We start from the raw sequence: 60,948 nt of genomic DNA, 5'->3' as shown, positions 1-60,948 counted from the left end.
CTTTCAACCTGATTTTTTGCTTAGAAAGCCAGACCTGTGGGCAAACTCAAACATATTGAATTTTTTATTCTTTGCACATGTTACCCCTTCGTTCAAATACATACAAATTCGTTGGGTTCATTTGTTTCAATTTGAATTTAACGAATTTTTAATTCTTTTAGCAGAACCTTTGCAATTTTCAATTCGAGTTTAGATCGAGTATTCAAGTATACAGTAAAAGTCTGTTCAGAATTCAGTTGTCAACATTTTTTCTCATAATTCAAGTGTTTGGTCATTCAAGTTGATCATTTCAACTTGGATTATCATCGTCCTAGGTCATTCGATTATTATTTTTCCAATTTAGTTTTCGTTTTTGTTCATTTCATTTACAATAGTCAAATCGATGGACGAGGTAAGAGATAAGTTTATTTGTTCACATTTTTCTGTTGTTTATGCTATAAAAAAAAAATTGCACGGTAGGGCCGATAATATGTCTTCCACAACTTACGTAACGTCCTAACGTTCAATTTTATAATCACCTTCGACGCAGAAGATTCATTTACTTCTCTTTTTATAGGATCATTGATATTGACCTGCAATGTGAATTTATAGCTTCCTGTCGACATCAGAGTTTGCATTTTGTTAATTTATTAGGTTTTTCGGTAAAACGTGAAAATTCAATTGCTGTGAAAGTGTTCATCCTTCCATACATGCCAGTGTCAGAAATTAAACTGAAGAGATAGGATAGAATCCTAGACGTTCGTTCAACCATTTTCAGCTCAAAATCAAAAATTTGCAAATTTACCAGTGTAAAAGATTTCGTTTTGTAAAAGAACACCATCTTTGTGTAACAGTGTTAACTAATACTATTTCACCAACCAACACTCTAAACCATCTCTTTCTTCTTCATCAGTGAACGTTTTGTACACACATTCCATCTCTGACAGCGTTCAACGACGAAAATTTCGCACGTGTTCTCTCCAGTTTTCTTATTAGATTAGTTGCACCAAAACAGATATTTACTTAACCACGATGGGTTTCGATCGAGAATTGAAAGTTTTCGAAATGGAATTAAGTAGAACTTCGGATAGAATATTTAATGACAATCGAAGCTGGACGCATTTCCATCTTCAAAAAAATATCAACAAACTCCGTTCGCAGGCACAGAATGGCAACTCCTTGGGCAATACTGGTTATTTGGACTTTGATAGTCCACCGGAATCACATTGTAATGGAATGGACATGCAATCAGTTGGGTAAGCATTCTGTTTTATTAGCTCTAAAATTGTGTTTCAAATGGTTCAGATGATCACCATTACGATGAGCACCGTCTGAGAACAAGTCATTGGAGTTTTGCTATTACTCATAGATCTTTACATTCTTAAAAAAAAGACTTTTTCGGTCAATACTTGAGGGCTACTTGATTGCCTCTATCAGGCAAACATCCATTTCACCAAATAAGACCACATTGACTATATGCCATCGCTTAATTTTGTCATTGTTGACAACTGATCAGTTGATTCTATAGGGTTAATGTGATGCCAAAGTCTCAATAACTCGGAAAGGCAGACGGACAGTTTTGTTTTGTTTGCGTTTTGTGAGATATCAGTGCCTTTTTAAGTGATCATAGAATTTCGGAAGCGTAAGTAATAGCACAAGTAATAGCACAGTCAACGAAACTGACATCGAATGAAAATTGTTTTAAGTTGTTAAAATCGCGGGCAGAATCAGATTTCGTTATAACTATCCTCATACTCCAACATCAAGAAAAATGGTTCAAATGTTCTTCGACATTCGTCTGTCTTGGCTCGAGACATACAACATTTGTAAAACGCCCGAAAGTTTAAAATTTTCATACAAAAATGCAAACTGCCCAGAGAGTATCGCCCGAATTCACAGTATGGCCTGGTCTTCCCCAACTTTAGACAAAAGTGTATTTAAAAAAAACCAAAACCACCAATTTACAGGAACTTGTTGCCATCCCCAGACGGTTACCCGGACATGGAACTGAACAAGTATTTGAATTTTGATTCGAATGTTGCAGCTAATCGAAGGTATTTTTATGATTAAAATTGAAATGCAGCGCCAGGTTCACCGATACATTTTCTTTACCACACAGAGACAGTTTGGAATCCAAGCGTGGTCAGAGTCTGGACGACTTTTTCCAGGACTTTCAAGAAATTATCGCATCTGAGATGAAACCAATAACATCATCAACAATCACATCAACGTCAACGTCGTACGACCAAGAGCGTACCAGCACTTCGACGAACATTATATCATACGGCGATCCATCGGCCGCATTCAATTCAACCATATCAGGGGTTGATTTCAGTCTGGATCTGACCCAGTTTTATATCAACTCAAACGAAGCTGAGTTCCTCAATGCAGACGAATTAAAAACTGACTTTTCTGATGGATTGATTCCATTTCAATCGTCTCAATTCACCTACCAGGATAAAACTGTCGATGATAACCAAGAATTTTCTGTGATCGATCTATCCACTGGTAACACGGAAATTTACGGAAAGTCTGCAGAAACTTCAGCTGGTACTCTAGATGAGGCAGTGGACAATAATATCGTGGAGTTTTCTGCAACGGATAATTTTGATCAACCGAAAAAATTGACAGACTACACAGACACAAAGATATCGGTCAGTACGCCATTAAATCAATTCTATTTGGACTTTAAGTTGAATGGGGAAACATCGGGTCCATCGGATGCTGGCAATTCAATTGTGACGTACATCAGCAAAGATGCTCTGCAGAGTGTCGAATATATCAATGAAAGTGGGCAAACCGAAACTGTAATGTATGTGGATCAGCAGTCCGACGAAAAGAACGGCAGTGTTACTCAATACGAAATCATTAACTTCGAGGATTATCAATACCAAACAGAAAATGGTGATCAACAGCAGTTTACCAGTAACAGTGAACTGATTCCGGAAATCAGTTCAGTGCCACATTATGGAGACAATGTGGACTCTAGTCCCCAACTGGACATACTGTCGACGCTATTGTCGGACAAAAGTAACAAAATTATGATAATATCCAAACCCTTGCGAAATCCAAAGGTAAGGCAATCGTGCGACGAATTTTATCAAAAATTCCAAGAAATCGACGCCAATCCAACGAACATATCATTTGCACAGCAGCCTAAGGCGAAGGGCTGCCGAAAGCAGAAATTTGAGACAATTACTCAGGTCGACGTAGAGGTCGTCGAACCGAAACCATGTCCATCGAACAAAAAGATTTCAGCAACGCCTGCAATACCGGATATGACTACTATTCCGGAAACGCCAAAACTGCCGTCCAGATTTATGAGAGATCGGCGAAGTACATCGGACGTGAAACGAAAACGGCCAAGGAGACTCTTTTGGGATAGTGAAAGTGACTGTGAGAATGGTGCACGACCAATCAAAAAATCAAAGAAAAATTGTTAGATAGACTTATCGAGAAAATACAAAGCGATTCTTGTATATAAATGATAATAGATCAGTAAAACGAGTTTTTGCATGGACCAACGAATTGGAACGGAGCAGAAAATGGGCTGGATTGCAATTGTGATGTTCTACATTTGCCTCGCTAACAGCTGAAATTCGCTACGAATACACAGCAACATTATCAAAACATCTTGATCGATGTAGCCATTCAACCCGAGCGTAAATTTCCGGAAAAAAGTCCTCTGAGGATTTTCAATGGTTATCTGGGATTTCTAGGGATTTTCTTTTTACATTTTGAAGAGTTCCTTATATTTTTTTCAGTTTCCCGAGGATTTACTTCGATTCTAAGAATGTCTTTATCAAATGATTTTATAGTTCTCAAAAAAGTCTCAAATTCCCCTCCATTCATCCTATTTTTGAGGCAAACGATTTGATGATTTTACATGCAAGACATGGGAGTTATGAATCCTTTTTGGGATTTTTACGATTGCAGAGTAAAAGGGAGTCCTATCGACCTTTAATCCTTTTTTAACGATTCACCAACTACAAATTCGCTTGCGACTACATCGTAGACATTTCAAATACTTGTCGTCCAAACAAAAATCAAGATGACACCGCTACGTGTTCCGCTTCATACTTACCCGAGTAACCGAATTGGAAATTCTGATATTTGGAAAATTGGGATTGACCATAACCATGACCTCTTTTCGCAGATCTGCCGATACTGATTGAGGACAGAATTCTTAGACTTCGCTGCAAAATCAGTTTATCAAAATTAAAATACGACTGAAAACCTGTTACGGACGGCAATCATCGGTTATCGCAACAAAAAGCATGCTTCAAATAAACGAAGTAAAAGATTTGATTTGTCTTTTGAAAATACTTGGCTAAAATGAAGTAATAGATTCGATAGTAAGACTGTTGATATGCTTGCCGTCTGTAAAAAATTAAACAAACAATATTGTCTTCACAATCTAATTCGGTATCAGCACGCAAATAGAATTACACTCTAGTTGTGACCTTACGCACCAACAGATATCCCCACATAATGGTCAATATGCAAAGTAGCGTGCTAAAAAAGTTGGTGTACGTTAAAACTATAGCATCTTTTTCTATGAAGTGTCCCACAATCAGCGGATAGGTGGCAGCGAATATTGAACCGGTGACACAAACAAATGACCCCACGAAATTGGTAAATACTAAATACTTTTCGATAAATGCACAAAAACTGGGATACATTGTCGAGTATCCTGCCCCCAGTAAAATACAGCCGATCCAAAACATTGTTAAGTTGTCATTGGCCCATATAAGTAGCATGAGATTAGCAATCACTACAAGGGCAAAGTTGATGCATAGAATGAGTTCCGGTCGCATTTTCAAAATTAGAACTAGGCCAATAATTCGTCCAACAGCAAACATTCCTGTTAGGGCACTCAGAACGTAGGCAGACGCTGACTCAGTCATATGTAGATCGCTGTATTGCCCAAATATTGGAACAAATTGCAAGGAACATACTTCCATACCCTGGTAGGCGCCAAGAAAGACCCCAGCGATAACAATTAGTTGAATTCGTCTTGTGGTGATCCCCAATATGAATTTAGAATTGTTTGCAGGAACGGTGATGTCTTTCGACAGATCTTGCTCCCCTTGTGACGGATCGCTTCTGCTTGCTAATTCATTCGAGTTTTCGTTAGCGTACATCGGCGGCGTATAGTATCTGCAGAATGCGAATAGCAATACTTGAAATAGCAAAGCTATGCTGGCTATTGCACCTAAAATCGTAAACGGGATGTAAATTCTCGATTCCGCTCCGTGGTTAGTCGTTGTGTTATTGTTCAAAAATGGAGCCATCAGCAGTGACGGAATGACGGAACCGATGGCGAAAAAAAGATGTTGAGACAGAATGAAAGGAGCTGCTTTCTCTTGCCATATTTCAATTACCCACACTATATGGGACGCATCGCATAGTCCCGAAGAGAGACCAAGGATTCCGCCAACAATGAAAAATGCCAACTCCGTTGGACAATGGGGAATCACATATAGCGAAAATGCCATTAAGATTAACGCTACTATAATGATTAATTGTCGGTTCACGAATTTTGCCACAAATCCATCTGTTTATCCTCAAAATTATGAAAGGGTTATTTCGGCAGCACAATACACATAGTGTGACAATATGATAATTACATATTACGGCTCCAACGCAATAAGCAACAAGCTGAATCGTGAACACAACTGAGATTTGTTCAATGTCTGTACGGTATTTCGATCGTAGGTCTTCTAGGGCTGGTGCGATTACATTAACAAGATAACCCTAATTGGAAACTATTGGAAATTATTTATATTCATGTTATGAACAAATGAGTGGTTGAGTGATGTCTTTACGACTTATCATGTGTTGAAGTTGAAGGTGGTGTGAGTGCAAAAAGGATGAAAATTAAATTCTCCCAGTAAAGTGACAACGAATCTTCATTTAAAGATTATTTAAATTAAACCTCTGCTGCTGTTCCACCAGTTTTAGCCTCAAAAGTCCTCTGCATTGTGAGGCTGTGCTGTCAGTTAAAAATTTTACACTCGCAAAATAAGTCGACCATTCAACAGTAGCAGCTCCTGTCGCAGATAGGTTGTAGATTGAAATCGACATTAATGGATGGCAAGGTCTACAAACAGGTGAACATTCTATTTACATGAATAGTTTCTTTTTCTTTTTTTTTCTTCTTCATTGTTCGGCATGTTGTATAAAATTTGGAAACCGATTCTTAAGTACCGATTTACAAGAAGGCATAATAGCAACGTACAGAAAATAAACACAAAATCAAGTTAAAACCCAGAAACATTTGTAAGATTTATATGAATTTTACTGGTGAATGAGAAGATGGGTTCAGTGAGAAGTGGGTGGCTAGGCTATGAACACAATATTAACGTTCACTTACCAAACAGATATTTCCCAAGTAAATCGCTGCAGTCGTTAGGACTTTCAATTTCTTTGGATGCGGTTGTAGTAATGACTTCTCCGCTGATTCCTCCATATTGTTCGATTTTCAAATTTTTCTTCCACCGAATTTCAGATCAGTGCAGTGCAACAGCTGACTATTTAGTCTAATATTGACTGCTTCGTAGAAAACATCTTTCTAGCTATTCTGTTTTTTAAGATATTTTGTTTGTACGCAAAGCGATTTTAGATTTGTTTAATGATAAAGTTCAAGTGCTGCCATTGATGCGAAATTAATGCAGGAAATATCGTATAAGATTGTGACGATTGTTTTCAGATTTTTTCTCGTTGATATCTCAATTGGTTTCTTGACGTGGGACAAATACCTAGATAATATACATTTCACGCTACATGAACAATAGGGTCGGTCGATTTTTGAATATTTTCCATCCGAGCTTTTGGACCTAGCTGATCCGACTCAGCAAAGTCTAACGAAAATTTTAAGACCAAAAAAAATATTTTCAAAAATGTTCTACGCTTTGCCCAAGACGATTTTTTTAAAATCTTCTAGTTTTTCGAAGTATCGACACTGCAAAGGCTTTCTTGTCTATGCCAAAAAGTGAATTGTTGGTAAAACGGTCTTAGTATAAAATACAGGGTCTACTCTAATAAATAAACCCGAAAGACACATCCCTTTTGTGACGAAAATACTTTTTCCGGGTAAAAAAGTTTCGCAGGTTTCCGATATTTTTATTTGAGACAGGTTTCTATGGCTGCTACGAATTTCGCGCCACGTCATTCACAATAATTGACAAAATGACACATTTTGTATAAGGAAAATGTCACTTTGTGGGTTATTGTGAATGACACGGCGCGAAATTCCTCAACACCGTTTCTATTGCAGATTTTTCCACATGAACATGAAATTATGTTCTCCGGAGCGTGAGCTAGGTCTCTTGGAGTGAGCTCTTATCTGCCTACTCGGCCGTACAGTGAACGTGGAGTATTTTGTCAATATCTCGAGTAAATTTTGACCGAATTTCATGAATTTTTTTTTTGTTTGAAAGGTATTAACAAATGTAAAGCGTCGGTCCTATTTCCGGTCTCCTAACAAAATGGCTGCCGGCGGCCATATTGGATTTTATTAAAAGTGATATAAAGTGGGAAAAATGATGCTTAGAGAGTTTCTGTTAACATGGAAATAATGTGTTAAGTGTGAGGGGTTTCAGGGATTCCATATATGGACATCTATATATACCTATATACAGCTATATTGAGCTATATACAGGCATATAGAGCTATATAATAGCATATTCCTCTGTGAAATGTTTATTTACAGTGAAATATAGGTAAATATAGCGGAATTTATGAAATTTGACTTCGTACGGGGCTGTCTATATTGCCTCCGGCAATTTAATTGTATATGATAACAAGGCAAAGAGTGGATAATGTAAGTGATTTAAAAGGAAGAATAGTTTTTCAGCAGAGAAGAAAATGAAGTAAGAGAAATGAAGAGTTTCACATTAAAGGCTTTTGATACGAATAGGTGTTTCGTACGGGTCGGCGTTAGCTATGTTTTTTGAGTGGAAACCATACTTAAAGCATAGTAGTAGAATATTTGGCGTGTCAGAATAATACTCTATTTACATAGCTCGGTCTAATGTGTCAAAGTTTATCAGAATTTATTTTTGATAAACTTTGGAATTTTCCAAATAAAATCAAAAATAGACCTGATTAATAAATAGCCCAGTTCACGTAAAAAAAAAATGTGTGCAAAACTTTCAGCAGAATGTCGTATCCGTTTTTTTTCCAATAATAAACAATTTCCTAGAAAATCAAAATCAATAAAAAAAATGTTTAGAGGTCGCGCAATGCTTTCGAAGTTTACATGTAAACGCATAGCAACGCATTGAAACGCATGGAAACACATGCTCCATCAAGTGCGTTGCGCAACCTCCGAACATTTTTTTTATTCATTTTGATGTTCTAGGAAATTTGGAAAAAGAAACGGAAATGACATTTTGCTGAGAATTTTGCACACATTTTTTTAACGTGAACTGGGCTACTGATTAAATATCTACCTAATACCTTAGATACCATTAGTATACCAGTATATTATGCAGGATATTTTTTGGAAAAATATTTTATTTCCAGAATTTTTCTGTATTTTTAAGGAAAATGCTTTCCAAATTATATCCCTTGACATTATGTCAGCAAAGAAAATTCTGATGGTATTTCCCCATTGCTTTGCTATGTAAATAATTCTCAAACGCTCGTTTCAAACTTGTACCATTCACGGACTAATTTCAAATTTGCTGTACTTGCATCATACAAGCCATCTAGCGATTGTGTCGAAAGACATGTGTTTAAACATGCACAACATGTCAAATCTGTCATTCTACTTCTTGTGTACTCCAACGACTCCAACCTCTTTCCTCGTCCGTTTTGGTTGCTTCATAACAATATTCTCAGATGTCTGTCGTTTCAATAATTAATAGAAATTTCCTCAAAACGGCTGTATCGGTACGATGCCTCAGCTGGCATTCAAATTATGTACAGGGTCCGGGTGATCAAACAGTTAATCGTCAACATATTTGTTCAACGAAAAAGCTGCCAGCAGTGACTTTAAGCAATGGTATTCAGTGTCGATTCAAATACAATAAATCACAGAATAAGAAAGGCGATGACGAGGAGGTGGGTACACTCTAATTCCTAGCTTAAGTCGAACTTGGTGACAGCACTATAATTACAGGATGACGGCTCAACTTCCACTGACAGAGATTTTTATGATGCCGAAATAACAACAGTACGAGTCTCTTCACTGCGTATGGATTTGATAGTTAAATCGGGTCTTGGATTGGCTAGAAAGTAAAGACAGTAAGTTACAATATGAACCGGTGGACTGAAATTGACTGTTTTCTTGCAGTAAAATCGAAAGTGCCTTCTATGACAGTAAAATTCGAGTGAATGGCAATAAAGTGGCGAAAAAGAGTGTTACGGTAAGTGGTTTATATCCGTTGCTTCGATCAAATTCTTTTCAGTTACAGTCAAATTACAATTGCAGCTTCGTCTACAAGATGAGGTAGACATTATCAAAGGATTGAGCCCGTTGAATAAAGAACATTTGATAGTGTCACGACTCGTAATTGTTAAAGCAAAAGCCAATGAAGAAGACATTTCAATTGGGCTGCGCAGATATAAGAATTTAACAATAGAAAACTACAGTGGTCAAAATGCATACAAACAGTCGGAAACGGCAGAATAAATTTTCGGACCGTAGGCAATGAATTGTAAATTAGTTTGTTATTTCGGAGAGACGGCGAGAAGTTGAATTAAAATCTGTTTCGCTGAAAATTAAACTTTTGAAAGAAATTATTTCGTATGTTCTCAGAGATGGAAGATGGTCAAAAAAGCTTTTCAGCTTTCGAGCAAATTAATCGAAATCTCGTTCGTCATTCACGGAACAGGTCATGGAATTCGCCGTATCAGGAAGCCTAAGCCTAAGGTTTTAATGTTCCTCTTTACACACATACAATGATCCTGCAAATAGCGGCAACTTTCATCAATTACAATGATCACTTTTCTTTCTGTGACCGTAGTCTGGCATAGTGGGATTCCTAATATGAAAATTCTGACGAAGTGGAATTCACACCAAGCTATTCCGACCAGTTGTGTCGAAATCCTGGAGTTATGAACTCCTTTAACTTATGAGATCGGAAATAAGGCGAGTAGTTGGTGCAATCACAAACCACTGGAACCTTCATCCATCATCTCCACAGAATTGATCGGTGTATATATCCTTATGGATTCTCCACTCTACACCAATCTCAGGTTTCTCACCTTCAGGTATCATAAACTCCAAGATGAGGATCTACCATCATTACATATCACGTGCCACAATGACTTCTTACCGAAAACAGTGAAATCTCCCTAACGGAAGTAAGGTCAGGCAGTAGGGAACAAAGTCCCTTTGATCTGGGTTCCTGCTTCTTAATTGAATAAGCCTCCCAAAAACTCTATTCTAATCTATCTATCTAACCTATCACTTTTCTTTTCAGTAATAACTATTCTTTCCTGCTATCTCTACAGTACAACCAAAATATGTGAATTATCAGTGAACATTTAATACTTTGGCTAAACAACACAAAGAATCGAGATTGAGAGAGTACTTTTTCGGTAAAATTGATATCTATCTCAATATACTGCTAAGTAAATGAAAGGAGAGACCAAAAATCCATATTTTTGACTGTGCCACTTTGTAAAGCAAAACTTATCAATAACTTGGTCCCACCTTTTGGGCGGGTCAGGTCCCTTGACTGAAAATTTTTTCAATATATTTTTGATCAATTTTATTGTTGAACTTCCGAAGCATCACTGATACAAATGCCTACATTTCATCCCAATTTGTTTTTACATATGCTGTAGTCCTAAAAAATTGACATATTTAGAACATTGATATATCGATTACTCTATACATGAAAACAAATTGACAGAAAAAGTTCTTCAAATAAACCTTCAAACGTAAGAAACTGTCATTTTTCTATAAATTTGCAGCAAGATTTTCAATCAACCATCAATCGTAAATAAAATGCGACTCGTGTGAATTACGGCCCCGCTCTGCTCTGGCCGCAAACTTCCCACTCGTATGAGCTATCTATTATTCTGTTCGATTGCCATTTTGTCAAATTTAATCAGAGTAGATGCGAAGTTTTACGAATAAGATGGAACGATGAGAGGACACTTTGGTAAAAATTAAAAAAAACACGATGGGTGATCTTTTCTTACAGTTTTGTACAAAAAAAGAAAGTCCACCGGTACTTACTAAATTTACAAAACCTTTAATCGTGAATAAAATATGGATGGTAATAAACGACCGATAAATTAATTTTTTTTTTTTGTCGTTTCTTCACTTTTATCGATTTTTTTCGTCGATTTAGAAAACGACAAAAGTGAAGAACAGACGTCTTTAAGTTACATTTCGTAGAAGGATGAAATCTCTAGTAATGAACAAAACGCCTTCTCATTACATTTTATAAAAGGATGAATTCTAGGAACCAACAAAACGCCTTCTCGTTATATTTTGTAAAGGGATTAATTCCCTAGGAACGGACAAGACGCCTTCTCATTACATTTCGTTGAAGGATAAATTACCTAAGAACGAACCGCCTTTGCTTTATATTTCCAAAATCGACAAAGTGTTAAGGAAAGACAATTTTTTTTAATTTTTTACTGATTTACTGAAGAGGTGCCAGCGACATGTACCAAATTTCTATCTGTATAAAATCTATGATGAAATTGTATAAACTTTGTATAAATCCATACGCTATTAATAATAATCGGTATTTTATTATTTTGTATCGGTAAAATTGAATTTTTCTATTGGTCTAATATATTATCCCATAAGATATCTCGACTCGTGAGAATTACGGCTCTCGCTTCGCTCTGGCGGAAAGCTTCACACTCGTATCGGAGTTGTAAAATATTTTGTTTGATTGTTGGAATAATTAATTTAAAGAAAATATTTAGAAATTAATTGAGAATGACTTATATATTGCCTAAAAAGAATGATGGTTACATTTAACGTTTTTCATAAAATTTCCTACAATTTTCAATCATAGTGTGCTCATTTGATAGCAGGCATTTTTCTGCCGTAAGATATTGAGTAAAAAACATCTTTCTTTGGTAGTAGACGCAAATTTGTTAGTCAACTATGAAGTTTAGTCAACTATCAAGTTGTTAGTCAACTATCAGATTTGTTAGTCAACTATCAAGTTGTTAGTCAACTATCAGATTGTTAGTGAACTATCAAGTTGTTAGTCAACTATCAAATTTGTTAGTCAACTATCAAGTATTCGAAATAAATGAAACAATTAAAATGCGTTCATATTCTGGCCAGTTTTCATCAATTAATCAGAAATGTAATTTAATGGTTTATTTATCGAAAAACAACAAGGTAGGTCCTCATACAAATGTTCACAGACTTTTTCATAACAGTAGATTAAAAAATTATAAAAAAGAAGAATTACAAATGACTAGCGTAATTAAACAAATAGAGCCTCAACAACGAGATAAGGATTACGACAGTGAAATTAACATTGAAATATTTTATTTACAGAATTTTTCTATTTAAGGGAAATGCTTTCCAAAATTATATCTTGACATAATATGTCAGCAAAGAAAATCTGATGGTATCTTATCCCATTTTTGCTTATTGTAAATAAGTTCAAACGCGTCGTTTCAACTCTGTACCATCACGGACATAATTTCAAAATTGCGGTACTTGCATCATACAAGTCATCTAGCGATTGTGTCGAAAAGACATGTGTTAACATGCACAACATTGTCAAATTCTGTCATTCTACTTCTTGTTACTCCAACGTCAACCTCTTTCCTCGTCGTTATTGGGTGCTTCAGACAATATCCAGTATGTCTGTCTTTCAATAATTAATAGAAATTTCTCAAAACGGCCTGTATCGGTACGATGCTCAGTGGCATTCAATTATGTACAGTTCCGGTGTGATCAAACGTTAATCGGCACATATATTGGTTTCAACGAAAAAGTGCCCAGCAGTGGACTTTAAGCCAATGGTTATTCGTTGTCGATCTCAAATACAATAAATCACAGAATAGAAGGCGATGAGAGTGATTGGTGGGTCATCTTAATTCCTAGCTTAAGTCGAACTTGGTGACAGCATGATAAGTTACAGGGATAGACGCTCAACTTCATGACAGAGATTTGTTATGATGCCAAATAACAAACAGTACGAGTTCTTCACTGCGTATGATTTTGATAGTTAAATCGGGTCTTTGGATTAGCTAGAAAGTGAAGAAGTTAAGTTACATATATGAACGGTTGGACTGAAATTGATGTTTTCTTGCAAGTAAATCGAATAGTGCCTTCTTATGACAGGTAATTCCGAGGAATGGCAATAAAGTGAGGCGAAAAAGAGATGTTAGGGTAAGTGGTTTATATATCCGTTGCTTCGATTAAATTCCTTTTCAGTTTTACAGTCAAATTACATTTGCAGCGTTCGTCTACAAGATGAGGTAACATTATCAAGGATTGAGCCGTGGTGAAATAAAGAACATTTGATAGTGTCACGATCGTAATTGTTACAAGAAAAGCCAATGGAGAAGACTTATCAATTGGGCTGACGAGATATAAGAATTTAAAAAACTAGAAAAATACAGTGGTCAAAATGATACAAACAGTCGAAACGGCCAGAATAAATTTTCGACCGTAGGCCAATGAATTGTAAATTAGTTGTATATTTCGGAAGACGGCGAGGAAGTGGAATTAATCTGTTGTCCGCTGAAATATTAAACTTTTGGAAAGAATTATTTCGTATGTTCTCAAGAGATGAAGATGCGTCAAAAAAGGCTTTTTCAGCTTTCGAGCCAAATGAATCGAAATTCGTTCGTCCATTCACGGAAACAGGTCATGGAATTCGCCGTATCAGGAAGCCTAAGCCTAAGGTTTTAATGTTCCTCTTTACCACAATTACAATGATCCTGCAAATAGTTAATTTCATCAATTACAATGATCACTTTTCTTTTGATGAACGCGTAGTCTGGCCATAGTGGAATTCCTAATAGTTGAAAATTCTGACGAAGTGGAATTACCCAAGCATATTCGACCAGTTGTGTCGAAATCCTGAGCTTTGAACTCCCTCTTTTAACTTATGAGATCGGAAATAAGGGAGTAGTTGGTGGAATCACAAACCACATGGAACCTTCATCCATCATCCACAGAATGATCGTGTATATAGTCCTTATCGGATTTCTCCACTCTTACACCAATCTCAGGTTTCTCACCTTCAGGTATCATAAACTCCAGATGAGGATCTCCCATCATTAATATCACGTGCACCAATGACTCTTACCGAAAACAGTGAAATCTCCTAACGGAAGTAAGTGTCAGGCAGTAGGGAACAAAGTCCTTTGATCTGGGGTTGGTCCTGCTTCTTATTGAATAAGCCTCCCAAAAACTCTTATCTATTCTATTCTATTAACCTATCACTTTTCTTTTCAGTAATAACTATTTCTTCCTGCTATCTCTACAGTAACAACCAATAATATGTGAATTATCATCGTGAACATTTAGATACTTTTGGCTAAACAAACACAAAGAATCGAGATTGGAGAGTACTTTTTCGGTATAATGATATCTATCTCAATATACTGCTAAAGTAAATGAAAGGAGAGAGAGACCAAAAATCCATATTTTTGACTGTGCCTTGTAAAAGCAAAACTTATCAATAACTTGGTCCACCTTTTGGGGCGTCAGGGCCCTTGACGGAAAATTTTTTTCAAATATATTTTGATCAATTTTACTTTGCTGAACTTTCGAAGATCACTGATACAAAATGGCCTACATTTTCATCCCAATTGATTTTTAATATGCTGTAGTCCTAAATATGACATATTTAGAACATATGATATATCGAATTATCTCTATAATGAAAACAAATTGACAGAAAAAGTTCTTCAATAAACCTTCAAAACGTGAACGAAATGTCATTTTCTATAAAGTTTGCAGCAAGATTTTCAATCAACCATCAATCGTAAATAAAATGCGACGTCTGGTGAATTACGGCCCGCTTGCTGCTGGCCGCAAAACTTCCCATCGCTATGAGCTATCATATTATCTGTCTCGATTTGCCATTTGTCAAATAATCAGAGTAGATGCGAAGTTATTTTACGGAAAAGTGGAACGATGAGAGGACCACTTTGGTAAAAATTAAAAAAAACACGATGGGTGAATCTTATTTCTTGACAGTTTTGTACAAAAAAAGAAAGTCCACACGGTAGCTTACGTAAATTACAAAACCTTTAATCGTTGAATAAAATATGAGATGGTATAATACGACATAACATTAATTTTTTTTTTTTGTCGTTTCTTCACTTTTATCGATTGTTTTTTTCGTCGATTTAGAAAAACGACAAAAGTGAAGAACAGACGTCTTTAAGTTACATTTCGTAGATAGAAGGATGAAAATCTCTCAGCAATGAACAAAACGCTTTCCATTTTACATTTTATAAAAGGATGAATTCTAGGAACAACAAAACGCCTTCTCGTTTTATATTTTCTGTAAAGGGATCTAATTCCCTAGGAACGGACAAGACGCCTTTCATTACATTTCGTGAAGGATAATTACACTAAGAGCGAACCGCCTTTGCTTTCATATTCCAAAATCGACAAAGAACTGTTAAGTGAAAGACAATTTTTTTAATTTTTATACCTGATTTACGTGGAAGAGGCTGCCAGCGACATGTTACCAAATTTCTATCTGTATAAAATCTATGAGAAATTCGTCATAATACTTGTGTATAAATCCATACGTATTAATAATAATCGGTATTTTATTATTTATGGTTCGGTAAAATTGAATTTTCTACTGGTTACAATATATTATCCATAAAGATACTCGACTCGTGGAAATTACGGCTCTCGCTTTCGCTTCTGGCGGAAAGCTATCACACTCGCTATCGGAGTTGTAATAATATTTGTTTGATTGTTGGATATAATATATTTAAAGAAAATATTTAGAATTAATTGGAATGATTATATATTGCATCGAAATAAGAATGATGGTTCATTTAACGTTTTTCACTAAAAATTTCCTACCAATTGTCAATCATAAGACTTGCTCATTTGCTATAGCAGGCATTTTTCTGCACGTAAGATATGAGTAAAAAAATCTTCGTTGGTAGTCAGACGCTTAGTAATAGTTGTTAGTCAACTATCGAAGTTGTTACTGCATTCAATGAAAAACTATCAAGTTGTTAGTCAACTATCAGATTTGTTAGTCAACTATCAAGTTGTTAGTAACTATCAGATTTGTTAGTGAACTATCAAGTTGTTAGTCAACTATCAAATTTGTTAGTCAACTATCAAATTTGTTAGTCAACTATCAAGTTGTTAGCAGTTCACTAACAAGAGATGTTTACTATGCTGGTGCATGTAATAAGGCTATTACATGTATAGGCAATAACCTTTACATCACTCGCATAGTAAAACGCCGTACTACACACGGAAAATAAAGTGATATCTCGTATCACGATGAGTAAATGTACCTCGGGCTAAAGCCCTCGGTTACTTTTACTCATCTGGATACGAGATATCACTTTACTTCCCTTGCATAGTAATGTACTATTACCGGTTAGAGGCTGCACATGTACTGATGAAATTTTTCTGCCTACTTGTTTCATTTCATGCACATTATCGAAAACAAACTTAAGATGATTTGCTCACACTACCCAACAAAATCAAATTTCATCAAATTAATCTTTTTCGATTGAGGCTATAATCAACAGTGTAAAATTCTGTTTTTCTGGGATAGCTTCCAGATCCTTCGTCCCACATAGCCCATCTTGGTTAAAAATTACTCAAGTTATCGTGCCTTCAACGATTTTTTGTTACTCACATTCATCGATATAATATACTGTAGATAATGAGACACGAAGAACGAGATTTCGGAAATATAGCACAAATACAAGTGCAAAAAATACGAATCACAACACATAACGAAGAGAAAAAAGGAAATTGAGAAATGCAGAGTTTCAATTATTTTCAAATATTTGTATGACATTATTTCGCGCGCTTTCTCAAAACGTAAGTTATGTTACACATACATTCATGTGATCTTTCCGCATAAAGTTGCTTTGACATTACTTATCTACCCTATATTATATCGATGCTCACATTTAACGTTTTTCATACCATTTCATACATTTTCAATCACAGCGAACTTTTTTGTTACCCACATCTTTAGGTATTTTCTGGTGTAAGACCCTGACTTTCAGTCAAGGGAATTAATATTTGTACGTTACTTATCCACTGCTATACACGTCGGAATGAGTTCTAAACAACAAAAATATTCCAAGAAACATTGAATTAGTTTCAGAGTAGTAAAACCGAGAAAAATTGCTGTAAATCCCAAAAATCCACGTTTTTGACAGTAATATTCCCTTTTTTAGTAAAAAAAAACCTGTTCCATAAATATATTTTTATCGTCTAACCAAGGCAGCTGCCTTGGTCTAATGCCTAACATAACATGAAAGCTACGACGCGCTGGAATGAGTTCTAGTAACTTTTAAAAACAAGCAATCCAATTGAAGGAGTTTCAGAATAAACTAGGTGGGACAGATCCCTTGAGTCTAGCGCCTTGACTGTTGTCTAAATATTCGAAAATTAAAATGAAACAATTAAATGCGTTCATATTCTGGCCAGTTTTCATCAATTAATCAGAAATGTAATTTAATTGGTTTATTTATCGGAACAACAAGGTAGGTCCTCATACAAATGTTCACAGACTTTTCATAACAGTAGATTAAAAAATTATAAAAAAAGAAGAATTACAAATGACTAGCGTAATAAACAAATAGAGCCTCAACAACGAGATAAGGATTACGACAGTGAAATTAACATTAAAAATATAAAAAGGCAGCATAACATTGGACTGTACGGAGGTGGGCAGAAAAGCATAAAAAGAAGTAGTACCGGCCCTAATGCTTGTGTATCACTGTGCATAAAAAAATCGATGTATCACTGAGTGGTAGGTCTATGTAGCCCCGGACGATGCTCACACACGCTGTCGAACAAAACGTTCAAAGCACCGATTCTTGAAGGATTTCAGCGTTCCAGTCATTTTGACTTCATTCGGGAGCAAATTGAATCTCGAAACTGCATTTACAAAAAATGACTTGTTGTACTGGCTTGTAGTATGAACAGAAATTATCAAATGGTTTGATCTCGTTGAAACTTGAATGCAGCTAGTCAGGTACTCCGGCGCCTCATTGATAACTAATTTGAAGACCATCAACAGCGAGTGGTACTTGAGGAACTCCATCAAAGTGCATCCCAGCAAACGACTTACACATTCGGCAATGCTGTCATACCTTCCAATGCCATACACAAAGCGAATACATGCAGCAAAGACTCTCTCAAGCACTTTGACGGACTTTGCGCTGACATTTGACGAATATATCGAGTCACAGTAAGTGAATAGAGGTAACATTAGCGTCTTGACTAGCATTGCTCTAGTTTGTTGCGGTTAAATATGTTGATTTGCCTAAAGGCTCCTCAGTCTGGCGATAATCTTATATTATCGCCCAGAGCAAAAGCCGAGACTCGCCGGAATGAGTTCTAGACATCTTTGAAAACAAACAATCCAATTGAAGGAGTTTTAGAGTAGAGCAGAGTAAATATCTTAGGTGCTAGGGTAACTACCCTACCCACTTACACTAAGTAATGGCAGGAAACATCACAAAGCAACGAGCGTAAGATTCATTCCAACCCTTTGTTGGACGTCCTACTAATGTTTACAATTCCATAAAGAGGGTGTATTTTAAACATGGCAATTTTCTTAACTGAACACTTACAAAAAAGAATTGAAAATTTGAAAATCAATTGTTTTTGTCAGTGAGTGACGAAAAGTGACGCTTTCGTTGGCTTCGATGAGAGAGAGAGAGAGAGAGACATTGAGGAGATTGATTAGGATAAAGAAAACGAAGAAACAGATCGAGCTTCATTAGATATTTATTTCTCGTTTGTCACAATTCTTCAATTTTTTTTTTACATTTTCTTTAGCATTGCTTCCTTAATACTTAAATTTATTAAAATAAATAAGAAAGAAAAAAAATTAATTAAAATTAAAAAGTCACAAGCATCAAGTTACTATTTAGTGGGCAGCGTTCACATCAATTTCCCGTTTGTGGAAAATGTTCACATCATAGTAGTACATGTTTGGTGTCAACCAGTATTTCTCATCAATGGGTCTGTCGAATGGGTAGCCGAATGGCAAATTATCGATGTAACGACCACCACTGCCAACACCACACGAGACTGTCTTGTCGAATCCGAAGAATTGCTCAGTTTTTGGTGCAACGTATGGAGCGACAATGAAGAAGAATTGGAACAACATACCTGAAATGACAAACATGGAAAGAACGGTTAGAGATCAAATTATTGTTCAACGGATTGATCAGCAATGACATACCTCCACGTTTACCCTTGGGCAACATCAAGCGCATTGGGAATCCGCAATGAGCTTCAGTCATATCCAATGGGAATTTAACTTCACCTTTAACGGCCAACATGACTTGTTTGTACAATTCAAAGTATGTGGTGCGATCGCGGACGAACCATGAGAAGTCTTCCGATTTGCGTACGATGTCGTTCTTTCCAGCCACCAAGTCAACAAAGAAGTGGTCCAATTCGAAGAAGTTTTCACGGTTTTCTTCGTAGGTGAAAACGTGTCCGTATTCGTCGTACTTGGGTCCAATGAACACTTTAACGATTGCCTTTTGGGCACTTTCGGATCCAACTTGCAATTTGAATGTGAATGGTAAATGATTAAGACGGGGTTGGCGAGTCTTGATGACGAAGTCATATCCATCGTAGTGAGCGATACGTCCGAATTGTTGAAGAGCAGTCAATGGCTTGTTATCGAACATCTCAACATCAACAACATTGGTGATATCGGAGTCGAACTTGTCGAAGTATGTGACAAGTTTCTCGATTTCAACCGATTCAATCTTAACACCCTGGAAATTGAGTTCGTCGAAGGTGTAGTGTGGCAAATGTTTCTGCCAGTGGAAGTAGTATTTGACCAAATTCTTGTACAATTGGTAGAATACTGGGTCACGCATGGCTGTTTCGAAGTGTTCCAAAGTGCTTGGAATAACTTTGTGTTGGTCGACGCGGTCGATTGAACCACCGAGCAATCTCTTAGCGAGTTCCAAGTAACCATGTAGACGGACGAATTTACTGTCTGGATTGCCTTGAACGAAGTTTCCTAAAAACTCAATGGATTCTGGTTTGGTCAGATCCAAGTATTTGCCTCCTGGCAATGTAATGAATCCATATTCGATGGCATCACGGATGTGACGTTCATAATCTTCAGCTTGATCTACCTCATAGTAGTTGTGCTCCTCATAAACAGTGTAGTGGTTGTCTCTTGATGGGAAGAAGTCTCCGTTGTAGTAACGAAGGGCTGGATAGTATCCGGTCTTGATTGGTTCGTACCAGCTGAATTCTGGAATTTCCCCGACTGGAATTTGATTGAAAAGAAAGTATTAATAAAGGAAGGAACCTGCGAAGGAAAGTTGAATGACTTACTATCGTTGGACAGACGTTCCAAGTAGTAACGAGCCAAGAATTGTTGGTATTGGAAGAAGTAAAATTCTCCACGACGATCCTTGTGCAAATTGTATTCATCACCTCCCATCCAGAATGGATAGTCAGCATGGAAGTAGAAGTAGTAGGAGTTTAGACCAATATCTTCGGTGAAGTAAGACAATTTTTGTTCGGGATTTGTGTGAACATAGTATCCGGTGTAGTTCGATGGAATGATGACAGTGTATACGTCTTCAACCTTCTTAATGCCATAAAAGCCTTGCATCTTGAAGTTTTGAGCGCGTTGAATCACTTCACTGTTGAAGAAGTAGTATGGGTAGATTTCATATGGAGCTGGCAAAACAATGCCAACCATGTCGGTGCGATGTAAAACAGCAACAGTCAAAGCATAGATGAACATGCCTTCGTTGACGTGGAAGCGGGCCCAGACCATTGTCTTGTAGAATGTTTCCCAGTCGTTGGCATAGTAGAACACATGGAACAATGCAATGACTTCCTCTTGGTGTTCGTAGTCCATGACGGAGAACACTTCGTTTAGTCCCAACATACCATGTTCGTAGAAGCGCCAGAACTCGTCGACAACTTCTGGTTTGGTATAATGAGCCCTATAGTCAACCAATTTGAATTGCTTAGCTTCGTCGTACAGTTTCACAAAGACGTCATTCTGGTGAACGTGTTGAAGAACCTCAAGGATGGCCTTTTGTTTTACCAAAAACGTCGAATCGGCGTATTTCACATCTGTTGTCATATAAAAACCACTTGCAAGTGCACAAGCACAGGCGAAAACTAAAACTGTGATCGATCTCATGTTGATGACTGATACCTTTCTCAGCATTACGGGTGCCTTTTATACTACGCTTGTTAGATTAGAAACTGCAAAAAAAACAATCATAATTCGTGCACTGCGTTTGATAACCCAAACATGCTAGACATGCACCGCACGGTATCTTCATTGTTTTTGTTATTTCGTTTATTCAACTGATTTGAAGACGAACAAAAAAAAACGAGAACACTGATAAAACGAATTCACCTTATTCATCTTAAATTGTGAATGAACATATTTCATTATTGTCTCCATCTGTAGAGTTCAGTCAAAAATCTTACGGTCTCTGTACTTTCGAGTAGACCGACTCTCGCATATAAAATGAGCTGTACAGCACAGCTGTGGCACACCACACATAGTAAATCTGGTGTCGTCGTAAAGCTGAGATCCAGGACAATTCACCTGAAACAAAATAATACCCTTCTAAGTACCATGTGGTTGCCTACATGCTCAAAAGTGTTCGCGGTGGTAATCAATTTATTGAAATACATTGAATCAATCAAACAAACCAAATTATGTTCGAGATATTTGGCCATTTTTAGTGAATAAAAGGTCCTAGAATACGAAATTAACAACAAAGAGTCAGAACATATATCCATCTTAGCTTTCAACATTAAATAAATGAACTAAAGTACCTACTCACTAGAAAATGTTCTTGTAACATCGCTCGTATAAACACAAATATAGAAAGTGTGGTATCGTTCGACAGGTAATTGAACAGTCTTTAATTTAAACTGTATGGTACTGTGTGCACGTTGACACTGCTGTGCAGGGGAGACGTTTTACCCGTTACAATATGGTTTTTCAAAAATATTTCAAATTGCCGTCCACTTTCCGATCACTTGCCCTGATTTATGATCAGTGGACATCGACTAACATTTATCTACAATAAAATTTGAGTTACATTACACTTTTAATTAGCCATCATTCAAGCCCACCGTGAGTTCAGATAGTACCTACTCATTGTACACATTCTTTAAGAATAAGATAGTGATTTCCTGATGGTATTCATATGGTAATCTTATGTACAAATTAAACCGTTCAGCTTCAAAGTTATTATCCCAACAAAAATCTCGTCGAGAAAAGTGTGACGCAGTCTTTGAAGTACAATTTCTAAAATGAATGATATCGCTAGAGTTGACGCTTTCAGCTTCGTTACGCAAAAATGAAATTTTACATCCAATTTTAGTTCAAACAAGCTGGCTTAGTTTTTCTCATCATCTGCCAAATAATTTTTACCAAAAAAAAATTGGCTGGAAACAACCAAAATTTTACCAAAAAAATCTGCGTCGCAAAGTGGCAAATGTTCAGGAACAGACCAGCGACGCAGATTTTTTTGGTAAAATTTTGGTTGTTTGTTATTTATAGTCAATTTTTTTTTTGGTAAAAATTATTTGGCAGATGATGAGAAAAACTAAGCCAGCTTGTTTGAACTAAAATTGGATGTAAAATTTAATTTTTGCGTAACGAAGCTGAAAGCGTCAACTCTAGCGATATCATTCATTTTAGAAATTGTACTTCAAAGACTGCGTCACACTTTTCTCGAAGAGATTTTTGTTGGGATATCAGTCGTTTTAGAAGTTTTAGAACACTGCTTTTTATAACAGTTTATAACAGAAATTCGGAAATTTGGCGAAATTTGAAATTCGAAAATTTGACGAAAATCGAAAATTTGACGAAATTCGAAATTTGACGAAAATCGAAAATTTGACGAAAATCAAAAATTTGACGAAAATCAAAAATTTGACGAAATTCGAAAATTTGGCGAAATTCGAAAATTTGACGAAAATCGAAAATTTGACGAAAATCGAAAATTTGACGAAGAAAGTAATTCTCTATCTGCCACCATTCAAGAAATATCTCTAAAACCCCAATTGACCCACCCATTTCCAACTTTCGACATTTTTCACAAATACACTTCTTTTCTACTATTAAAACTCTGAGACTTTGCCGAAGAAAGTAACTCTCTATCTGCCACCATTCAAGAAATACCTCTAAAAACATAATTGACCCACCCATTTCCAACTTTCGACATTTTTCACATATGCCCCTCTGTTCTACTCGTAAAACTCTGAGACTTTGCCGAAGAAAGTAATTCTCTATCTCTCATAACCCAAAAAAATATTAGTCCTTTCATCCTACGCTCGAGTAGCTCAAAATTTGGTCACTCTAATCACTCTAGCTCAAACGAATCTGACCCGATTTTTTAATTATTTTTTTGTTCGAATCGTGTTACGAATACCTTTCATTTGATGGGTCGCACGCCTCTGTAGGTTTCAATACAGCGAAGCTACAGCCGAAAACGCGTTCCCGACCCTCGAAAACCACACTCAGAAACCACTTCGAGGCCAATAAAACAAAATTCTGGTTTTTCCTGGGGTAATGGCGTATCACATTTTCATTTTTATGCCCACCCTGAGGTTCCTGCAAAATTTCATGGAGATTGGCTGACTAGTTTCCGAGATCGACCGTCGATAGATAGACAGACAGATAGATAGAAACATACAGAGTAAGTTGAAAGATTTTGATTGTTTGGAAAACGTTAATTTGGTGCATTTTCTATCAAAATGACCAACTTCAAAACGATGTATCTCCGGCAATTTTAAAGTTACATAGTCGAGTGATAGCTCGTTTTGCTCGTATTTGAAGCGCGAATAAGATAGAATATTATTTGTGGTGATACATGCCAAAGGAAAGAAACTTAAATTCTCGCCTATATATAGTTGCCGCGTCTCAAAAAAATTTCTTCGTTCTTTTTTTGGAAGTTAGACTGCGGCAAGTCCTCCGCTATCGCTCCGGACATGATGCTCTTAGTTCATCGTTGTTTCAACGCCTAAAAGGAGTCAACGTTACCATACTGTACCATACCATCTCACACTGTATTCTTGTTGTGCAATGACTTTAAAAACATTTCCAACGCATTTGATTACATTCGAATCCCGCAATTTAGAGCAGGATAAGCAAATTTATGTGTAAAAAATAGAAAATATCGTTCAACAGTCAGGTGTTACGAGAAACACAAGACAAACGCGGAACAGGCTGATTGTTTGTGCAAACGATGAAAATGGATTCTTGTGCCATACCATTTGCATTATCTGTGTGATGTCCACATGACTGGTTACATACACCTAGCGATTACTTCGAAGCTTTCATTATGATTTCCATAAGCTGCTCGAGTATCATCAATAAACGTGAGCTCATGATTTGTTGAATGTTTGCATTGCCTTTATGTGATATAATAACCTTGGCATTCACAATCGAAGAGCGTCTCTAACACATGCTAAAGTCACCAACATAACCATCTTAGATTCACCATCAGATAATCATGCCCGCGCGTTGGCATAGCAGGCGTGACGCAAGCTCAATTACAATAAATCATACATTTTTTTTCCTGGTGAAACTGTCTTTCTAAAATTTTATGGGTCACATTGTTGTAGTTACAATTTTTGAGTTGTTTTGGAAATAATACACAGGAACTTGCGGCACCTCTTACAAGGGTTTTTGACTGATAAATATTGCATCTGTGACTTCTCTGATCCAAGCATTTACAACATTGTTCTTCTACTTCACTTCGATAACGGATGACATAGGTGCTTCTTTTTTACAATTCAGATTTTTTCTGAGTTTTTTGAAAGAGCAAAAACACTTACAAGATTGCAAAAAAAAATCTCTGCGCAACAGTATAATAATTAGGGTCAAGGTGGAGCCAAATGGAAGAATTTCAAGCTTTCCTGTACCGCAGTCTTCAAAAAAAATTACTTTTTTAAATTGTTTCTAGTAATTGAACTTGATTCGCGCCCGTTATGCTATCGTGTGGGCATAATCGTCACATCAGTTGAAAATATATTAGGAATCAATCTTTATAAGTCTCAAGTCGTCTTCAATGTGTAATAAAAATATAATCTCAACGGTGAAATAAAGAAAATTTGGTACAGCAGGAACTCGTTTCGACAATTACTCAAGCCTACAAACTTTAATGTTCAATCAAATTGATTTGATAAAAGCTTAGATTTCTTTTTAAGTAAGAAGAGCCTTTAATATTATATCCGATTCTCGACATCTTTCTCTCAGTATTTATCAAACTGAAGCATAGATTACGTTCAGCATTATATTATACTAGATACACCATTCACTACGAACAGCCGATCGGAACATACATCACATTGATTATAAATATCTAAAGCTTTCAATTTTATAAAATCCCATTTAAATTTCATCCAAAATCTGACATGAAATGTAAATCAAATGTCTCGACTTTGCCATCACTTTTAACTAATGAAAATGTGTCGCTTTAAATTTTCTTTATAGGTCTCTCCCTATAACATGTCTTTCTTTTCAGTTTCGTTACACGATATATTTCAGTGAACGAAAAATGCTCAAATGGTATCGACTCCCGTCTGGTGTGTATTTTATTTTTACCGCTACCAAAAAGACACATAGCGAATCAGAGTTTTGGGTTTGAAAGTTAAATGAATAATTGATAAAGAAGCTTTTATCCGAACAATAAGAAATTTCGATCGGTCGATGGGAACATATATGGATACAGAGACACCCGGCATTAGTTCCTTCAATCAATAATTCAAATTATTATTCGATGTGTTGGAGAATCCATTTTACGCAACATAACAACAACAAAAAAGTAAAGTAAATAAATCCAATATATTTCAGCATTCCAGTCATGCTGAATACTTTCCATTCAATTCCATTTCCTTTCAAAGGATTATCCGAGAATCTTACTGATTAGCTGAGTAGTTGAATGACTGAATACAGATTTGTATGTTTAATTTCTTTTTCTCTTTGTTGTGGGTATATGAGTGTGTATTTCTTACTTCTTTTCGTACAGCATAAAACATCATACACCCGTATACATTCATCGCATAAAACATTATATTACAACTTTAACAAACAAACCGACAACATTACCAACACCATCCGAATAAATTCCATTCCGTTCCCAGGAAACTATGTACCAATATAATGGTGCTACACACCAGCATTATATATATAGAATATGGTACTATTCTGTCGAAACAATCAAAATAACCGAAAAAAGAAAACGCAAAAGAAAATAATTTTCCACAAACTTTGTTCACTTCATAATGTATTTATGCTTGCTGAGACGGAATAAGTAAAATGAGAAACAAAGGCTATTCCTTGTTGGAAACTACTAAACTATATCAAAATCCACACTTAGGCTTTGCATCACAAGAAAAACATTCTATTCGTTTATTTCCATATCAGTTGCTTCTTTAACATTTGCGGCAATAAATATTATGCCATGAAGGGTTTCTTAGGTCGTTCGAAACGATTTCTGGAAAAGAAACCCCGCTGAGAAAAAGATTAACTGACAGTGTCAATTATGTGAAGTGTCAGCTAACGGTTCGGGTCGGAAAAATGTCAATAGCAAATAATTATTTTGGTGACCAATCGAACCATTTACCCATTCAGGATCATGGATCGGATTCGGTTTAATGAACAAAGGTGATGAAATCGAGAGGAAATTCGATTCTGCTTTTTGATTGTAAAAGAAGTGTATCTGAAACGTTCTATGCTTCTCCATTGGTATGCTTTAACCCATCTGGCATTAGTTTAGTCGCAAAGTGCTTTCAATATAAAGTGCAACGGAAATTAAATTTTCAATTTTCAGTCATACGACATCACATTTCTACGTATGTCGTTGTCTGTGGACAATCGGATTTCTCGAAAATTTTGGATTAGAGACGTTCGTAACTTTAATATCCATCAAAAGTCGAGTAAAGTATGGAATGGCTTACCACATTTTCTTCAGAAAATAAAATAGAATCTCATAACGTTTTACTGTTTTCACAATAACGAAATTTAAAAGAGAACTTTGATTATGTAAAATGTTTCCAACTATTTACCAATCTTCCTATCTTTAGTAGTTTTATCCCTACAAAAAAATGATTTTGATGGTAATGGCATGATATAAAGTCGATTTTTCCATAAAGAACGAAGACAACAACAACTCGTAAAATACATTTTAGAACATTCACAAAATAGAAATATAGGTAAAGCTTAAAGGGGAGAAAACAAAAATTGTACTGACGAGAGCTGCTTAATGGCTTGTCACCAATTGATCTATAAATGAGATATGGATGAAGTAACGGGAAAATATATTTGAGAAATTTCTCTTAGACTCAAATTTTGAAGAAATCATTTCTTATGGTGACTATTGTAAAATGCCTGACTATCTAGGTATAAAAGCCTATTTTTAGGAATTAAATTGAAAGATTTCTGAGGTCTGTTGGACAGATATTTTATTCGGAATTAAATGATATTAAGGAATTTTCAAGTATTTTAATAATTTTTAAGAAATAAACTCCGAAAGGTCTGCAAAATTCATTAAAAAAATTTGAGAATTTATTTTTGCAAATTCTTAAAATTCCTTGAACTTAAGAATTTATAGAATATTTTTTAGAATTTTTAAGTATTATAGAATTGAAATTCTAAATAGTGAGCCCTGATATTCCTAATGTAATGGGCTGAGAAAATTGAAATTTGAATTAGCACTAGCAGTGGGTATGTGCGGTATGTATTTTATCCGTGCGACACATATTCAATACATTCCAAAAGTATTTCGTAACGGGATCCTAGCATTATTCCAAATCCATTGTTCTCACATCAGGTGAAAAATACGACTTTTCGTTGTAATACATCGAGTTAAAAGTAAGTAAAGTAAGTATATCGAGTTATGAAACTCACTCGCACAAATCTAAAAAAAAAATGGCGGTCCACATGATCTCTCCGTCTTTTCCATTATTATAGCCTTGCGCTTCCCCATTATTGTAGCCTTGCTTGAAACATTTAAGTTTTCGATGAATGTGAATTTTCCTACTTCGACAAACAACCATTGTTCAAGGTTATAATATGCGACCGAACAAACTGATGAGTTTCTGCGTTTCTTCAACGGTTTACGTTATCTGTTATCGTCAGCTAACACAAAAACAAGCGATGAGCTCTGGTCTCATATAGCAAAGTTTAAATTTGTGAAGTAAGTCACTGCATAGCGTATCTGTTGAAAATACTCGCGGATTAGATTTACGTTAGTCATTCCACATGCGATATCCACGTTGCTATGCATACACATAACGTAATTGTCGTAATGTTGATAACATATGTGGACTCTTAAGAGGAAATGTGGATTGAAAGTGTTCGCTCTTATGAATCTTATGAAATGTATAATGAACGTATAATGTAAAGGTGCCAACACCGACACTTCACGGTAGTGTTTCTCGATCTTTCCAATTCACTGTCTGCATTTACGCTTTCAGTACTTTGTTCGCCACTTCTAGAAATTTTTCTTTCACTCTTTCCGGGAATATTCTCACATCTCCGTGGGTTTTGCCTATACATTACGAATAACTCTTATATGGAATAGATTCGCTGTCATTCGATTTTTTGTCTGTTGCTGCAACAGCAAGCATAAAATAAATGTCATTTACAACTTTGAAGTCCTTCCACCCGCTACCTAAGGAAGATACAAAATGTTTGAGACCGGTTTTGGGGAGTTGGGGTCTATTCAGACATACATATGTGAGGCTCGAAAAAGTATTTGCACAAAATCTTTTACTTCGTTAGTTTAAACAAATGGATTTCTATACAAAAGACAACATTAGCCAAGACTGATTTTTGTCGTCGCTGCTGTTAACAGATGAAATACGTCTACGCAAGGCATTTGTTGTTCAGTCATTTGTTATTGGGTGAGTTCTATACAAACTAAAAATTAATTGAGATTTAATGAAAAGTTTTCAAATTGCAGTCACATTGCTTAGCTAACATTTGTATTATTACATAATAATGTCTCTGCTGCATTCATATCTGTACCTACTATCGCAGTACATATATTATACTATAATTCTGGCTATTATTTACCAGCAAAGTAATGGTCTGCTTTTCTATTTTATAAAAATAATATTACATGCATGCCGAACGAAAAATATAAAATAAAATAAAACGCTGCTGTGCTACACCCAGTGTATGTATTTGGTTATATATATTTCCAGCATTATAATGAACACAGAGTCTAGATAAAATTGCATTAAAAGAGAAAAATTCCTTCGGAAAAAGAGGTTAAGGATCGTTTGAATTATGTATTTATGCGCGAAGAAAGAATAATTTTTCGTTGAAAAGTTCTTTTTTTTAATATCTTAAAATATTTGATTTTTTTGGGTAGTGCGCCTTTGTGGTTTTAGGTTAACATGAAGCACTTAAGTATATGTGTATAGTTTGTAATTTTACTTTACATAATGGCTTCCGCAAAATTTCTTTTACGATGTGTTTAAGTGGATTTTTCTTTTAAAATTTATGTGACTTTAGTGTATAATATGTAGGTATACTTGTTCCGAGATAAAACACAGATTGGTGGGTCATATAATGCAGTGAGGTAATTTTTTATTTAGAAAAATTACAGAAATTACAATTTTTTCTTCTAAAGGCAGACTTTTTTGTTTGCGATAAGTTCGGGCCGAATGTTTTTGTTAAACTTTTAACTGAATTCTTTTCGAAAATCTTTTTTTTTCTAAATCATCCATCACCTATACCTTCCACAGTATAATCGATCTATCTTGTTAGAACCGAATTTATAAAGTTATTTTGTATTATAATGTACAAAATCGTCTAGACTGTGTTCAGTTTACATTCACGAATGTAATTAAATTGTTCTTGGGTTGAAAGGAATTTAACTTAACTGGAAAGTTCAAGGACTAAAACAAGTTGTTTTAAACAACATGAATATTGTGTTTCTAAAATTTAATGTTGATTGACGATGATCGATATGGACTAGATAGCTTTCACGAATTAAAATTCTTGCAAATTCTTGAAGGTAATTTTCAATTAATTTGTAGAATTATCAAGAGCTTTACCGATTATAGGCTATTCGTAAAAGGCCAGCAACAACCAGACAAAAGCCAGTGGTAACGAGAGCAGACAGATTTTTTTTAGCTGTAAGATGTGAATGAAAGTCGGGAGAGGCGAAAGTCTTAGTGAAATGTTTCAACTTTTCATACTGAGTTTCAAAACTCAGAGTAGATGACACTATTCACGCTATTCACATATATATTTTGTCGAAGTGTCTAGGGGTGCACCTTGATCGACCATGGATTCGATCATCACCCACAATTTTTTAAAAAGTAGTCTTAAAATCTGCTGTTCAATAACTGCCTACGCACATCAAAAACGACTCCTCTGGAAAACGAATCCGACTTTGGTAGATCGGTTTTCAAAATAATCCCTCCATTCAATTCTCTTCTGTTTTTTTAATAAAAATCATTTTTAAACCTTTCTTTGGAATCCTTAACATAAACTTTACTTCATCGAACCACAGAGTCATTCATCTGACCGAGTCATTACAACAAGCTTCGTTACAATCCCAGGAGGACAGCATTGGCAACAGTCGTATTCGTAAACCAAGTGAATAGGTAAACGCATTTAATCACATTAGTGACAAAACCGTCAAAAAAATAATGAACAACATAAAGTTATACCCAAGATTATGACCTTTGACTCGACTTCGTTTCAAAGGTTATCCAACAATCAACTAAAATAAAATTTCTGAAAGCATTGCAGATAATGTTAGCACAGCAGCAGTATGTTCACAATATATATGAATTTTATCTACTAACGGGAGTTCGGCAGTACGACTCGTGATGCGAAATTTTTGGGCCCGTCAACAAAACCTTTAACGTATTTTAACTGTCGAGTTAAGATATGTATTTCATGAAATAGGTTCCTGAAGTTATTTAAACACCTACTAATGCGTCGCCACATCTAGATGAAGGAAGAGTCTCTTCGCACATTGTGAATATACACTTTGGCATTGTCCGAATAGTCTCTTGACTATCCGAATATTATAAAACGACTATTTGCACAATGTACGAATAGCATTAATTTATCAAAAAACAAATAAATCATAAAAAAATAACTAGTGTGACGTTCCAAGTCAATGGACGTGTCGTAAGGGCGAATACATTGACAGGTTGTTATTCTGCGATAAAAAAGAAGACTGCCTAAATAAGGATGTAAATTAACAATAAGTATAGAAGGAACTGGTGGTTATAACATAGTTTCAATACGAGTTCTTTCTCTTTCCTTCTCTTTGTGATAAATTCAGGAATGCCTAATTCGGGATTCATTTCTAATAAATCTTACCCAAATGGGTATCGCTAATACTTTGAGAGTGCATTACACACGAGTTACTGTAGCTTGTTTGCCACCAAGATGCAAAGTTCCAAAGTATACATACACCCTGAAGGTAATTCAAACCTTCAACGGGTCTTACATTTTTTTATTGCTGAACAAAGTGAATTCACATCGGCGTTTTTGATTTTCAACGACCTTTAATGACAAAATATTTTACAAAAAAATAAGGGGAAATTGTCTGTCTAAAACTAATCGATGTTTGTCAAAAACACTTCAATCAAATTTATGTTGGCCGAATCGATAGCGACAAAAATTATTTGGAATAATCAAATCGAAATTTTTCTAATTAACTCATATCACCCCGGACATTAACTTCCGATCAGGTTCTTACTAATTTAATACTGTTCAATTTTATTTCAGTGAAATTTAGGCAAGAATTTGCAAAAGCTAGTCCACTCAAAAACTAAAGTGCTTCTACCACGGAGCTAAAGCATTTTTTTTTCTAAATTTCAATGACGTCCTCTGTATTTAAATTAATTTGAAAATCAACTATTCTCAAAGAAAGTTGAAGTACAATTTTGAGGCAGATATTTCAGCTATACCTGAACACTTCTTCAAGTCAAATTATTGGTTAAGAATTTAGTGACTCCCTATTCGATGTTGCATGAAGCTTTATACTGAAAATGTAAACTTTTATCGAAGTTTTATTGAGACAAAGAGCTGATTTTCAAACTTTGGTCTGACAACATATTTTCAAGTCATTGGCATTTTATAGGATGTTCTATCCGGAGTTTGAAGCGATTTTTACAACAAATTATACAAAAGTAATCTGTAGGTTAAACAAATTTGTGTAGATATTTTTCCCAAGACAAATGGATATGTACAGAAGTAATACACACAATATCTAATGTCGAAACATTAAAATGAATCGTTGTAAACATTTCACAACAATGTGCTATAACATCTATCTTTCAAAGTTCTTTTTTTTTTGCTGCAACATTACGATCCAATATCAGTATAAACTACGTATATGTGGCGAATGCTGCCCTGTATCAAGCATAACTCTAACTTTTTTTTATCCAAATCTTTGTGTAGCAAAAGTTCTCCCTTTTAGACATTTTTGCATATGTTGCGAGAAAAATATACTTTACGAACAAAACGTATCTGAAATGTACAATGTTTGGCTTTTCAATTTTAAAAGCATTTCTGAATGCTGTGTACTGAGGGAGTTGTGGGAAATGATTACAATTGATAAACATTGGGAAAAGTTGAACGCAACAAAACTCATTTCGAGATGATAGTTCTTGCGTTTTTTCAAGCAACTTGACAATGAAACGATCAAGGAATTTACGGGAGTGCTTGATAACGTCGATGAATCGTTGAACCGGTATACCAAACGTAAGAAGGAATGTATGGAGAAAGAACGGGATTTTGTGGTCAAAACAATGCATCACCTGGATAAAACTATTGGCAATTTAAGGCTACAGGCCAAGGCTATGATGGATGGTATTACAAGAATTGGTCCCAAATTATGGATGATGCGTACAAAGAGTTCTTGAGTCTTTTTTCGTCTTTTAATGAAGACTTTTTCAATCAAGCCAAAAAAGAACACCCAAGGGATGGTTCTGTTCTTAAAAACGTTGAATCGCAGCACAATTAAGGTGCTGGCTGATTTAAGCAACAATAAGAAGGCTGAAAAAGAGAAATTTCAGACACATCATGAACAGATTCACCATATATTAAGGTTGATTGCATAAAGAATCATAAGACTTACTGACATATTTCTGGCCAAGACATTCTTTAAAACGATTTTTCACCATGAAGCCATGATGGCTTATTTTTGGCCAAATGGAGAAAAATGTAGATCTGGTTGTGGTCTAAATTTTTCTCCATTTCTCCAGAAATATGTCAGTAAGTTTTATGATTCTTTTGCAAACATCCGTGACTCTGACATATGCGAAGTGCTTTTTAACGTTACGATTGCGCAACGGACTATTTCTAACATTAGCACTATCCCACAGCGCGAAGCTATTATACTAATCGCGAGCCATTCGTCTGATGCACTTTGATAAATCCGAAAACAGCACAAAAAGGCCAAATCTCTGTCGCCGTCGAGTCATAATTACGTTAAACCGATCAAAATCAAATTGTCTAAGTCGCGTTATCCCTAAAGTACCTAGAGACACCGTTTCGTCCCGCTAGTTTCAAAAGTTTCACAGTTCATCGTTATAATTCCCGTGAATTATAAAGTGAAAGCAAACACATTGGGGGATCTCATCAGGGACGACAATGTATGAATACTTTTGAAACTATGTGCGTTCTACGGTAGAGGTAAACTTTTTGTAAAAAATCAAGCAAACAAATGAAACCTAAAAAAAGAACAGAAATCAATACTTTAATGAAATAACAAATTCAAACCTTAACCCATCGGCTCACGCACGGATCTATTCACCCATCCATTCACTTTTGCACAAAAACTCACAACAGGAAACTTCACAAACACTCTCACTAAAACTGAAACTGAAAATCAAACAAACGGAAAACACTGACACTAACACTTATAAAAGTCATGGCCAAAGGAACATTAGAACTAACGAAAACCAAAATCAAAGAGAAGATCACCTAAGCACTTCACTGGCACTGGGAGAAGTGTTAGCACGGCCCACAGCGCAATTCCTCGGTGTTTTCTTCCTTTCGATTTAAATGGTCATAGTGCCCGTCCGTCTGAGGAAGGTGGTCTGTAGATGAGAGAATGCTCGCCACAGGCAGAATCCTCGTTCCAAAAGAATTTCAATGCAGTTTGCCAGAGTTCTATTAGAGAGGTCCATCCAACTAAGAATATGTTCTTAGTTTCTCTATTCTCGGAGCATGGAAGTGGATTCCAAGAACTGAAAATCATAATCTACATGGGTGTCTAACGTTTGACAAATAGTCTCAACAAAATAATTTTTTAAAGAATATATCAGACACATCATGAACAGATTCACCATATTAAGGTTGATTGCATAAATTTTGCAAACATCCGCGACTCTGACATATGCGAAGTGCTTTTTAACGTTACAATTGCGCAACGGACTATTTCTAACATTAGCACTACACAAATAGAAAGGACAGCGCCGGGTTTTTCTACGTTACGATTTAGCAACGGACTAAATGTAACAGTAAAACTCACCCACAGCGCGAGGCTATTAGACTAAAAACTCTGAAAAGATCTTTGAAGACTCGAAAAATCAAATTAACACAGCTGAAATGCCTACAAATTTAAGGTACTAAAAGGGTGGCGTAATGCCTACAAATCCAAGAAGCAGAAATGCCTATAAATTTAAGCAACTTTAAGCTGAAATGCCTACGAATAAGTAAAATGGAACAGTCTCTTGGTACTGTTGTGGAATTATAACCTTAAGAGTCAATTTGCCTAAACTTCGACCAACTAAAAAACAAGCCATCGGCGATTTTTAAAAGCTATGCGTTAAATGCTTCAGTGGACCTTCCTGAGTTATTTGCAACAACAAAAAATCCTCGAAGAAATTATGTTTTCACGCCAGAAATCATGAAAAAATGATCTGCAGTAAGGTGGCCAGAATAGTTTTTGTTGCATATCACCAACAATACGTAACGCATTTACCTGAAATTATGGTCATTGGTAGAGGTGTTGAGGAGGCATACGTTGGCCTTTAAAAAATTTCGAAGTTTTTCGTGTATGTGGTGCAGTAGCTATTTTAGAGGGAACAAATTCCAACTTTTGTAGAGTGTATAAAAAAAAACTACAATGATAGACTTGGGCGATATGGGTGTCGTTGGGTAGGTAGTGATCTCTACTATCCATAACACCATACACCTACCGCGACACGACTTTCGTTGAGCTTCAATTTTAAAATTGAGCTTTTCTTTGCGTCTATTTCAATTTTTCTGACGTATGAGACAATTTTAAGTCAGGGCTGGAGTTTAGGGCCTATAAAATTTGAAAAAAAAAAACAACTAATTCAATTTTGTCATGTAAAAAATCACATGTTTCTCGGGCATCTCCAGACTTCCCAGTATGGCCAGTGCGACACTGTATCAAGTGTTTATAATCATATTTTGTTCGTTGGCCACTAACAGGAAGGAATTTTTTCACAAATTCACGAATACGAAATATTCGACATATTTCCAAATCCTTCCGGTAAGTGGCCAACGTAGAAAATATGATTATAATATGCTAGTAAACACTTGATACAGTGCCGCACTGGCCATAATGGGAAGTCTGGAGTTACCCGAGGAACGTATGAATTTTTGTACGACAAAATTGAATTAGTTGACTAATTTTCAAATTTTTAAGGCCCTAAACGAAATTTTCCGAAGCGTAAGTTGGCAGTAACTCCAGCCCTCACATAAAATTGTCTCATAAGTCAGAAATACTGAAATAGATGCTAAGATAAGCGGAATTTCAAAGAATTTTTGAACATGACAAGATTTGACGTTTCTATTACATACAAACAAAAATTCGCGTGTTCGTGTTTTTATTGACCTCTTCGGCTCGAAAAACTTAACTTTCAACTTTTATCCCCACTGATGGTCTTAGTTTATTAACAACTTCAAACAATATGGAGGTTTCATACCTTTCATACGGAGAGTGTAAACTAATTAAATTTAACTGATCTGTGGATCAGCTCATTTGTTTCATTTTGACGTGTGATCCACGCATTAGTTAAACAAAAAATAATTCAGGACGATGCTCCAAAATCGAGCGGGAAATAACAAAATATTACAGATCATATCTCAGCCCAAAAACACACGAGCAATTTTGCATTGATGGCATCGACAATTATGTTGCATTTTCCATTGTTTCGCCTATGGTGAATATCTGATTACAATGTAAAACTCAGCATAATTGTCAATGTCACCAACGCTAAATTGTCCGTGTGTTTTCAGCCTTGGCCGAATCTGTTGAATTTCCAGTGTTGCACAATTTTCATTTTTAGTCTAACATCTCTAAAACGCACTACTATAGTGCCAATATATTGCTTGTATAGAGTTATTGCCTTTCCCTCATGAAAACATCGATGAACGCAAATGAGTAAGAATGACGATATATTCAAAGTTCATAGTGATAATGATGGTCTGCATCTGATATTGACAGAAAGCTTTTTTTCTATTAAATCCAATGCATTGATGATTTGTATGTGGCATGCAACCTGCTTTCAATATGTTCTATTCATGCAATAACTCTTATATATCAAAAAGCACTTCACATTGCACTGTTTGACATGAGTTTGAAATAATGTTTGTTCGTTGTAAAATGCTCTTCATAGCTAGCCTCATCGTTGCAGTGAACTTTCAACTGTTAACTAAAAGGTAAATTAAACAAAACTGTACGAATAGGGGAATAGGTCAAGCTATCATGTTAACATTTTGAACTCTTTATAGTTAGACGAAGCGTATAAAGCAGCGTTACTTTTGAATAGAAAAAATTCTGTGTGTTTAAAACGTCAATTTAATTATTGGTCCATCCCAACTTTGAAAATATCAGCGTACGCAAATTGCCTATATTGTAAGTCATGATAGAGATTAATTCCATCACCACTTTCAGTGCCGTATACTCTATACACATACGCTCCGACACAAACGAGAGAATCATTTACTTGTCAGGGTGGAGGTCTGCATTTCGACAGGATTTAACCTTCTGAATACGCCTTAGACAATAATTGTCTAATAATTTGTCCATCGCATCGACGATAACGATTTTGTTTGAAAGCTTTTTTAGCTGCATCACGATCATGAGAAATTTTCACGATATTCGGTTCAGTTTACCCTGCACTATACCTACTGATTTTCTTTGTTTCAGATCTGTTGTAGAGATTGGCATAACAATTGTAAGTTTTCAGAGAAATATATGAAGAAAAATATCGCCTCACGGGCTCAATTTCCCGACTATAAATTGTGCAATTTCGCAAAACTGTGGCAACAACAAACTTCCGGTAATTTGTTACTTTCAATTTCATATATTTTTAACTTTTCTCAAGATGAAAATTGAAAATTATTTCCGATATTTTTTTATGTCATACTTTTATCGTCGCAAACAGTTCACAAGCTATTTCAAAGTGTTGGTCATTTTCTCTTATTGTAGTGTCATGACACAGAGCACAACGCCGGTCGACCATTATGTTTAATGGAGCAACAGCGCGAAAAGAAACGACATTTTTACATTATTGGGGTAAGAAACATTAGATATTGTGTTTGTTGAAACAAAAAGTCGAATTGAAATTGAATCGAATTATAGTTTAAATTTATATCTTATTTTTGCGTAAATGCTAATAAGTAGGTATGGCACTTGCATAAAAGATGAACAAGCATAATCAATAATGAGTTTCCCCATCACTTTTTAAGAATACTTACTTTGCATGAAAAGTTGTTTTCATACCTTGGCCATAAATTTCAGAATTTTTCTCGAAATTTAGACCCTTAGCATAAAAAGTTGTTTAAGCATCTGTACAACTCGCGAAATTGCCCGAAATTTACCGTCCACAATAGATACGTAAATAACTATTTTATTTTAAATGCGACAAAAAAGACTGCTCACAATTATGGCGCAGCCGGTAAAACATCGATCTTTTCTCAAAAATTAAAAACTACAGTAAATAAATATCATCGATCTTCTTCTTCCCCAATGTTCCCAAAATACAAGCAGCGTTACCACGTTGAATTGCGATGGAAATTCTTTGCAGAAGGTATTCTTTTGATTTTACCTCACCCGTTGCCTTTTTCATTAAAGAGCCCAATTTATCAATAAATTTCTTCGTTTCCGGACCCATGCTACCTAAAGTCTCGAAAGCAAGTGGGGTTAGCAAATAGTTTTGTTTCAAAGAAACGTAATGGTTATGCTTATGTCTCTCTGCTTTTTCAGCAATGGACCGTGCTTTCTTTGATGAATCATTAATATATGATGCAGCCATGGTATCCCGGACGGTAACATCCCACAAGAGTGATCTCCCATGACTCCATGGTATCAAAGTCATACCGTCAGGTCTTTTACCATCATCTCTTGAAATACCTGGAGGCTGTACTATATTTGGAACACCTGCACTAGAGAAAGCATAAGCGAATATGTTATTCATAATATCATGTCTAACGTATTTTCCTTCTGCGCATTTCACACAAGATAAACCATGCAATCCATCTTTTTCGACTGTTTTACCGCAAAGACATTTATGTTCCTCACATATTTGAGTGCCTAATCGAAGACCAACAGCAATTCTAGCAGAATTGTTATCCAGTAGTAATCCTAATTGACTCGATGGGATCACTTGCAACCACTTTGAAGATTCTTTAGTCGATGATGCAAGCAGTCTAGCACGAGTTTTCAGGTCACCATTTTCAAACAATTCATTAAATTGATTTTTGATCTTCGGGATGTCCCAATTCTTTTGTTCCTTTTTAAGAGTATCGTTTTCTGGAACAAATTCTTGAGGAATTTCATTAATTAATTGTACAATCTGTTCATCAATTACTCGTAAATCAAATCTTTGAAGAATCACGTCACACAAATCTGATGAAGAAAAGACTGACGACAAGTAGGCCGGTATTGCTAAATCCTCAACTTTTCTAATACCCATACCTCCGAAAGACAATGGAAGCGACGCTTGATCCCAAGAAAGGCCTTCTACCCTATTATTAGTAATCGACTCCAAAGCTGACCTAAAAACTTTGTCAACAGACCTCAGCTTATCCGGAAGCAAGTAAGCTCTAGAAGCGCGCATCAAATAACTGAACCTACAACTGCTCAAAGATTTCCTAAAAACACACAAAGCAGGATGTACGTCCATCAACTTCAATCGATCACACATCAATTTGATTGATTCAACCTTAGACGAAAACATCCTCTCTAAACCTGTCTCAAACACCGGCGAGCCTAACAACTCAAGGGTAGACTCATCCACCTTCTTAATACCTGGCAACAAAGCTGATATCTCAGCATACATACGAGCTTCTTCATCATCAGTCGCATTGATAAAGAAAACCTCGCACTTCTTAGCATTAAGCCGCAAACCTGACACCTCACAAAAAGACAAAACTTTCTGAATATCATCTAACACTACAGACAACTCATCACCTATAGTACCGTCATCCAAATACCAACCATTAAACCGAGACAAAAGAGCATGCGTCATCTTCATGATACCTATACAAAAACCTGGCGGATCTAACGGATCTCCCTGCTGAAATCCTCTCTGAGACAATAGAGGATCACCAACAAAGTACATATTCGACACGAGCCTATACGCTTGTTGCAGCAAAGGAAACAGCTCAGGGCAAACATCCCGCACTTCACCTAACATAAACTTCCTAAACAGCATATTGAACGCATTCTCAAAATCAAGCTTAACAAGAGCCATCGGCCTATCATGATCAGCTTTACAAAACTTACGCACTGAATGAACTAAAGCCTCCGCTCCTCCCTGAATACCGTAACCAAACTGAATTGGTTTCAGCTTCTCAACCAAAGATTCCCTAACCTTAAAATTCGATATCTTTCCCGCCATACGCCTCCAAACAAGACCAACCGCTATTGGTCTTACATCTGCTTCTCCCTTACTGAGGGCAGTCAAAGAAGCACCAAAAAAAAATTTCGCAACATCTTTTTCTACCTTAACCGACCTAATCACATCCACCAAAGAAGAAACAGCTTTAAGCAGATGACTCGCCGAATCGCCACAAGTAAAAGATATAAGATCTTTTAAATGCCTCGGCCGCAAAAAATCAATATCCACTTTCACTTCTTCAAAAATCCCACCCGTATCCTCAGGGTGCTTAGCCCGTAACTTCACTGCCGTCTCAATCGTCTGAGGAGCCACAGACTCGTTAGAGCATAAAACTCTAATCGCACCACTAATATCTCCCTCGCTAACTTTTCTAGCAGCCGCCTTAACAACAACACTGTCTTTATCCACAGATTCCTTGATCTTGAAGGAATTCCCTTTAGTTTCCAAAACATTATTCAACGTATCATTAACATTGACACAATCTTTGAAAACCTTCAGATTAGACCTAATCACATTAACCCCATCAGTTCCCTTAGACTTACTACCCAGAACAATAAACGGAAACGCAATCAACCTCATCCAAGAATCAACGTCATTCTTCATCACTAAATCCTGAATCACCTTAGTTAGTTCCTGACAAACAACAGTTCTAACAGACTTTTGTATCACACGCGTCAAAGGAACCGATAACCTACACTGATTAAGCAGCAATCCAAACTCTTGCAAAACCGTCGAAATATCAGGTTTCACAGAAGAGTCAGCACAACCACTTTCACTATCTACAGGGACAGTGGTTTGGACAGTGGCATCCTCAACACTAACACGCTTATGCACCCTCATGTGAATGCTCAGACCACGACTATTTTTAGCCAAAAATCCACACACATCACATGATACTTTATCTACATCATCCTCTTCTAAGTATACCCCGGTACTATCTTTAGGCCTCTCTTTACACTTCCTACCAATACGTCATCGGCCTGATTTACCATTCCCATCCTCAGTCAAACACAAACCAGACAACTCCTGACACTCGCAGTCTATGCAATACCAACTCTCCTTGTTATTTTTTTCTTCACGCATTAAAGTACATAATTGATGAAAATACTTGTTACATCCCTTGCATAATGTCCAATTTTTCGTGTCTATGTTTTGCGCATTCTTGTCATTTTCTTTAACTGGGCAGAAACAAACATGATCCGGATTGTCAGACATTCCACCAGACGCCTGTCCCATAATGTTGCTTTGTATTTGTAAATTCAAACAATTATTCTCCGAACTATTCTCCGAACAAAAGTACCCGTTTACACTGAATTTACGTCGCCCTCTAGTAGAAAATGTTGTATACTATTGATGGAATTACATTTTTAGTCAGATTAGTGCAGCACTTTCTCTGCCGTGTGGGGAGGAAATAGAACTTCTCTCATTTGAACTGTCACTTTGTTTGTTTTTAAAAAAACGGAATGGGAAGTTATGCCTTCATGTCTTGGGTACTAAATGCAAAGTGACCGGCACCGTTTTACCTCCGTTTTCTTAACAGTTAAATCAAAAGGCATGTGAAGAAAACGGAGAAAAACAATTCTTTTGTTCAACACGACAACTGTCAAGTAAACAAAGACAAACCATCGTACTTGTTCTAAAAGCACTAGCACCCTAATGCTGAAAACAAACGAGACATTGAAAACGTGTTTTGGTCCTAGTTTTCATTGACAAATGCAGCAATCGCAATATTCGATAGAGAAATTTCTAAATTTATTTGACAGTTGCGACAATTTCGTCATGAAAACAAGGACCAAAACACGTTTTGAATGCCTCGTTTGTTTTCAGCATAATGCTCAAAACAAACGAGGCATTGGAAACGTGTTTTGGTCCTAGTTTTCATTGACAGATGCATCAGTCGCGATTTTGAATAGAAAAAGTTCTAACTTCATTTGACAGTTTCGAAAATTTCGTCATGAAAAATAGGACCAAAACACGTTTTCAATGCCTCGTTTGTTTTGAGCATAAACGAGAGATGTTGGCACACGTTAAAACTTCGGTTTTAAATTTGAAGGTATATAAGGGGGCAGCAAGAGCTCCCCCTCAAATTATTTTTTGGAGTGTTCACTTCAATTACATGCCCATAAGAAAACACATACCGATACCGAAGGTGGAAATCTATTGATTTCCCGGGTAAACTCGTCTTTTTCCCTCAACTTAAACAGTCTATTCCGCTTTAGATCAGTTCAGATTTTAGACAGGGTTTTTTAGGAAATCTTAGTGCAAAGACAATAGAAGGAAGCCACATTTCTTGCCTTTTGCTCTCTGCTTCCGTGTATAATTTTTGCTTTCGATCCAACGCTGTTTTTATCACGGAGTTCGTGATACCCGAAGAAGTTAAGCCAAGAGAAGGGTGTAAGAAGAGAACAATCGCTCAGAATGTGTCCATCCGTCAGTGTCAAGTGATAATGATGAACTCTAGAACGTTTTAGTGCTTCGGAAGTGTTCACGCATCTCATCCTAACACATAAATAGTTACGGCACTGACTTAAACAAACTCCCGCTATGCCGCAATTTACAAATTTTGAATAAATAAGGAGAATGAACCTATCACATGAAACTATGTTACGTACAGAATTTATATAAGCATATAATCGCATCGTATTGAAATCCCATTAATTGATTATTCATTGAAATGCTATTAACTACGGTGATGATAACGTCTAATGAATGTTTTAGAAGGGTTATTTTGATAAATGATATCTTTATGATTGTTAAAGAGCTTTTATGATATCAAAATTGTGGGGTTATAAAATTGAATTTATATCAACTTATGTCTTCTTATCGATGCCGAATCGAATTTATGTTGAGGAAACTCAATGAATAGTTAATCAACTTTATTTGAATAAATTTTCATTTCAAATCCATATTATATTGGCCAATTGTACAAACAGAATGGTTATGTATACCAGCATCAAGTATGGAGAAACGGAGAGTGCTTTTACGATGTATATATATATATAATGAAAAATAAGGTTCGTATGGGTTGTCAGAAATGTAAACAATGTTTACTTACTGGCACCAAAAGCACTATTTCCAACGTCCATATCAATAGATTCCAAAACAGATAAATCTGTTCAATATGTGGATCGGATATGTTGGTTATTTAATATCTTTTTACTCCGAATATTGCTACGCTTTCGTATAAGTGAAGCAACGGCAAAAACTCTGTGGGGATAGGGGGTCTGCAAAGTTTCATTGCTTTGCCAAACTCCTGTTTTACGGAAGATAAGAAAATATTTTATCTATTAAAGCGCACAGACTCCCATTCTTTCAAATATTTGTTTATTCGGGATATTCCGCTTCAGAGTGTATAAATATTCTGCCCTTATTGGAAATGTTACATGCGAGCGATAATGTCCAATCTATGAAGGAGCACACTTGAAAATCAAACATACTTGTAATCCTCTTAAGGCAAATTTTTAATTCAGTTTTCCGTTCAAATGTGGCATCATTACCGGACATATGATTTATGAATGTTTGCTCTATAACTTTTGTGAAAAACTCGTGCAGAGAAAGACGTTCTATTTATATATACATCAGAAAATTTCTTCCGGGTCAGACAATTTGCAGTGGATTATGCCTGCTAGTTAGTTAGAAGGTGTGACACAGGTCCAGTACTACAAATGTAGAGACAGTAAATTTTTGAAGTTCGTTCAATTTTTTCGTAGTAACACAATAATCTGTGCCAACAGCAAATATTTGTGTCAGCACGACACGATTTCTTTTGTAGTGCCAAAGAATATTAGCAATCTCTGACAATCTCTGATAGCATGGGATGAATTCCTTATGGTTGAATTAAACTATAATTTCATTTATCCTTGAACTAAGAAAAATATTAAGAATCGGCCATCGCTGAAACGGATCATAACTGATAATTCTAGATTGTGATTGTCACTAATCAAAAATGTTTCAACATCTTTGAAGTATATACTTTTCCTGTTTTCCCGCACCTCCCACTGCATCCACATTTTTCAAATTCAACGGTAAACACTTCCCTATCCGGACTGGGCTACCCCTGAAGCATTTTTGTGCGGAGGTATTCTTTCCGGTAATATTTAGTACTAGATCCCTCTATATATGTTTGCAAAGCTGCGAGCTGTGGCGTGTATTTTTCATCGTCGGAGATGAAAATACGCTGTGTGTTTGCTTGCTACACATCCATAAAGCCGTTAGAGTGAATAATCAATTTCCAAAAGTGTTCTTTGATTTTTATGTGTACTTAGTTGGGTGGTATGGTGTTGATCTAGAATTTATGGATGCATAACAAACAAGCAATGTGTTTCCACCTCTGACGAAGCTAGGTTCTTTTCGAAAGAATTCATCTGAATAAAAAAGCTCATAAAACTCGTTAAGATATTACAAACTCATGTTAACACGGAGTTGCATGCAAATAAAACCGCATCTCGTTCAATATACTATAATCCCCGTAGCTTTGGAAGCGGTAATGACTGGGTAACGAGTAATTTTTATCTTGTGAATGAACTATGCCAGCCACAAGCCCGAAAGCCGTTTTTCATTGATTCCATTTGTATTATTTCATTAATCGTTTATATAGCGAAACTCTGTAATTTCTTTTTCAATTCGTTCCGACGTTGTGATGTAACATTTTGGCTTTTGTTTATAAATTATGCTTGTCCTTTATACATACACTATTTTGCTAAAGCGTGTACAGTACATCGACTAATTTGTTTTCCAAACACCAAAAGCATATTCTTCGCAAACTTCACATATGTTCCTGAATATAAGAAAATTTGAAATTCATTGCATATATACATATTGAGAGTTGAGCACGTTTTGATCGTCAGTTTTGTTTCTTTACCATTTTTTTCTGGTATTATGCAAAGTTGAGCGAAATAAGCTGGAGATTTTGTGTCTATGTGCTGCCATTTTGCATGCATACTTTGGGTAAACTCTTTTCATTTTACACATTTTCAGAATATTACAAAAAAATCGGAAAATTGATGAATGGATGGAATTGTTATGGAAATAATGCAAATGACACTTAACATTGAAAAGATTATGGCTATCGCTTATAATTAGAAGTCGACGTAAGACTAGTGGTTTATAGGCCAACATATAGAGAGAGACCTAAAGACTTAAAATTAAGTTAAGTGATTGTCGAGCGGAAATCCTACAATCTCATTAACTGTGACAACTGTCGATATCTGTGATCATTTACCAAAGTAAATCAATGCTAAATACTGTAAATAAAGCACATTGCCAATTTTAAGTTTCTGTTGATAGTCCCAAACGGACAGACCCTAAACCCTGATCCATATAGGTACCTAACAATCTTCGGCAATGGTCATCATAAATAGTAAGAGATACTTACGTATGAAGAAACCAGAATCAAAAACCATGAAAAAGTGGTTGGCATGTCTTTATTCACTAGAGAATCCAACACAACATTTTTGGAGATTACAAACCAAGATGATTGTTAATAAACTTTGCTTTTATTTTCAAACATTAGCCATCTCGAATTCAACAATGTAACAGGCCATTTCAACCCTCTCTTCATCTACATATTGATAGAAACGGCCTTCAGTTTTGTATTTCCCATAAAAGTTTGGTGGTATTGTCTTTGGCGCCGTTTTGCTGTTATAAGTAGGAAAATCTTTAAATTCGCCTTCTTTCTGAAATGAAAATTTCCCTCGATTGAACGATTTCATTTGAAACAAAAGAAAAAAGCGAATGCCACCTGAATTAAGGGACACTTCTTGTTGTCGGTCCATTCATCGAACATTTTATACCACTCGGCACGGTCTTTCTTCTCCATTTCCGTACATAAGTCATTAATATTCTGATTGAGCAAGCTGTTCACCCATATACCGCGTTCGTATTTCTTTGAAAGAATTTGCAGCTTTAAAGAAACAATGGCGAATTTTTTTGTTCAGAAATTTTCTTTGCGATCAGCTCTCGAATTTAAATTTATCTGAGATTTTAGTAATTTGTAGCAACGTTCACATTTAAAGGGAGGTGGTGCTTTAAAAAACCGGATGTATTCATTGAACGGCATTGGACTTACGCTAATTGGCCCATTTATGGTTTCCGTAATGACAAACTTTCCGTTCAAAGTAAAATTGTCGGACGATCGTTGCATAAACTTTAAATCGTCCAATATAAGTTTCTGATTCTCAGAACCCGGACACGGCTCAAGTGGTCCATTCATTGTAACTTGAAGCTATCAACAACGAACACGAGCGCAAAAAATATCAAAATTTCAATTAATTTTCTATGGAACAGGATAACAAACAAAAGCTTTTAAAATTATGTACGTACCCGTCCGCTGGCTACAATTACGATACAAAAACTCGAGAATACGTAACACAATAACACGTTCATTTTTTTGCTCTTCCAGATTTCCTTTCACACTTTTTTTATCCCGTAAAAAGGATGGTTTGTTATATATGTACCTAAAGCCAAACATGAAAAACCTGTGAAATCACAAAACTCTGTTTCTCACTTTTAAGCTTTTTATCTGACGTTCTATAAAATCCTCGAAATTTTTTTCCTTCTTCCTGCTGCCAGTGTGTATAATCTGCAAAAATGTGTTTAATATTATGAAATGCCCGCCCACACACTCTCTCCTGCGTCGTACAGTCTCACCTCCAAAATACAAAGAGAAGTGAAATTTATTTATGAATCTTTATGCGGTTACACAATGTCACAGACGAGATTAAAAAAGTTTCGTATTTAACGTGGGAAATTTTCTACAGTTTTTAACTTGTTGGGCGTGAAACCGGAGTATTTATATGATTGTGCAGTAGTGTTTTAGATTTATAGACTACTTCTATGATTAGAACTTTGGCAAGAAAAAACGAAATTGTTGGTAACTGGATTTCACTTTACTTGCCACATTTTTTTATTGTTTTGATGTTTCGTAATTATTAGTTTCCCACTGGCGAACAAAACATTAGAGAGAATTAAGATTTTTCGATTAAGTAATTAATGATAGTAATTATGGACTTATATGGTCGCGTGCGTGCATTAGATTTTCATATTTGTAGGAATTTTATCATCAATTGTCACGAATATATATTGAAGGTGTTAGCAATTTGTAAAGAATTTGTTTCTTGGATATAATACTAGCTGATACACTCAGTTACTTTTGTTGCCTTATTCCGTTATCGTTTGATTTACCTTAAATAGACATTGTATATGTCGTATACCATAAGATTATGTCATTAATACCTATGCCAAATATAAGCGATAACCTCTGGCATGAAGAAGTTTACTATATGTAGAACCAACGCACTTCAAGCCAAATTGGTACTATGAATAGGGTACTGAAGCTTGACAGTACTTCATACAAAATTTTACACTGTAAAAAGAGTGGGGCTAAAATTTCATACAAAAAGAACTCTATTTGGCAGCTGTCATAAATAGCACTTTTGCTTGAAGTGCGTTGGTAGAACGGTGTCGGGGAATCTCGCACACGCGATCATAGTATGCGTCCTTTTACGACATGTAACGAAAAGTCATGACTGTGCGAGATTCACCAGTTAGAGGTGAATCTCGCACACCATGAAATTGTGTGGTGTGCGAGATTACCCTACCCCGGTAGAACTCAAATTGTCATTACTGGTAATAAATGTACTTTATGCTAACCTTTCTCAAATGGCCATACTCAGTGTGAAATTTTGTTGTTGTTAAGTCTTAAGTGTTTCTACAAAACAGAATTAACTTCAGCGATGGATGTTGGATTTTCGATATGGTTTTTAATTGCAACAGTGCACTGGTAAGTTCAATGAGTTTTAAATTTGATTATGAATCTCACTACAACAAAGTGGAGACTGTTAGTACGATATATCCATTTTACATTTCTTTTGATTTCGACAGCTCAAGTAAGATTGGCTTTTGGCCAAAACTTATAAACGAAAAATTTCCCACAATTGCACATTTTAATGAGCACTTTCTTAAAACATATCATATGTAGCTGTTTCAGTAATTTTATTGTTACCCACGATTCTGATTAATTCAAAATGATCCAAAAGTGCAGACAAAATTTCTTCGACAAAGCTTGCGTAAATGCTATCAACGTCCAATCTATAATTGGAATAATTACCTAATCCGATCAAATTCCAAATGGCAACGCAAATCCAATCGTTTCCCAAAAATTTTCTAACATGGTATACTGACCACTATGTAGACATTAAGTGGATGACAAAACATATCAAAAGGATGCGGAGTAAACTGGAGAATTCTAGTAACATTTTTTTCTTCTTCTTTACAACTCTCTTAGTGTATGTTAAGACGGTATTTACTTATAGATTTCGATCTAATGGATTATGCACAACGAAGAAATTCAATAATCCATTACACATATCCCACATTCCGCATTTCACATATCCTCTTAGAGTTTACTATATTTATTCACATAATACATACATTAAATGCTGTATTTTCCGGTCCATAATTTAAACTTAAATGCACTTGAAAAGAGTAGTTTTGGTTTGAGAAAGGATGGATTATATGTTTGGCACATACAGAGAAACGTATAAGCAGTATGAGCCGGCGTGTATATATGTGTACATACGAGCATATCTTGTTACATATACAAAAAAATGAAGCTTAGTGAGAAAATTTATTTTCATCTGGATTCTAGTCAGTAGTTTTCTAACTCTCGGGATATGGAGATATAGATACATGTATACCTTTTATATAATGTGGCCATAAAGTGAATTTTATTTTCGAATGTTGCATTGAAGACTTAAATTATATATTTTTTTCCACTTTGGCGAATTCGAAAGATTAAATTGGTAATAGAAGTGCGGAATCTCCATCCGTGTAACATGTACTTTTGATACACATTTCCGAAATATAGGAGAAAATCTTTTGTTACCATACCAATACCATACAAACATTCGATTTTCCGATGCAAACAATTTCGATACAAACAGCAACTGCCAGATCTAATTGTTCATTCGATATACTTGACAATTTCAATTAAGCGATCATAAAGTCTACCGAGGACTAGACACTTTGGATAGGCCGTCTACTGCGAAGACATTTAATACTTCGAACTATTAATTTCAGACTAAATTTGATATTCCGAAATTCCATAATTTTCTCTGATAAATAGTGATCGAACCGGTAAGAAAATTGTATGAAATTTACCGGTAAAAATATTTACTGGTAAATTTCGTACCAATTTTTTACCGGTTAGATTCACTGCTAATAAATGAAAACGTCTTTCTTATCCATATTTGAGGTTGGTTGATCATTAAAAGTTGACCAAGATTATTATTTCAAGCACATCTACCCTCCTGATAATAAGATCTCATTACTGCAGTAATTACTTAATGTAAAGTATTAAATACGCACGTATTTTACTCCCTCACAAGAAATGTTTTAATAAACTGCTACTGTCGGGGTACGAACTTTAAAAACTTAGGATTACAGGCAGAAGAGTTGTACGACTTGTTTTCAACTCCCTATACTGATATTTATTGTCCTAATTGTATATTACTAGATATATATTAGAAAAGATGTCGTTCGTTTTGGTAGGTATCTGCTAACTACAATATGAAAAATCCGATGAACAGATATTTATTAAAATACATAGGTCTCCTAAACCAGTGTGAATTTTTCTAAGACGACAGGTAAAGAATGAAAGCATTTTTCAATGAAACTTACTATAATCACATGCAGGTTAAAAGCGATAATTACTGTCTATCATTCTCTTGTATAACTAACTTGTATGTTGAACAAAGCATTATATGTTCAACTTCTAAGTTGCGTATTTTCACAGACTGTGCTACATTTGGAGCCTACTAACATTTCATACATGGCAACCACTTCAACAATAATATCGGGTCTATAACTCCTTTTCATCGAAATATTTTCAAGAAATTGGATGATGCGATAGTAATTCATTACATGAGCCGAAAGTGAAGTCAACTTCAATTGTCTAAAAACAACTACCAAAGCAAATTGCTCAAAAACACACGAGTGAGCTTGCGATTGTTAAGTAGTAGCAGGCCCGTAGCTAGGGGAGAGGCAGGTGGGTGCAAAAACTTTTGACTTTTTTATTTCAAATAAAAATTCTTTGCTCGCTTCGCTCGCATATATCCAACTTTTATCATTACATCGACTGAAAGTCAGGATCTTATAACAGAAAATCACCTGAAACGTCCGTAAAGCTATGATCACGATGATATTTTGAAAATTTTCTACATTAGGAAAAAATTTAAATACATAAAAGGTCTGTAACACCTTGTTACCGAGATAACTTGAGTAATTCTTAAGAGAAATCCTTTTTGAAAAATGTACGGCCGCAATAACGACTACGAATGTGTTAGCTTTAAATAAAAATTAGTTTTGGTTGTTGTCGTTTGAAAGTCTCTGAGAAAAGTCAGCAGTTTAACGAAATATTCAGTTTTCTTAGAGCTGCTCAAACTGCTACAACCATATCTATCCTCTTTTGATAGCTACCACATTTGTGGTCGTTATTGATGTCCTATATTTTTGAAAAAAGATTCTGGTGAAAAGATATCATCAAAAGTAAACTAAAATTCAATATTTAAATATCGCTCAAATGTATGCTTTTCAGTAAAGCATCGATGCCTCTTAGCCGATTTTAAAAATTTTGGTTTCAATCGACGGAAATTGAAAATCATGATGTTAAGTTCGTAGATAGACAATATTTAAGTTGTGGGATTGGAGTTATTCTCAATAGAATTTTTTCCTTGTTACCACGATAACTTGTCTTTAATTTTCATTTTTTTTGTTTTAATCGACAAAGGTTGAAATTCTTGAGGTTGAGTTTCAAAATTTTTGTTTTTTTTTGACAGAACATGAATTTCATGAGGTTAAGTTCGTAGATGGATTTTATTGGAGTTGTGAGATTGGAGTAATTGTAAGCACAATTTGCTTTCCTTATTACCACAAAATTTTTGCGTTGGTTGGTCGTAAATTTCTTGATTATTTCTGAAACGTCCTAAATGAATTGTTTACATTCAAGTTGATGAAAACCGGAAAGTTGCCAAAAGCTTCAGTAAATTATTTCTTGATAAGAGGACAACTTGAGTAATTCGTAACGTATTTCCAAAAAAATGTCTTATCAGACGAGTAATGAAATTCAAGATTTCGAGTAATTCTCAGAGGCTTTCATCATGGCAGATATGAAAATATTTTGTTATAATTTCATTCCGTCTCAGTTCAGAAAACGGAGTTCTGAAAATAAGTTTAAGCATGGATTTACGTAAGCTTTTAAGTGTTCTCTGATGGTTTTGACCAGTAGCTTCGAATATTGGATTTTTTTGGCTAGTAATCGGGAATCAATAACATTTTTTTTGTGAAATTGTATTTTTAAATAAATTTTCTCTTGCTAAAAAAAAGGCTATCAAAGAGAATATTTTAGTGTGCGTAAACTGCGAACAGTCTCTTTTTTCGCTTTGATACTAAATGTTAATGTATCACTAGTAAAAAAACTCCGTACAATTGTACAATTGGAAATTTAAAAAATTTCGCTTTCGACGAAGTTACATTACTCTTAAAAACTCAGTCGCTTGTTAAAAGATTGTGATAGGGCATTGTCTCCCCCCTGTCACTTCATACTGGCTACGGGCCTGAGTAGTGGTTTCTGAATCAATGAATTACGTAGCAGGAAGCAGAATCCAATGTATTCTGGTTTTTTGCCTGTCACATGCAAAAATTTACTATAACAGAGAAATGCATGTAAAATGGACGGAAATAGCTATTTGCTAACTAGTTAGTAAATAGTAACAATAGATGTGAGATCGCCGATACGAGCCAAGGGCGAGTTCAGCAATACATCGTATGCGCAAAAACCGCATTTACTAACGCGTTAGCAACAAGATTTTATGTACATCAGTGCGTACTCGTGCTCAAATATTTATATATATGAAAAACCGTTTATGCACTACTATGATCGCACTGCTGTACATAATAGTAATTTATGCCACTCAAAATGCAAAATTTGCAAACTTTAGATGGTTATGTGACATAAAACGTTGTAGGAATCTCGGTGCTTTATAGTTTAAGTAGTTTAAGTAGTTTATGAGGCTCACGATATGTATAATGACACACGGCCTGCGGCCTTGTGGCATAATTACACATCTAGAGCCTAATAAAGTACTTCGCACTCGATGTCATAAATAACTATTACGTAATGGATCATTTTCACAGTAGACCAACTGCTATGTTATTTGAATTCTTAGGTTGCCTCTTCTCTCTTCAGCTAGCTGTACGAAGTGTGATGTTGAAGACAACGTCAGTTGCACTTTCTCGTTGCAACGTTAAAACAACCACTAGGAGTGTCTTAGTGTGATGCAATAGTGTGATCCAATGAAGTGTCTTAGTGTGATCCAATGTTTTTTCCTTCATTTGCTTTCTATGTAACACATACTCGTATATATTCTAATAGTTCGTTGCCAATTCGCAACGTTAAAAGTATCGAACGTCCTATTTTTGACCTATGTAATGTAACGGTCAACTTTCGCATGGGGCCAGCAATAAATTAATCATGTACTTCATTTGTGTCAACATATTTCTTATTCAAGATCACATTAGCCACAGCTCATCGTTAGTTTAGGTCGTTGCTCGTAAAGTCTGCTCCATTTATAATTCGAAATATTTTTTTTCTCCTCAATATAAACACGAATCAAAATCCGTCAAAAATACAGTGTTTTCATTCTTTTGTCGAACTTAAATCCTTTATTGAAGGCATAATATCCATGTAATAAAACTTCGAAACGCGATTGAAGTTTATCGATAATGTCTGTCTGTTTGTATGACACTCACTTAACTCAGTGTTTTTCGATTGAGAAGATATTTGTTTATAACGGTGCTTGAGTTTTTGCGCTGCTAGGCGTACACACAGAATTTTATAAATTTTTCATTTTTCTTCTTCAGTCGATTCGAATAACGATTTCCATGATTTCCCTGGCTGTGTCGAACGAATTGTACATATATTTATACATCATTTGCACGGATACAACAAACGGTTCACATACACGCTTTACACCTCTACCACCAGTGTTATTAAAATCATTTTGAAAGAAAATGAGAAACAGAAATTGAAATTTTCAAATCAGTCGACATTGACATTCAATTTATATTTTTCGCCAGAAAAAGTGTCATGTTACTCTTATTACACTATTTCAACTGATACCGAACACTGATTACACGAGGGTAAAACATTTTTCTGCAGATTAAATCACAAAACAAATTTAAAATACATTAGACTTGTGATTGTGTCGTAAACGCAATTCGAGGTACTTAGCAATAGATATAGAAATTCGTTCGTTACAACATATATAGCCTACCATGAGTAGATGCGTATCGTGTGTATATATTACTATCGTTTCGTAAAATTGGAAATTTATTCCAGTTAAATTTTTCGTTTTTGTAGTTAACTGCGAACACAAGTGAAGAATCGACGAATCGGAAGTAACCAAAAATGTTCATTCCGTCGGTCCAATCAACGAAAGCACGACAGCTAATCATTCGGTTTTTCGTTGGTGGCGATTTTACCACTTTCCAAATGGACGTTGTGCGAAACCAATATAATACAGTGGTTCTCGACTTGCAATCTTCGCAATGACATCTTTCAGACGTGCTATCTGAGTTTGCGATGGTACGTAAAGAGTCTGCATGGTTTTTTCTCTGTCTTCGCAGGTCGCTGTACTTTGTCGAATTTTCTCGTGTGATTGGAGATCCAATCAGCAAATTGAGTGTACGTTACGTTCACACCGAATTCATCAACGACTCTTTTCCACATTACTTCCTTATCGCGACGTACAAAACGTTTGCCAGTCGCTCTCTGTTCCAGCACCCACTTGAGTAGTTCTTTAGTTTACGACTTTGTGAAGTGAACAAACTTTGAAACTGTAACACGAATCCCATCAACTCAACATTGCCCTATGGCTGTCAGAACTACTTAAGGTTCATCTAAAAAAAAAGAAAACGTTATCAACAGAACCACTTCTGAAGTTTCGATCGCAGCATCGTTTGGTTTGGGTGGCTTGTGTACAAGTTCCGTAACTTTCAAATCAGCCAACTGATCCACCACACTGTCAATAGCTACGACCGTCTTTTTTACATTCACTGGAGTCGACCGTATTTGCGAATTTCGTTTAAATTCTGCTTGCACTGTCGGGCCGGGACTATTGACATGAGGCAGAAGTAAGAAAAGGAAAATGTTAATTAGGCTTACTTAGAGATGTTCACTGGTGAGCCACAAGCATTTTGTGTAAATATCGTAACATACCTGTACAATCATCTAAGAATTAAAGAAAGCTTTGCCTTAAAATTTCAATAGAATTAGGAACACAGCAAATGAAGTACATCGAATTGAGTTATTGACGTAATTGTAAAGAAATTTGTGAATGAGATTTTACCTTACAGCCAATAAAACAAGATGATGTTAAAAACTCTCTGGTTCTGGTCCCAACCACAAATATTGTCGTGGACAACGTCCATTTGGCCATGAAATATTTCGATTTAGGCGAATGGAGAGCGATATGTGCACTATGCTTAAGTGACTGTCAAATATAGTGCTTCAAAGCATAATAATTATTATAATTAACATAATTTATATGTGCTGTGTGGACTAAGGCTAACATTATGCATCAGCACGTAGAGTGAGTTTGTGTTTATCTTTGCATCGACTCATTAAAAATTATATGCACCTATAAATGAAGAAAAAACTGATTTTCATATTTATTTAAATAGTACATTTTGTTACGAGTGATGAGATGTTGAATTTTCTGGTTCTAGTCGTAAGCTTACGACGTGTACCGAAAAATTTAGCTTTCATGACGAGTCACAAACGACGATTTTTGTGCTTGAAAACTGAAATGAGACAAAACCACAACACCATTAACATAGAAATCACTTTACAACCATTTCAAAAAACAAAGCCGGCCGGAAAAATATATATGAAAATCCATTTTCGGCCGGAGAGAGCGCCCGAGAAAGGACTTCCTTTGCCGCAAATACCCCTCTCTGAGAAGTACAGAAAAATGAACTTTTCGATCGTAGAATGCGTGTCGAAATCCGTCGAATTTCAGTCTTCAAGCACAAACAGTATTTTTCATAACTGGGACCAAAAAAGAGCGACTTCGTCACACTTTTTCTCCGTCTAATACGAAAAATACTATTCGTACCACGGACTAAAGGTCTTTTTTAGTGTATTCGTTTCGTAACCTCTCACACACTATAAAAGACTAAGTCCTAATCCTATAAATAAAATAATTCGATTATGATCCGCGTTCGGCTTAGGATCACAATCATTAGGTCAAAATAAACAATTTGACACCGGTGCATAATATTTATTTTATCTGTGATGTTCTATGGGTCTTCGTCTGAAATTAATTGTTCCATCTTGTCAAATTACACCACGAGCTTCTTGAAACAAAATGCAATGTTTTCTTCAACATAACATTAGCTGCATCAACGATTCCACTCAATTACTATTTATGTCTTTCTATACACTTTCAAGTTTCTGATCAGATTGATATTTGAAAAAGTAATTAGATTAAGAGTCCATTTCACACAGCAGACTTGCCAGTGTTTTGCTGCAGGGAAAACTAAATCTACATAATGATAATCTCGTGGAAATTAACTGAAAGTCTGCAGGAACATCTTTAAGACTTGGATGTCTATACGACTAATTTGAAACTTAATATGGTTTACGTTTGAAAAGTATCTGAGTAATCCATTTAGGAATTTGATTAAATTTGCTTGAATTACTTCGTGAACAGAAATTTTTGAATAGGTATAAGACGTTGAAGATATGTTGTGATGTAAATCAAATCTCATAATATTTTCGCTTTTCCGTCTACATTTATTCCATTGACTGTAAGTTATGGGTTTTTCAAAAGAAAATACACCGTACATAATACGTTCACTATGATTAAAAAAGTATGGAAATGAGACCAAAAAACGTTAAATGTAACAATTTTTTGCTCCTAGTTAACACGATAATTGGAGCAAAGTTCAACCGATTTTCAGAAACTTTTTTTATTCGACGAAGTATTGAAATCCTCAGGTCAAGTTCGAAAATGGGTGATATCGGTTCAAACATCTGGTGGTAGTTCTCGAAAGATGCCTTTTCTGCACTTTGTTAACACGATAACTGGAGCAAAGTTCAACCGATTTTCATAAAAAAAATTTATTCGACGAAGTATTGAAATCCTCAGGTGAAGTTCGAAAATGGCTGGCAGTAATCTGGGAGTAGTTCTCGAAAGAAGCCTTTTCTGCTCTGTGTTAACACGATAACTGGAGCAAAGTTCAACCGATTTAAAAAATGTGTTTGGAGAATGGAATTAATTCCTGAGGTTAGGTTCCAAGATAGATTATGTTCGTCTAACGACCATACTGATGTTGCTAACAGATTTTTTGTATCTATTTCAATAGTATTTTTCTTGTTATGTGACTTTGCCTTGTAAACAAAACCGAATAAATAGAACAAAAATTTACGAGTGTGAAGTTTGCGGCCAGAGCGAAGCGAGGGCCACAAATCACACGAGTTTCAGTTTCATTGAAAACATGTGCCATTTTTACCGTGTCATTTTATAGACAACGTTTCGAAGATTTTTAATGAAACTAACCAGAAATAAGATGAAGTATTGAAATCCTCAGGTCACGTTTTAAAATGGGTGGTATTGGTTCAACCATTTGGGAATAGTTCTCAAAAGAAGGCTTTTCTACTCTTTGTTAAAAAGATCTGGAGTCTTGTTATTTGATCTTGCCTTGTAAACAAAACCGAATAAACCGAACCAAAATTAAAGAGTGTGAAGTTTGCGGCCAGAGCGAAGCGAGGACCGCAATTCACACGACTCGTTTTTTGAATATTTCGTCTTTTACTTGCTACCCGTGTTATGGTCTAAGAATATATTTTTCTTTTGGCCATAAACACATAGGGAACAAGAACACTTATTCGAGAGTTAGAAACTTGATTTCACCACGCGTGGTTCAGCTTCGTTCCAGATTCACGTGCCGTTGAATATCTACAAGATAAAAAGCCACTCCTTGACACATAGTTTTCACCTTCTATATATGTTGCCTCTATCAACACATGCTCCAATTTTCATATTTTTGTGTATCTAATGACTTTTATTGGATGAAGAAATTTAATCAACGAGGTCCGAGGTCAATGTTCAGTGTTTTGATAGAGACGCACCAATTTTTTTTTAATCTCGTCAAGTCCTCTTAAATTAATTTACCCGTATCTTCTCTAAATCGGTTCGAACTATAATCACAAAAGAACAGAACTTTTCGTAAAAAGTGCCTATATGTTTCAGAAGTTTTTGTAGGGAAGCAGATGTTGCTTCATACTTGAGCACTCAAATCGTAATTTATCTATATACATCAGACTGACAACCCGAGGCGATGGTGAGACTGAAAAGACATTGTGCGCAATATACCACTCGCTATCAAACGATTTGTGGTGCATGGCAGAAATGAATTATTTATATGCAAAAGACAAAATCCGAAAGTATTACTGAAATGCGGAGAACACGGAGTTGTAGCTCAGGTGTGAATGTTTGAACATGAACACAAAACTGAGCAGTAGTTTTGAGTGTCGGAAATTGGCTATTTTCGATATATGAGCATATAGATGAAATTACTAATCCAAACAAACCACATGTAAGTATTGCAACACATGCCTAAAATACCAGCCCTACACAAGTGTCAAAATCGCTTTAACGAACTAGTGCAAAAAAAAAAGTCGTTCACTTTGCGAAAAGTAAATCAGTGAATACTTGCAGCTATTTTTTGGACCTGAAGCGAGAAATCATATATTTAAAAACAGAATAGTACATTTCGGACCTATAGTTTACTTTCGCCTCTCAAAATTGACATTTTTACTTTCGGTTCCCTTAGCAAGCATGAAATAGACATTGTCAATTAGACGATCAACAAATCTAGGCAGTGTCTAACACTAAAACTTGAGGTGGTTTTGAAAATGCTATTGACTATTTTGAAAAAAGTAGCTAAAATTCAAGTGTGGCTACGGCACATGGAACCTGGGAAAACATCGATCGAAAACGACACTCCTGGATGTTCAAAATCCACTTTACCTTTTAAATATCTCAATTTTTGAACATGCCAAAATCAAATTCCGAAATACTTTATAGGTCAATGCAGACATAAATACAATCTGCATTAACATCAGACAGGTTATTCAGTTCAAAAATCAGTCAAATGAGCATAATTTGAGAGTTTGTAACAATGTACATCATGCAAATAAATTCGATTTATTTCCAATATTGTCGAAACAATAGTAAAACTTAAATTTGTTGAAAAAAAAAAGAAAATGGAAAATCTATCGCATAAAATTTATCAACCATAACCCACATTTTCCAACATACAAAACATTATTTTAACAAAATTTTATTTAAATTTGTGAGAAAAAAAATCACCTGCCACATAGAATTGATTTATTCCATTAAAAAAGAGGTATGAGCTTAGTCATTTCCTGGGCAGAGAGTAGATTTGCTTCGTTCATTATTCATTCGAGGTGTTATTTCAATCCACCATCCTGTTTCTATGCATATTGGTAAAAATATGCTTCGCGCTGTGATATTTTATACCGAATGAGAGCTATGGGTTGCCATGGGCTTTTATGTATATTACAAATGGTAAATATATATCTATTACAATGTAAAGTTGACTGGATGGATGGATATGAATATGAATGCATAAACTACCAGCCATCAACTACAACCCCGTGCCCTCGTTTTGTGTTTTTAAAAAAACATGGAATAATCGAAAATTTAAAATTATAATATTCATGTATGTATACGTATACGTATATGGTGTGGTGACCAAGGCTAACAAAAATGAACATTTATGCAACCTTTGACAGAATATATTTACTTTTCGTAAATGTTTTCGGTGTCGTCTAAAGAAATGAGAGTTTTGCATTTTTGTAGAATTGATGTAGAGATGTCAATTTGAATTATATTTTTAATATGGCACAAGTGTTCTATTAGCTAACAATTCATCAATTGGAAAGTTAAGCGCAACCAAATATGTGAAGATTGTCAACCCTAGATTGAGTCGAATTTTTTTGTCATTAAATTAGAGGTAAAAATATTGCTCGATGAAAATAGTATTTTAAGTATTACTAAAATGATTTTTACATGCTACATGCGACGAAAACCGTACTTTTCATGTTTCAAGCACTACTTTCGACGCCCTTATCATGTAAAATCCACACCTCGCCTTCGGCTCTGTCTGGAAACTTCTCACACGCAAAAAAAGACTTAGTCCTAAGTGACGAATGCACTGTTTTTGTGATTGCAACTACAATATGAAATATTATGCGTCGCAAGTGTCAACCTTTAGGGCAGCACAAATTATTTGAAATGGATTTTCGTACTTGTAACGAAATGATTGAAACTTACGTTGATGACGTCTCAACTTTAAATTTATATTTGAATTATTTCGGCTTTTGTTTGTTAGTGTATCGTGCAATAACACTTGAAATATTAAATCACATAAAAAACGCTCCCGCGCTATAAAATATATGAAGGCTAGTGCGAAAAGCACATTCATTTCAATATTGAACGGACCACATAAAGAAAATTGCGTTTGTGAAATCAAAACATCGAAATGGTTATTTATGACATCGGGTGCAAAGTACTTTATTAGGGGCTCTACGCTCTAGATGTGTACTTACGACACGAGATAATACAGTACTTTGCACCGAGATTCATATAACGATTTATGTGACAGAGGTTGCAAATTTTGCACATTATGATGCTGAGCGGCCTGTCACATTTCAACATAAATGTTTTCGAGTATCCGGACATTTTGCCACTGATTTAAAGGTTCGTAGGATTTAGGACAGCAGATGGTACAAACTGTAATTGTAGCAATTTTTACCAATTACACTTGCCCTTCTCTATTGCATCTTTTATTTACACCAACATGAAGACCCCGGCAAACATTCGTAATTGAAATATTCTCATTCAAAATTTAAAACCGAATCTATTGAAATAAAACGGAAAGCATTTTAGGTGGCATATGGATGGAGTTTAAACAGAGGAAAAAAATGCGGAATTTTTTTTACACCAGATTTTCTCACTTCTCGTGTTCTTTTTCTCGTCAGAATAAAAAAAAATATTGAGAAACATTGCTTTACCACCCTCAGAAAAACATATTTGCTTCGAAAACCGTTTCCAGTTATGAATAATTTATATTTATGAAGGTGAGATTGAATTTTTTTTATGTGTTTTTATGTTACATAAACGGAGTGTACCGTCAGTGTGGCAAGTTATTAGGAAGTGCGTAAATTTTCTTTATTAAGTTGATCAATGTGTTAGATTCAACGAGATGTATAAATCACTTTAGATTTATATCGTTAATTCTTTTCACTGGAATAATAATAAAGAAAAAGAAAATCTCTATAATGCGTCTAAGACAGAGCTAATGCTTGAGTTGGTAACGAAATTTTTCGCTTTTTTTCTCCACTTTTTTTTTAATTCGTAGCAGAAGTTCTTGACATTATTGCATTTTCTCTTTGTTTTAATAACAATGAACACGGGATATCGATTGATTTATTGATGTTTGAAAGTTTGTTTTTTTCTTCTTTTTTTTTTAAATTTAACTCAAACTAAGGTTTCTAATGAAAACAGCAATGAAAGAGAATTGTTCGCTCGAACATTTTTCGAATCAAAGCGAAGAACTTGTTTTCAAAGTTTCGCAGTTTCTTGTCTGATTGTTACACTAATTCGAATGAGCTTAACAGTCTTTTTCTTGCTAAATGTGGATTTCAGCAATGTTGTTTGTACAATTAATTTACGGTGCGATTGGTCAGAGTTTTACTTAATAGATCGCATGTGATTTCTCGTCGGAATTTATATATTGGGATCCATAAACCTTTACTGTTATATTGACTTAAAACATAAGGTAAAGAGAACTTCACTCAATTATTA

General features: G+C 35.5%; 5 protein-coding genes and 1 long non-coding RNA gene across 7 annotated transcripts; 3 read left to right on the top strand and 3 right to left on the bottom strand.

The window, feature by feature from the left end:
• Nucleotides 1-237: 237 nt before the first annotated feature.
• LOC119068213 lies at nucleotides 238-3,507 on the top strand. Of its 2 annotated transcripts, XM_037171707.1 has the most exons (4): nucleotides 238-391; nucleotides 1,141-1,235; nucleotides 1,947-2,033; nucleotides 2,099-3,507. In XM_037171707.1, exons 1-4 carry the CDS (start codon nucleotides 383-385, stop codon nucleotides 3,420-3,422), a joined length of 1,515 nt encoding a protein of 504 aa, XP_037027602.1. In that variant the 5' UTR covers nucleotides 238-382; the 3' UTR covers nucleotides 3,423-3,507. The 2 variants fall into 2 exon arrangements, with proteins under 2 accessions (XP_037027602.1, XP_037027601.1); XM_037171706.1 differs by lacking the exon at nucleotides 238-391 and having other exon boundaries at nucleotides 832-1,235.
• An 813-nt stretch (nucleotides 3,508-4,320) lies between these two features.
• On the bottom strand, nucleotides 4,321-6,484 carry LOC119068214. Its single transcript, XM_037171708.1, has 2 exons — nucleotides 6,356-6,484; nucleotides 4,321-5,194 (listed from the first exon to the last, which is right to left on the bottom strand). Exon 2 carries the CDS (start codon nucleotides 5,121-5,123, stop codon nucleotides 4,425-4,427), a length of 699 nt encoding a protein of 232 aa, XP_037027603.1. The 5' UTR covers nucleotides 5,124-5,194; nucleotides 6,356-6,484; the 3' UTR covers nucleotides 4,321-4,424.
• Nucleotides 6,485-8,747: 2,263 nt separating this feature from the next.
• LOC119068212 (mitochondrial transcription rescue factor 1) lies at nucleotides 8,748-9,673 on the top strand. Its single transcript, XM_037171705.1, has 4 exons — nucleotides 8,748-9,048; nucleotides 9,107-9,222; nucleotides 9,281-9,353; nucleotides 9,419-9,673. Exons 1-4 carry the CDS (start codon nucleotides 8,827-8,829, stop codon nucleotides 9,617-9,619), a joined length of 612 nt encoding a protein of 203 aa, XP_037027600.1. The 5' UTR covers nucleotides 8,748-8,826; the 3' UTR covers nucleotides 9,620-9,673.
• A 2,889-nt stretch (nucleotides 9,674-12,562) lies between these two features.
• LOC119068210 lies at nucleotides 12,563-49,163 on the top strand. Its single transcript, XR_005086109.1, has 3 exons — nucleotides 12,563-12,575; nucleotides 21,579-22,260; nucleotides 49,135-49,163. It is a non-coding gene; the product is annotated as an uncharacterized LOC119068210 (long non-coding RNA).
• On the bottom strand, nucleotides 18,899-21,330 carry LOC119068183 (larval serum protein 2-like). The gene is made up of 3 exons (XM_037171678.1): nucleotides 20,477-21,330; nucleotides 19,356-20,408; nucleotides 18,899-19,282 (listed from the first exon to the last, which is right to left on the bottom strand). The coding sequence occupies exons 1-3, from the start codon at nucleotides 21,327-21,329 to the stop codon at nucleotides 19,038-19,040; spliced, it is 2,151 nt and encodes a 716-aa protein (XP_037027573.1). The 5' UTR covers nucleotide 21,330; the 3' UTR covers nucleotides 18,899-19,037.
• Nucleotides 45,452-46,770, bottom strand: LOC119068198. Its single transcript, XM_037171699.1, has 6 exons — nucleotides 46,643-46,770; nucleotides 46,500-46,574; nucleotides 46,316-46,449; nucleotides 46,062-46,217; nucleotides 45,735-45,896; nucleotides 45,452-45,669 (listed from the first exon to the last, which is right to left on the bottom strand). Exons 3-6 carry the CDS (start codon nucleotides 46,376-46,378, stop codon nucleotides 45,496-45,498), a joined length of 555 nt encoding a protein of 184 aa, XP_037027594.1. The 5' UTR covers nucleotides 46,379-46,449; nucleotides 46,500-46,574; nucleotides 46,643-46,770; the 3' UTR covers nucleotides 45,452-45,495.
• Nucleotides 49,164-60,948: the final 11,785 nt, after the last annotated feature.

The sequence above is a fragment of the Bradysia coprophila genome (assembly GCF_014529535.1).
Source record: "Bradysia coprophila strain Holo2 chromosome X unlocalized genomic scaffold, BU_Bcop_v1 contig_173, whole genome shotgun sequence".
NCBI classification, from domain to species: Eukaryota; Metazoa; Arthropoda; class Insecta; order Diptera; family Sciaridae; genus Bradysia; species Bradysia coprophila.
The sequence above is the reverse complement of the archived record's forward strand: the minus strand, read 5'-3'. Positions and strand labels throughout refer to the sequence as shown.

Excerpts from the sequence above, each read along its gene's own strand:
- LOC119068198 (XM_037171699.1), bottom strand. The coding sequence starts at position 46,378 with ATGAACGTGTTATTGTGTTACGTATTCTCGAGTTTTTGTATCGTAATT. Across the intron at positions 46,218-46,315 it reads TAATTGTAGCCAGCGGACGG|CTTCAAGTTACAATGAATGG; the intron begins GTACGTACATAA and ends CGTTGTTGATAG. Across the intron at positions 45,670-45,734 it reads AGAAGTGTCCCTTAATTCAG|AAAGAAGGCGAATTTAAAGA; the intron begins GTGGCATTCGCT and ends TTTTCATTTCAG.
- LOC119068213 (XM_037171706.1), top strand. The coding sequence starts at position 1,012 with ATGGGTTTCGATCGAGAATTGAAAGTTTTCGAAATGGAATTAAGTAGA. Across the intron at positions 1,236-1,946 it reads ATGGACATGCAATCAGTTGG|GAACTTGTTGCCATCCCCAG; the intron begins GTAAGCATTCTG and ends ACCAATTTACAG. Across the intron at positions 2,034-2,098 it reads AATGTTGCAGCTAATCGAAG|AGACAGTTTGGAATCCAAGC; the intron begins GTATTTTTATGA and ends TTTACCACACAG.
- LOC119068214 (XM_037171708.1), bottom strand. The coding sequence starts at position 5,123 with ATGTACGCTAACGAAAACTCGAATGAATTAGCAAGCAGAAGCGATCCG.
- LOC119068183 (XM_037171678.1), bottom strand. The coding sequence starts at position 21,329 with ATGCTGAGAAAGGTATCAGTCATCAACATGAGATCGATCACAGTTTTA. Across the intron at positions 20,409-20,476 it reads GGAACGTCTGTCCAACGATA|TCGGGGAAATTCCAGAATTC; the intron begins GTAAGTCATTCA and ends ATCAAATTCCAG. Across the intron at positions 19,283-19,355 it reads GCCCAAGGGTAAACGTGGAG|GTATGTTGTTCCAATTCTTC; the intron begins GTATGTCATTGC and ends TTGTCATTTCAG.
- LOC119068212 (XM_037171705.1), top strand. The coding sequence starts at position 8,827 with ATGTCTGTCGTTTCAATAATTAATAGAAATTTCCTCAAAACGGCTGTA. Across the intron at positions 9,223-9,280 it reads GGTCTTGGATTGGCTAGAAA|TAAAATCGAAAGTGCCTTCT; the intron begins GTAAAGACAGTA and ends GTTTTCTTGCAG. Across the intron at positions 9,354-9,418 it reads TGGCGAAAAAGAGTGTTACG|CTTCGTCTACAAGATGAGGT; the intron begins GTAAGTGGTTTA and ends TTACAATTGCAG.